Source organism: Salvia hispanica, chromosome 4, assembly GCF_023119035.1.
Source record: "Salvia hispanica cultivar TCC Black 2014 chromosome 4, UniMelb_Shisp_WGS_1.0, whole genome shotgun sequence".
Classification (NCBI taxonomy): Eukaryota; Viridiplantae; Streptophyta; class Magnoliopsida; order Lamiales; family Lamiaceae; genus Salvia; species Salvia hispanica.
Genome location: NC_062968.1, coordinates 17,402,651 through 17,468,025, shown reverse-complemented (window position 1 = coordinate 17,468,025; position 65,375 = coordinate 17,402,651). Strand labels below are relative to the sequence as shown.

General features: G+C 34.9%; 6 protein-coding genes and 2 pseudogenes across 9 annotated transcripts in view; 4 read left to right on the top strand and 4 right to left on the bottom strand.

The window, feature by feature from the left end:
- Window positions 1-5,628: 5,628 nt before the first annotated feature.
- Window positions 5,629-6,284, top strand: LOC125218635 (annotated as a pseudogene).
- A 798-nt stretch (window positions 6,285-7,082) lies between these two features.
- LOC125219052 (protein DA1-like) lies at window positions 7,083-13,162 on the bottom strand. 2 transcript variants are annotated; one of them, XM_048120910.1, is made up of 12 exons: window positions 12,903-13,162; window positions 12,169-12,318; window positions 11,486-11,570; window positions 11,103-11,298; window positions 10,483-10,603; window positions 10,139-10,222; window positions 9,144-9,263; window positions 8,481-8,693; window positions 8,324-8,386; window positions 8,152-8,252; window positions 8,003-8,061; window positions 7,083-7,590 (listed from the first exon to the last, which is right to left on the bottom strand). In XM_048120910.1, exons 2-12 carry the CDS (start codon window positions 12,277-12,279, stop codon window positions 7,292-7,294), a joined length of 1,452 nt encoding a protein of 483 aa, XP_047976867.1. In that variant the 5' UTR covers window positions 12,280-12,318; window positions 12,903-13,162; the 3' UTR covers window positions 7,083-7,291. The 2 variants fall into 2 exon arrangements, with proteins under 2 accessions (XP_047976867.1, XP_047976868.1); XM_048120911.1 differs by lacking the exon at window positions 12,903-13,162 and adding an exon at window positions 12,759-12,781.
- A 9,613-nt stretch (window positions 13,163-22,775) lies between these two features.
- On the top strand, window positions 22,776-28,315 carry LOC125222527 (BEL1-like homeodomain protein 4). Of its 3 annotated transcripts, none has more exons than XM_048125192.1 (6): window positions 22,776-22,967; window positions 23,046-23,328; window positions 23,405-24,028; window positions 24,600-24,979; window positions 25,945-26,005; window positions 27,787-28,315. In XM_048125192.1, exons 2-6 carry the CDS (start codon window positions 23,143-23,145, stop codon window positions 28,150-28,152), a joined length of 1,617 nt encoding a protein of 538 aa, XP_047981149.1. In that variant the 5' UTR covers window positions 22,776-22,967; window positions 23,046-23,142; the 3' UTR covers window positions 28,153-28,315. The 3 variants fall into 3 exon arrangements, with proteins under 3 accessions (XP_047981149.1, XP_047981150.1, XP_047981151.1); XM_048125193.1 differs by having other exon boundaries at window positions 22,777-22,967; window positions 23,044-23,328; window positions 23,408-24,028; XM_048125194.1 differs by lacking the exon at window positions 22,776-22,967 and having other exon boundaries at window positions 23,196-23,328; window positions 23,382-24,028.
- A 5,016-nt stretch (window positions 28,316-33,331) lies between these two features.
- Window positions 33,332-37,858, top strand: LOC125218966 (probable hexosyltransferase MUCI70). Its single transcript, XM_048120794.1, has 6 exons — window positions 33,332-33,940; window positions 34,663-34,880; window positions 35,103-35,279; window positions 35,379-35,534; window positions 36,635-36,911; window positions 37,295-37,858. Exons 1-6 carry the CDS (start codon window positions 33,601-33,603, stop codon window positions 37,525-37,527), a joined length of 1,401 nt encoding a protein of 466 aa, XP_047976751.1. The 5' UTR covers window positions 33,332-33,600; the 3' UTR covers window positions 37,528-37,858.
- A 2,222-nt stretch (window positions 37,859-40,080) lies between these two features.
- On the top strand, window positions 40,081-53,147 carry LOC125223115 (exocyst complex component SEC3A-like). Its single transcript, XM_048126104.1, has 25 exons — window positions 40,081-40,399; window positions 41,418-41,488; window positions 41,809-41,889; window positions 42,006-42,073; window positions 42,173-42,275; window positions 42,721-42,869; window positions 44,949-45,066; window positions 45,273-45,377; window positions 45,749-45,850; window positions 45,995-46,132; window positions 46,404-46,532; window positions 46,618-46,698; window positions 46,831-46,905; window positions 47,576-47,749; window positions 47,856-48,003; window positions 48,078-48,142; window positions 48,256-48,426; window positions 49,068-49,147; window positions 49,954-50,035; window positions 50,827-50,924; window positions 51,052-51,160; window positions 51,575-51,643; window positions 52,358-52,423; window positions 52,512-52,604; window positions 52,835-53,147. The coding sequence occupies exons 1-25, from the start codon at window positions 40,222-40,224 to the stop codon at window positions 52,943-52,945; spliced, it is 2,664 nt and encodes an 887-aa protein (XP_047982061.1). The 5' UTR covers window positions 40,081-40,221; the 3' UTR covers window positions 52,946-53,147.
- Window positions 53,148-54,323: 1,176 nt separating this feature from the next.
- On the bottom strand, window positions 54,324-56,987 carry LOC125218469 (annotated as a pseudogene).
- Window positions 56,988-58,008: 1,021 nt separating this feature from the next.
- Window positions 58,009-59,724, bottom strand: LOC125217865 (allene oxide synthase 1, chloroplastic). The gene has a single exon (XM_048119428.1). The coding sequence runs from the start codon at window positions 59,669-59,671 to the stop codon at window positions 58,112-58,114; it is 1,560 nt and encodes a 519-aa protein (XP_047975385.1). The 5' UTR covers window positions 59,672-59,724; the 3' UTR covers window positions 58,009-58,111.
- A 2,697-nt stretch (window positions 59,725-62,421) lies between these two features.
- LOC125219518 (wall-associated receptor kinase-like 14) overlaps window positions 62,422-65,375 on the bottom strand; it is a 3,504-nt gene continuing 550 nt past the window's right edge. The window contains exons 1-3 of the mRNA XM_048121516.1: window positions 65,145-65,375; window positions 63,920-63,994; window positions 62,422-63,702 (exon numbers count right to left, since the gene is read on the bottom strand). The exon at window positions 65,145-65,375 is cut by the window's right edge and continues 550 nt beyond it. Coding sequence (XP_047977473.1) covers window positions 62,513-63,702; window positions 63,920-63,994; window positions 65,145-65,375 — 1,496 coding nt within the window. The 3' untranslated portion in view covers window positions 62,422-62,512. The remainder of the gene's footprint in view (window positions 63,703-63,919; window positions 63,995-65,144) is intronic.

Genomic DNA, 65,375 nt, shown 5'->3' with positions numbered 1-65,375 from the left:
GTCTGTCCAGTACCCTCCAGGAACCTGTTTCGTTTTCTTTCACCCTCCCAAAAAGCTTAAGAAAGATCGCAAGATCGCACTGTAATCTGTTTCTTCCCCTTTAGCACGCAACTCTTCTGCCCTTGCCAAAACTTTCTTCTTCAAACAAACAAACATACAATAGCAACCAATTAACTCGAGATAATAAGCTAAAAGATTTATAATGTCAATAAAAATCATTGAAAAAGCCGTAGCTTAATAAAACAGTAAACTATAACTCCTACTTGAACTACCTAGAAGAGGTTGAGGTTCTTGAATATACAAACATATTGCTTAATAAAGTTTATATAAGTGCTTTCATGTTCAGTCCTCTACCATAAGTGTTGTCATTTCTATATGCAATGAAGGACTTCATAAACTAAAATTCACTGATAATTCTTGCTTACCCTCCCAAAAAGCTCGACAAAGATCACATTTCTTTCCCATTAGCACGTAATTCTTCGGCCCTTGCCAAAACTCTCTCTCTCAAACAAACAAATATAACATAAGCACAATAGCAAGCAGTTAACAAGAGATAATAAGCAGTGGCGGACGCAGGATTTTGACGTTGGGGGGTCCAATCTCCTATTAACACATAGAGTATTTTTTTATGTTGATGTAACTGAAAGTTGTGACATTATTAAGATGCGAGGGAGGTGAATAATGAGATAATTAAGTTGAATAATGATGTATATATAAGCTGATTTTTTATTTTATTTTTGCATAATATTAGTTGTAGAAAAATAAAAAATTATCATAGAAAATAGCTAAAAGAAAATTTGAAATTGTCAATTATTCCAATAAAAGAATTTTGTGTGTAATGGCAGTAAGAAATATAAAAAATATCATAAAAATACTACTAGTAAAAATACAATTTAAAATATTAAAATGCCAACCAAGCTTGAAGAGAATCGAACCCTGCTTTTAAAGATTCTAGACTTGGATGTTTACCACTTGTGCTAGCAAGTGAATGCTTAAATATTATGCATAGTAAAATATATATTATTGAAATTGTTGAGGGTTCCATGGATCCTCCAGACCCCTTCTTATGTCCACCACTGATAATAAGCTAACATATATCAACTGTTGAAATTCATTTAAATTGATTTGAACATAAACTCCACAGCTGAAATTTCATTTTAGTTCAACAAAGCTAAGAATTAATATATTCAAATCAATTTCATTGGAGTTTAACAGACTCGTTCGTCCACTCTCCATCCCTCAAAACTTGGATCATCCAAATCAACATGATGATCATCATCTTCTCCATCGTTCTCAAATTCATAATCATGATTCAAGTAGTCAGCAACACTCAGAAACTAATACTCATGATTAAGTGCTCAACAACACTGAGCAGCCCTTTTAGAACTAAATTGGTAAGTGTCATAAACGAACACTGTAATGTTAGAAGTGCCATCAACATTATTCACATTTACTATAAAGCAAAATTAGAACACACACCAGAAAAGTCAAATCTCCCCTTAGAGAATACAATCAGTGAGCTCATTCACAACTGATGATAAACAAAATCAAATTCAAAGACCTAAATCTATCAGAAAACAAATCATCAAACATTCTAAATTGCAAAAGTAAATTAATCAATCAAATATGAATTTCTATAGATTGGAACAAACATGTATTAACAGGAAATTTAAAAATTGTAAGCAAATGGAATTCAGAGATAAATCAATAAATTAAAAGAGGACAACGGAAGGCGAAATAAAAATATCGGTTTATATTTCCAAGGAGGATCAAAACCATAGCATATAAAACTTCTTCCATTTCCTCCATCGGGGTCCCAACGTCATCACAAAGATTGTAGCAGTTAAATGACTAAAAAACTAATATGTCGAAAATCATGCACGAGCTAATGCATCTTCATTACAAGGCATGACTGTCAATTTTTGAAGAGTTGTTGCATTATTAATCACATACAAAGCCAATTCTCGTTCCCATGAAGAACTCAAATATCCCGTGATTTCCAAATACTTTAGAGACAATTCACATTCAGGTAGATCGTGTGTTTCTATCTCCAACGCTTTATGATCCAAAATATGCTGAAACTGCAACACAAATCATAAAATTCATCAAACGATGTAATGACCGCATCCAAATTAAAAATCGCAACTACGTACCTTTATGACAAGTTTTTCTAATGAACCACATGATTCAACCAAACCACACAAATAGCGGGAAAAAGGCCACTGATCACCAATATAATTAATATCAATAACCAACTCTAGATGTTTTATATTATTCACAAGATCAATCCAGCACGACTGAATATCCAACTGCAAATCAAAATGTCATGCATTAGTATTAAAGAAGAAAAATATGTTAGTATTCAATATATATTTTATACATACGGAAAAAGAAATTAAAGATACGTTATTACTACCTGAGAAGTTCTAAAAAAATATGAAGTTGAGAGGCGCATTAGTCGGAGTTGGTCACGTATACCAGATGATATCCCAGAAAGTAGCTCGGCAAGCATGACTTTATTATCACTTTCTTGAAAATCAAGTTTGGTAAGCTTTCGGAATGTTACTAAGTTGGACGGTACATTCCCAATGCAACAAATGGATCATCAAAGAAACAAGGTTTATTGCATCGCATATCACAATGGATTCAAGTGGAGTAATGTTTGATAACTTCAAAGACTTTGATTTTGAGTGGCCAACAATTGAGACATTTCTCAACTCCCTAGGTGATTCTATTTGTAAACATTGAAGAGAAGGGCAATTGGAGACCAAATATTCAAAGTCTTGATCCATCATTCTAATGCCACATAAATACAAATCTTGAAGGCAGTCAAGACCATTCGTATTTGGAAGTCTAAGAAACGGATCCTTATGGAGATGTTGATGGAGACCGACTAAATGAATCGATTCAGCTTTCTTTGTTATGGCAAACTCAAAACATCTCTCAAAATAGCCGCCTTTGTCACCATACATGTCCTTCGACCAAAATACTTTCCATGATCTATAAAAATTTGACATCAAGACACGATCCAACATACTCTCTTCCAAACCACACATATCCACTCTAAACATTTTTATTCGAGTGGCTCTATTTGAATTCACGACACCATCGATCATACTTAGGTAATTTGAAAATTTTGACAAACTAGTAAACGTATTTCTAAGATTAAGTTTTGGAAAATTGAGACAATTGGCATAGTAATGGACATGTCATCATCTTTTTGAAAGTATGCTAGTCGAAGTAGCTTCTTGGACGTTCAACAAAGAGATTATAGATATCAGAATATCACACGGCAAGTTGCTAATTCTATCTTCATGCACAATCTACAATATTTCAGATATTATAATTATTCTACATAATAAAAAAATTTGAAAAAGAGACTAGGCAAATGTAAGAATCTTCATGGAAAAACATACCTTGTGCACACTTGGTCGACTACGTTTCGTCATAGGTGAAAACCCTGAAGAGAAAAAACGCCGATGGAAAGGCGAAAATCCCAAAGAGAGAGTATATTATTGGATCACATTCTAGATCCCTGTATGTATTTAGTCAAGATTAAGTACTATGTATGAATAAAATTATTGGAAAAAAACGGATGAATTATAATTTGAGAAATAATTTTTTGACATCTCTATACTATAGTAATAATTTTATGTAATTAATTTATTTTTAAATCTTTTGGATAGAGATAACTCATTGACAATAACAACCAATCTTTAAAACAAACAGTCAACAAATTTAAAATATTAATTACATTACATATCTTTTTTTAATTAATTCAAAACAATGATAACATAATAATATATCAATCTACTAAATTTTGGAAATAAAAGATCATATAAGAAATTGTAGGTTGGCAGCGTTTTGTTAAGCTAGATTTTAGGAATATTTTCCTCATATATTTATGTATTTATAATTTATATAGTAATTAATTAATTTTCTTGATAATAGATGAGTTGGGATGTTCATTATTTTTTGTGGAATGTGAGTATTATTGTGGATATTCGCGTGGGAACTTTTTGCCGAATATATACCAATACTCATAATCTGATAACAGTATTAAATATTACATCATCTTAAGACAAACAGTACATGGAATATATAGGGAAAAAGTAATTGCAAGATAACGTTAAAATGAAAAATTTTAGAAAAAATTTCCCAAGGAGGTTTGGCCTAAATTCTTGTACCTAATTAATGTATGGGTGACAAGAACTGTTCAGCTATGCAAGATGAACCACATCTATTCTTTACCTAATCAGAACAATTTTCGTTAAGAATTTTGTTTTCAATGTGTTTTTTATTTATATTTTTTTTCTGGAAAGAAATCGTTCATTATAATTTATAATGCCTGATGTAGGTATATAGTTGCTTCTATCATACATTCTTTCTCTCTAATTAAGTCTATTTTCCTCGTATATATTTATTTTCTTAATTTCATTATAGAGACACATTACTAATTTACTACTACTATTTATTCTAGTTAATTAGAAGTTTCCAGGAAATTTCTCAATAGGGCCCACTGGATATTCATACAAAATTTCCAGTATATTTCCTTGACATAAAATGATTCCTTGTAGTAAAAAGGGCCAGAAACTTTTGATTTGGTGCAAGACAATTCATTATTTCAGATAAAATAGAAAACCTTTTTGACCACTCCCAATCTACCATAATTTCTACAATTTGTTCTATTTATTTACACTATTGTAGTTTTCCACATTATTGACTCTACCAACCACCAAAACTGGCAGAGTACAGTTTCGCCCCCATTATCCTCCAGAGCAGTAGAAAAAAAAATTGAAATCTCCAGATGCACAAAAATAAAAAAACGGGTTGTCGATTAAACCTTATGAAACAAAAAAAAAAGTGAATGCTTGACACATAAGTTTACTATAGCAATATCAATGGCAGTAGGCTATGGTGGAAATAAGAAATTTGTTGTGGTTTACATCTTTGACAATTGCAATTTTAAGAATTCTGAAAATTAAGGAGAAGTAAGAGAGTATGAGAAATTGATGTGGATTTTACATCTCGCTTCAATTTTGAGATTTCTGAAATATTAGGAGAAGAAAGAAACCAAATGCGGATGTGTTGTGTAATTTCAAGCATGAGAAAAAAAATAATGAAGAGGAACTGCTGGTAAGCAAGAAATCCAAGATGAGATGAGATGTGCCGTGAAATTGTTGCAGCGGAAAAAACAGTGGAGATAATAAGGAGACGATAGTTGAGATAGAGGGAGAGAGGATTGTGATGGTTGAAAAGTGTTGTAGCAAAGAAAAACGGAGAGCGAGAAATTGAGAGGAGAGAGAAATTGAAGAGAGAGAAAATAACATCCCTCAGCATATCATTTCTCTAGAAAAGAATATGCATTGTGGATTAAAAGATTTCTTTGAATAGTTAAATGTTACTCCAAGCCTTCTTCACTAGTACTACTACATTATAACTAGTATATAGGAAAGCACCATGCAATTTCTTGTGAAATTTGGCCATTAATTCCGGCACACATTTTTGGGTAATAATTTCCATCTCATTCAAATAATCTATATAAGCCCTATAGTTTTGTCACAAACATTCTAAGTTTTAACTAATAAAATTAATTCACTTCATATACATATCTAAAAATATTGATCAATGGCAATTGCAACCATCACCAAGCCATTCCGCAGCCGGATTTTCAAGCTCCGCCTCCGCACCAAGCCTAACATCGCCGCCGCCAACCACCAAACAAGAAGAGTTCCGGCAGGTTTTCCGGTTCCTGGACGCCGACAACGACGGAACCATCTTGGCGGCCGAGCTGACGGCCTACTTCGCCAGCATTGGCGATTCGATGTCGCCCGAGGAGGCGGAGAGGATTATCGGAGAGTTCTCGGGAGGCGGTGATATTCGGGGTTCGTTGGTGCTGCAGTTTGAGGAATTCGTGAGGGTGATGGAGCTGCGGGAGGGCGTGGACGGCGCGGACGTTCTCCGGCGGGCTTTCGAGGAGAAGGGCTGCGGTTGTATCACGGCGGAGGGGCTGAGGCAGGTGCTCCGCCGCCTCGGCGATGTGAAATCGGTGGGGGAATGCAAGGCCATGATTGGGGTGTATGATCTTGATGGCAATGGGGTGCTTGATTTCGATGAATTTTCTAAGATGATGAGTTATTGATCGGTCGTATAGGCTCGAGTTGGACAACCAATTGCTTCGATTTGAATAACCGGAGAAAGCTTTATGTATATACGAAAAGATATCGACCAATCAAAACGATTCGATTTATGTCACGATAGAAAGATAGCGGTCTAGTCAGTGTGTCTATCTACGTCATGATTAAAAATTTAGAAAACATATTACGCTCTAAAACAAAGGATTGAAACAGTGTTTTTTCTTGATTTGATACACTTGTGGAGCTTATAATTATTGTGAGAACATAAACATATCTCCTTCCGCATCGCAATTTCTTAGCCAAAATACATAATAAATTATTTTTCGAATCTTGATACGCATATCAAAACTTTTGGAGCGATTGTATATTTTTCATATGAATTAACTCTCTCTCTCTCTATCTTTTGTCCACGAAAAATAATTTTATCTTTCCATAGTTGTTCGTTCATAAAAATTAGTCTTATACTCATAAGAGAAAGTTACTCTACTTATCCACTTTTTTTTTAGCATATTTTATCAATTATCCATTAAAACTTGTAATGCCCACCATTGAGACCATTTTTAGTGAACATAGCCCAACATTCACAAAAAATAGTCTAATTGATGGACGGCACAAGTGTGAATGCAAAAATTGATAAAATATGCAAACTAAATAAATAAAGTGGGAGAAAGAATGAGAAAATGTAAATGAATAATTGATTTAGAATAACTTTTATTTTTAGTATGAGACTATTCCGTTATGAATGAAAGGAGTATTATTGAATGTAAAAGATAAAAACATAAAAATATTAAATGCTCGAAAACACTCAACTCTTAAACTTAAATCCAGATTTTTTTCAATTGAATGACACGAAAATTACACATAAAAATGATGGTAAATAAATTATTTTATTAGCATATATTGAATGAATCTTCAACTAATTTAGTGCACATACAAAGCATAAAATTCTAAAATCCCGAAATCTGAAATTTATTATTATCTGTGATAAATCATGTACGTGTGAAATGAAACCTATACAAAAAAACTATACAATAGAATGATCACGAATGATTACTAAGACCTATTCTAAAAACTCCTGTGCAAATAAATGAAGAAAAAAAACTAAACTAAAATCTCACAAAATCAATCATAAAAATGATAATAAAATCCATTATTTAGTGAGGAAATTTTCCAGTCTTTCGAATATAATCGAGTGTGCGCTGCAGCCCAAACTTGGTGACCGCTTTGTGGCCAGCTCGAAAACCATTTCCATACACCTCAGAAGGATCTGATTCGATCTGATATTTGAAGCACTTGCTAAGCTTCTTGTCGAACCGAGAAGTCTTTGATCCTGACGAATGTGAGGTTGATGCATGGTTGTTATCAGACATCGATAGGATCTGAGACTCCAGCCACATGCTCGCAATGACCTGACATATACCCTCTTCCACGTCTTGTCTCACACCTCGAAAACCTGGACAAGATTACCATTATCAGCACATGAAGAACGAGTGAGGCAACGACATGGACAAAGAGACACACGTTGTGCAAAGAGCACCGGGAGAAGACTTCAACAAGCATCAGTGATTCTTTGCTAATAGTTATCTAAGCAAGCCTTCCTTTTTTCACAAGTGATACAAAAACCTCATCTCGCTTAATGGTTACTTTAGTGTTTAGATCACCGAACCAATTTATTTAAAGAAAGCTAAGGGAAGGCAAAAAAAATGTCAGAGTGATAATTTTTAGGCAGAATCTTTTCGTGGCATGCAAAACCGGGATCTGGACGCACATAGGTTAGACTTTATATGGCAGAATGTTCTATTGGAGATAAATATTGTGGATGAAATGGCGATTGTACAAATGAAGTTTGGCGAGAGAGAGAGCACCATTAAGTCGCAACCATAAATGCATCATCTCATGCGCCAATATCAATCCAGTCAGCAACCTGCAGGCATGAGGAAATCTGGGAAAATGAAATCGAAACCAAAATGGAACGTCTGATCAGTCGCTAATAGGAAAAAAAAGTTAAAAGTACCTTGGAAGACCATATAGAATGAGGATTGCTGTCACTTCACAATGGTTGTGCGGCTCTGTTATCATGTCCACGACTCGATTTCCAGCTCTCATCCTTGGCCGCTATAATCCAAATGGGGAATAAGGGTTCTGGGAAAAGGCAAGATCTGAAAAATGATCAAAGAATCCCTTACACTGGTGATTGTCGGTTCCTTGGTGACACAAGCACCCCGAGTTTCAGGCATGTGATAATGACCCTGGAAAAAAAGACAGAAAACTCATATAAACTTAGTAGATGAAACCTATAACAGAGAGTAGGTGACCCTGAATATATGATGTTTCGTATCTTACATGCTGCTCTGCTCCCATGGCTTGATTCAGTGCCTGCTTCTCAACCAAGTAAATGGGAACTTTCTGCGTCAATTTCATGTTTAATCCTTTGAAGAACTCATGTATATCGTAGAAAAGGGGCTGGCATTGGTGAATGTCCATAATTGCTGAGTCCAGGCACTCTAAGCAGAGTTTTCGGCCGTCGTTAAGGGCAGCATATATTTCCTCCGCTGACTGCAACAAGCAAAAGACCCAAAGTAATGATTAGCTACAAGTTTAAATGAATCACATTAGATCTTATGGTGGCAGCGAGTGGTTGGTTTGCATAGATTTAGAGGGTGTTTGGCTAAGGTCATTTTAGAGAGTTTATAAGCTCCAACAGCCTATAAGATGTTTCAAGAGTTTACAAAATCTAATGTCTTAAGAGCTTATATGTTGTCAGAGTATTTGGATGATTAAGCGAGGTAAAATCTTCATTAGAGAGAAAAAAAAATGAAGAAAGATGAAATTGAAAGGGTGTACAAGTTAGAAATAACAAACCATAGTATGGTAATCTTTGCATATTGATTGTTGTTTATAAAATTATGAAAAAACAAGTTGGGGTGAGGAGCAGAGCAGGGATCTTCATTAGCTGGTTTAAGGAGCTTATGATCGAAGAAACACTTTCTTAGTGTCGATACTTACCTCCTTTCGTTCACAACTACAGCATCTAGGAGTGCCATCATCCTCATGCCTAGGACAGTACTTCTGGGACCAGAAAGGATGCACCTTATATTCAATAAGACCAGCTGCGTTTGTCGGAATCTGTGTACATGAAAGTGATAAACGATATAAACAAAAATACGAAATCATATAACCTTACAAATTTGATTTTTTTAAATAGTCTACAGTTCTTTTGACATAGAGATGCATTGATAAAAACAGTCTAAACTTATATTTAAACAATCAGAATCAAAATGAACCGTTCAAAAATCCCTCTCACGGAATAGTTAACCGAACCATGCTGACCTCTACCATCTACGACCTAACCAAGTGCAAAATGTTGCCTGTCGCATTCGCGTAATAGTGCTCTATCACTCCTTTTTCGTGAAGATATAAACAACTTAACCAAGCCTAATTTAGCAAGTTGCTCACTAGCACTAATAATTCTATGATGTTAATACCTAAAAAAAGAAACTGTGATGTTAGAGATCATGACTGCATTAAAATTGTCAATCTTTCAGGTGAATTTAATTTCTCTCCCACCTAGATTGTTCTATTTATGCCTAAATACATTCTATAGAATTATAGCATCTTAGAGAACTCCGTCACAGCCGGTCTTCGTCGGCCAGTTATGAACATCCTCGTCCACCAGAAAGGTATTCTTCATAATTCTAAAAGCTAGAACATCTTTTCAATGGTGACATCAAAAAGGTATCCAAAAATTACAACTTAACAACCATAGACAGTATAACCATAATATATGCATTCGGTGATCTTTCTCGTTCCTACAGTCGCAACCATATCACCTATCACTTTCTAAGCAAACTGCAAAGCTCATTGGAAAGCAACTTTGTTTAGCAGCACCAAACACGTCATCAAAGTATATGTAGATTGTGTGATAATAATAAGGAAAAGAACTTTTGCTCAAGCATTTTCAGACGGAATGAATATGATATTGCTTGGGTTGAGATACTTACGAAGTGTCTGCAGACATCACATTTTGGATGATGAGACTCCTTGTAGCAAGTTTTATGATAATGATAGCTACCAGACACGAAAAACTGTCAATAAAGACACGAACCTGGATTATATAATTCATCATGTGAATTCTGGTCATATTAAATGTGGCGCAATTGCAAATGCAATATTTTGATATTACAATCATCAAGATTGCTCTAAATTAACAAGTTCTACAAAATTGACCAATATGCATGAATGTGAATGTTTAGTTTATAACGACTAGTAAGCCTACTACACATACGAAGCTCTCTATCAAATGATAATAGATGAAAATAAGATGGACATATCATATTCTTTATACCTCGTAATCAGATAACGGTTGGTTACATACACGGCATCTAAAACATTGTGGGTGCCATAGGGCATCCCTGCAACTCACATATCCTCCATGGCCAATCTCCATATTACAGCCAGCACAGATCCTATCACAGAAAAGACAAGATAGGAAGACTACATTAGAAGCTAGACAAAAAATTATGAAAATGAAGTCAGTGTTATACACATAAAATCTGCATCTAATGATTACATTGGAAGTAGAGGTAAATTTTGAAGCCATGCTAAAACGAAAAGGAATGTTTAGAAGATGATGTCTAGAGCTTATGGGGCTCTTGAGTGACAAATTTTCTCTCCGAGTGAGAAAGCATATCAGCTTCCTTCAATTTTATGGTAGTCTTAAAGTACCCACAAATCATAGTCTGGAAAACAACAAGAAGCTCAAAAGAATTTGCCACTCAGAAATCTCCTTGAGCTAAAAGCAAATCAAACATATTATGGTAATGCATATGCTTCTGGAAACTGCATATTAACATAAAGATCCAAATTGGTTCCTAGTTCCTCGGAGAAAGTTTTAGTTAAATTCTCACATGTTTATATAAATCTGATAATCATAATTGTCACATTATGTCAAGACTCCACATGTACCTTAAGCTTGTGTAATAAGGGATTGTTACAGGTTGGTAAAAGTTATCGTTTCCATATCCATATTCGACTCCAGTTCCATATCCATATCCATTTCCAGTATCATTTCTACTCCATGACTCCAGTTGAGAATCTATAACCAAACTCTCACGAAGGGCCCTCGCCAATTGTTCACTGTCATCCAGTTGTGGCTCTTTCTCTGTACCACATCAGGAACACCAAAAATTATGCATGCATTAATAAACTGTTACTGGAAACATGAAAATAGACCGTAAGCTATATCCAGCAAAGCAAGTCCCTTTAAAATATCAATCGATTGTCATTGAAATCTTACACAGGAGGATGATAATAGATAAATTTTAGAAAAGTCTTCAAGGAAACCTTACCAGCTGTAGATTTTCCTTTTAGGTCATCTTCTGAAAGCGATAATGCAACAGCATGGTCTATATCTTCGGTTTCTCTCCATGAATTCTGAACCAATGTACAGCCAGAGAAAACAGAACTGAGAAGTTAAGAACATGAACTTTATCCCCTCAATCTATGTTCAATCAAAATTGAACTTCAATAAGAGCTGATCTAATCTGGCAGACCATAAAATTCAAATCACATAAATCTAAGGTATGAAAAAGCAATCTTAGACTTGAAAAGGAGACTGAACATTAGTTGCATAGCTTTGACGCTGTTCTATCCATTGGGAGATTGACACTATGTTTACGACCCCACATTCTTTCCTGCCCTTGTTTATGGGTGATTAAGCCAAGATCAGTTGAAGTGAGGCCAGTTACAATACGAGAACAGGTAGTTTCATAATAATAGGAGATAAGGATCTGACATTGATAAATAGAAAAAAAGCATACGAATATTGATAGAGTTTCTTGCAAAACCAATACGCCCATGTTAAGTTCAGATTGATTACTGCCGCAACACAATTTTAATACCTCTACTCTTGAACAGTTGAACTCGATCTAACATTCCAAACATTTAATGATTGGAGTAATTTAATGCTATGAGACAGTCCTATGAGGAAGAAGAGAAAATAAAATAAAATGAAAGTAACAAATTTACTTACCAATGAAGCCGATTGAGGAGTCTCTGCAGTATCCGCTCCATATCTCCAATCAGAATGCCCTTCCAAAACTTTATGGTCCGAACACTTGAGGATTTTGCGAAGCCAGCCCATTAGATAAATTAACCAGAGGACAGCCAACGAAGTCTCTACCTGAGACACACTATTTAGTTAAGGAGCAGAAGGATTGAGTAAACAGAGGAAGAAAGAATCGGAAGTCTCGGTTCATGGGTGAAGCAAATACCTTAACTGGATAAACAAGAAACTAGAAAACATTTTGAGTTGTGCACCACATTATGTATTTCTATGGAATCAAAATTAGATTACCTCAACTGAAATTGACCAGAAAATTCTTCAAAGCAATGAATGCTTGCATAATGAAACCCAAAAAGATCTCAATCCATTCCAGAAACAGTTTACACAGGCACAACACATTCCATAGAGCAACAGCTTGATATTTAAGCCAAAATGAATCACACAAAACGTGGCAAAATCTATAACTCAACAAATTCAAATTGAATTGCAGTTTGAAACATTAAATGACAAAATGCAGACACCAATTGCAAACCAATAAACATAATTACGATACTCACTAAACACCAATTGCTTCAACAATCAAATGGCACGGATTGCATGAATATCCAGCTCAATTTCCACACATAAATTGAAAGAGATTTCAGAGTTATCGTTTGATCAGATCATCAACAAAAAAGGTAAATATTTGACTAGTAGCTGACCTGAAAATAGACCTCATTAACTCCACAGCAATGGCTGATGCAGAAATATCACAAATTCTCTTAAAAAATCTGAGCGTGCCCTTTTGGTGCATTTAGTCCTCAAAGAATCTTTGCGGAAGAAAGAATACTTTTTTTGCAAGATGTAAATCAATCAAGAATCTTTAGGTTCTCAGGGACAAAAATAAAAAAATAAAAATATAATCTTGATGATTAAGAAATAGAATAGCTCAATGATAAGATGAATGAATGCTCCAGGCGTTTCTTCTCTTCGTCTTCCTCTTTATAGTTGGTCAATCAAAAAATCAAACAAATTGCGTGGCAAAAACTTGTTTGCACTGTGTGAATATGGCTGCAATTTTCAAAGTCAAACTATGACAAAGAGTATTAGCTTTATAATTAATAGATTGAGTATCTTTTACATATCGCAAGATAATTAAGTTAAGAGTAATAAATAGGTAAAAAAAAAATTCCTAAATGTTTTTAGATTTATCATAATCTTGATGAGAGAGCAATTTTTTAATTTGATTCTTCAAATTATGATTAAATATGTCGTCAAATTTTATTTTCATTATACATTGATGACATGACCCTTCACATAAAAGAAACAAATTCACCGAAGATTTGATCTAATTAATTGCCGATTTGTCATGCTATCATTTTAAATTAAAAATTATCAATGTTATATATGCTTCTATTTTTTTGAGCTTGGAATTTCATCCCTTCAAATATTATCCATACATTTATTTTAGGTGTAATTACTAATTATGGACGTCAATAATGTACCAATCCAGCAGGTTTTGGACCAACTCTACTTAGATTGCGGATTAATTAATTGCAGGCTAATCAAATTGCTATTTTTATTGGGGAGTAAATATTCAAACCAAACTCTAAAAAAAATCAGGTTTTGAGATGGCCTAACGAGCTAATCGAACTGCTATAAATAAAATTAATATGTTCTAAATACATAAGGATGAAAATAGTCCAATTAATAAATGTAAAATATTTAAATATAATAATTTTTAGATACGTGCTTCATGAACTCAAAATTAATAAATACTCTGAAAATAAACACATGTATTTCAAGAAATTTTAAAGCAAGTTATTAAAATTATAATACTCAATTTATTATAGTGAGTTCGGATTTTTTTTTAATTAATTGATTGCTATTTTTAAAAATTATTTATATTATAAAAATCATCAATATAGTGTTGCATCTAGATCAACCCATCGAATTTCGAACTAATCGGGTGTGGGATAATAAGGTTGTAATTTTATTGTGCTATAAATTTCTAACTATAATCCTTTATTTAGTGAGCCTATTCGGGTGAGTCCATGAGTTTTGGATTAATCTGATTACTATAATTTTATTAGGCTAGATGTCTCCGGTTCTAACTCCCTAAATTCAGCGCGCAGAGCTAGTTCACAGATTGTGAACTGGACTAACACCCCTAAATATAATGTAGTGTTTGACTGTAAAGTCAGACAAGTGTATTTAATGTAAATAAATTAATGTAACAATAAAAAAAAATTATACTTCCTCCGTTCTATCATAAGCGAGTCATTTTCCTTTTCTAGGATATCCAACCATAAATGAGTCATTTTACCTTTAAGTAAAAAATCGTCTCTCTTGCTTTATTTTTCTACATATTTTATCCTTTTCACTCATCTATTTTTCACCTCCCATAATTTACTTTCTTCACTTTTAACTTTTAAAATATTAATTTATTAAATCACGTGTTCAAAAGAAATGAGTCGCTTATAACTGAACGGAGGGAGTATATAAGATAGTTCTACGTCATAAAAATGTGGATGAGCAATATTTTGATGGACCTACTAAAATAAAATAAAATAAAATAAAAAAGCAATGATAAAGGAATAGAAAATGTATTAAGTATAGTTGTATAAAAGATTTTTCTTAAACTATAGCACGAACATCATTGTCACGGTGATCTCTCAGCTCAAATTTAAAAATTCAAACTAAAGAGTTACTACTACGTAATCAAAATTCACCCTATAATTAAGAATAACCCTATATTTAAAATAACACACGGTGACATAGAGAAAATGAAAAACTAGAGAGGATAAGAAAAAAGAAAAAGAAAAAAAAAAGTAAAATATGCAACATTCTTTTGAACTTTTCAACTATCGTCTTGTTCTCTTCTTTAATCCAAACTGCAAAATCTTCATCATGGTTTGCTTTGAGATCTGAAACTGCAGTGCTATGAACTTTTGACAATAAGATAATTTAGTTCTTCAGTGTTGAAATGCCATTTATGATTTGGCATAGTGCAGGGACGGATCTAATGTTCTACCATAAGGGGCAAATGCCTCAATAATTGAGATAATGACTTTAATTATTTTGTGGACGTGCATTATAGTGAAGATGTCGTCATTTTAAAAGAGATGCAAGCTTAGTAGACTTGCACTTGTTTCACAAATATCATAAACTCATTTCTCAAACATCATAAACTTATATCGACAATCAAAGTAAAAATAATTGACAACCAAATAATTACCCGATTTTCAGCCCGTTAGAAATGACTACAATGAAACGGAAAAATTGGTAGTGGCAGACAAAAAGTGCAGCATGCTGCTGTATTCAAGTATATAATAAATATTGTTTCAAAAATATTAGGCGGCCAAATACAAAGAGATTAATTAAGTACTCCATACAGTCTACACTGTAATAATAAGGGCTCGTTTGCTAAGAAATATGAGATATAAGAAAATTTGGAAAGTAAGATAAGAAATGCGGGTTTCGTATCAAAATAAGTTCATATGAGAGTTTTTTTGTTATTGTTTGATAGACAAGAAATGAGGTAGAAATGCTACCCGGCCAAATTTATGAGATACATATTCTTATATTTTGAGGAAAAAATTGCGAGCTTAGATGAGTGATAATACATACTTACATGATAGGTTAACCATGATACTAATAAATACTTAGAAATAATCATATAAGTATCTATGTCTAAGCATTACCAACTTATCAAATGACTCATAATAAAATAAGATAATGGAGTGACATGAGAACATGTTAGACAATTCAAACTAAAAAATAGCCCACAACAATGTTTAAAGAAAATTAAAATCACTATATAAATTTTATAAACTACTCATTATTTATATCACCAATTAATTTTAGGATAAAACCTATAAATTGCTATCAGAATAAAAACCACCATCTATTTCTATCAGAATAAAAAGACCATCATATTTTTAATGTTCTAGAATTTAAATCGTCATTCCAATTACTATTGACATGTACTAGGTATAATTAGTTCCATCACTTACTTTATTTGTTAAACATAAATTTGATTTAGTAATGTAGTACTCCGTCTGTTCAACTCCAGATGTCTATATTCTTGAGTGACACGAGTTTTATGAGAAATTGTTAGGTGGAGTAGAAAGAAATTGTAGAGAAAAAAAAGTATTGAATATTTTAATAAAGAAAGAGTATAAATAAATTTATTTTTAAATATAAAAAGTGAACATTTTGAATGAGGCGAACTAAAAAGAAAATGTAAAACTCTTGAGGGTGACGAAAGGAGTACTAAAATTTCAATAATTTCAGTCTCTTGAGACTAAAAATGGCTTTCCTCTTGATGTCTTCAACAATTTGTGGAGTAAAATGGGCCTTCTAACACTTGTTGGCAAAGGACCCAAAACAACAAAATAATTTAAAGCCCAACTTTTGCTCTTCCATGTGATATACCCAACCCAAGCCCCAAGCCCCAAGCCCAAAAGTATTAAGAAAAAAAATAGAATTCATTCAATTCGAAATTGTTAGAGCACTATTTAATTTAATAAAACTCGAACCACATAACACACATATATATTAGGAGAGATTTGAGAAAGCAAAAATTATTTGAACACAAAAATCTACGGTACATATGCATCTACTTCCTTACTTATTAATGCATACACCTGTGTAATTCATGTAAAGTTGATTGTAATAAAAAATCCGTTTTTGTATCCTTGTATTTGCTTTGTTCGAAGTTAATAAACAAAAACATGATGACATTGCAATAAAAATGCTGTTATTTCCATAAATATAATGCCAAATACGTTGCCTTCCAATGTATCAGCTACAAATTAAATGCAATCTATGACCTTTATAAAAACTGGAGATATTTATTTGCGCCAAGAGACAATTTATATATGTACATCGACTAGAATTTAATAATTTACATTTGAAACTGGTTGAGTTCACACCGGAGACAAGAAATTTTTTTAGTTTACTCTTGTTATTGAGATTTACTTTAAAAATTGATTGATATCTTGGACAAAACTGTTATTCATAATACTAGTGATCCTGGAACGAGTCTTCAGAATTTGAACTAAATTAATAGATGATACAATCCGATAGTTAGTATAGCAACTTTATATTATATTGGTATGACTAAAGTTTATATTTACCTACTGTAAATTGTATTCAATCATATAAATGAGAAAAGTCCGTATGTACTCTACCATAATAACTTCTACAGTAAAACTGTAAAAGTATGTATAATTATTCGATAAAATAATAAATAAATTCTGTGAAAGAATAACTCTCCAGTCTCCGATCCCAGACCTGGTCCAAATCAAAATTAACACCATCAACTTCAATATGATGCATAAAAATAATATTTTTTTTACATACAAACCACATGATCAAATGCATCATCATTGGACCTACTATAGTAACAAAAAGAATGGGGACTCATGTTTCTATTAAATATGATCATCTGCGCCAATAAACTCTTGGTCTTTCTTTATTAATGTTTTAATAAATTATAGTACTGCTACATTACTACATTTATATTGTTTGCGAAAGCTACCCTCAACTTGTAACGAATTCTCGAAACTCTTTTACTATTTATTAATAATTTAATTTATTTTTTATTTATTCCATCTCTGCAAAATAGAACTGAATCCCTGATTTCCTACTTCCTCTCTTTGTTAAACAATATATACCTCCGGTGCTCCACCTTGCCTTTGTATTTGTCTCTCTCGCTTTGTTTTTCCGTTTCTACCTCTCATTATCTGCCACAACTTATTGCCGGTCGAATATATTAAAAATCTTTTAAATTTTGTCCTAGTACATTGATTTAGTAATGATCGCGTCTTATCTATATAAGTATAGAAAATCCCCCATCTTATGAGCCATATTAAGGGAGTAAGCGACCTATTTCTAATATGGTATCAAAAGTCTACCCAAATCATTATAGATCTATTTATCTCTTACTATCTTGTCTTGCCTACCCTACGTGTGGATGTCTGATGTTCATTCCGGCCCACACGTGCGGCGGCGTATTAAAAATCTGACCCATCCTCCTTATGACTCATCTTAAAGGGGTGGTTGACTCATTTCTAATAGATACATTGACGATAATGTTGCGTCACCCATCCTTTAATTATTCCTCTCTCATTACCCGTGTATGATACTTCTAGGAATTTTCTTGTTGGTCATCACCCATCTATGGCTTATCGCATACCGCTACTACTGCTAACGCTGCATCTACTACTCCCACAAATTCTCTTATTGGTCATTATCCATCTACTATAATCTGGCGCAGACCGCTACTGCTAACGCCACATCTACTCCTCCCATGAATTTTCTTCTTGGACCCAACGTCAAAATCTTGGCTCCGCCACTATACCGGGGTAGGCAGTATTTAAATTCAAATTTTTTGTATGTATGTATGTAACACTATGATGAGTATATTGGGCATATTTAATAAATTGATTTGATTCAAGTTGATGAAAGAAACGTATATAATGATAATGGTGGTTGTCAACATCAAAAACAGCTGCTCATAGTTTTGGTAGTCCCCCACTGGAAAACGGGACATTCATATTTATTTAAGAGCTACCAAAGACTATTCCCTCTTTTCTTGGTTCCAAATAAGTACCCATTAATCACATTTTTCCATTTCAACAACAAATTTTTTTGTGGTCCCATTCATTTCTATCTTCATCGTCTTATTACTATCTATCATGTTGCTTCACAACTTGTGCCACATATTTTTTTTTTGGGTACTCCTCTCATTTTTAGTGTGAACAAAAGCTCACCTAATTCGATCGTAATATTCGATTTTCTTTCTTGTTAATTAGTAATTAGAATATGATAATTATAGAAATAGGGAGTACTCCATCGGATAAAATATTTGATTCCATGGAAACACTTTTTTGCTAATAAGTAGTACTTCGAATAATTTGATGCATTTTTTTCAATTTATTCATATCTTGTGAAAGGTGAGTTTTTACTCTTACACAGTTACACAAATGAGATTATTGTGTAGGGTTATTCCATGGGTGTATTTTGAATGCATATTTATTATAAGCACCTTCATGTGTAATTCACATTGGTGTTTTTTTTTTCGTTTTTATTTTGTCTATTCCCCTTCCTTATACTTCGAAATATAATCATGAAAATGAACTCACAAATATTTGAGAGTTCATAAAAAAAATAAGTAAAATAGTTTCATATATTATATGAAACTATTTTACTTATTTTTTTGTCCGCCACTTAAAATTATAAAAGGGAAATAAATAAATGTATAATGACTTGATAAATTTGATGACTCCTGTCATAAATTTTTAGTGTGATACATATGCTCGATCCTTTTTTATCCATACATGCATGCAGCTGTGGGTATGGATTAATTCCATTGACAAAAAAAAAGTTATACTAGTACTCTTCTTCTAATTTTGATGATTGTAGCATTTCATACTTTTTGTAATGTATTTTTGTTTTCACAATAAATTGGTCCGAAACTTGAATGCGTTGGCTGAATTTGCAACTCTATACGAAGACATATATAGAAAAACATTTTGTTAGTATGGTCTATTTCTTTTTTTAACATCTTTCTCCTTTTTTATGTGCAATTGAGAAAAAACCATTATATAAATTACGGTTAATCATGAATTACCACTTTGATTTTATCTTGGAAAAAAAAATCAATTTTCATTTTCTTATTAACTTTTTCAAAAGTTTGATTCATGTCTCACTTTACACATTCCAACATTAGAATGATGACTCGGCGGTAGATTATCTTAATGACATTGTTTACATTATTTTGTGAAAAGGAAAAATACTACTACTACATCTCACATTTTTGAAATTGCACTTAAAGTAACTAACATTTGATTAATTTTTTACTTTTTAAATTTTACGAGCGATCTTTGTATAGTCAAACTCTCTATATATATATATATATTTTTAACTAACGTAGGCAGACCCTGAAAATAAAAATAAACTCACTAAAGTAAGCCGTCTTTCTTTCAAATCCCCTCTCTATTTCCTGTGCGTCTCATTTGTCACCTCTGATCCCAATGCCATGAGAAACTGCCATACGGTGACAGAGTCATCGTTGTCGCGGCTCTATTGCCACCACACCATGACACTGTTGAGGCACCAATAGCAGGTCCGGTCTAATTCCCCATCCCCTCCCTTCCTCTCTCTTGCTTTGGCCAACAACATTAATTAAATAAACATTGATACCGCTACCACTTGTTCGAAATTTTTTTGTTCTCCGTCTTGTAATATTTTCTCTTTTCTAGATATTGCCAACATAATATTCAAACATTGAGTAAATGTTTTGAGATTTGATTCCAATTAATGGAGTGACGGGAGTTGCAAGCCCTTGTCTATAAAAAGAAGTTCAAATGCGTTCGATTATAGAATACTTTAAAGAAAAAATATTAAGTTTTCAAAAATCATTTTATAAGATGTGACATTAATTAAGAATTTTGAAAATTTGGATTAACGAGAAAACCAAAGTTGGAGATATTTTCCAATAAAATACTCGAAATTGGCATACTAATCAGTAATCAGAATGAACGTCTATAACCAATCTACTTCTCATTGATGAGATCTACAGTATATTAGTAAGTACAACTATACAATAAGCTAGAGCTAGGGACAAAATGCCATATAAATTCACTATAGTTTGAAAGAACTTAGAAATTATGTTGTGTCTCCAACTGCAATATATCAACAAACTGTAGAAACAATATGTTTTTAAAGCAATCTCTTTCAGTCGGACCAATCAACATCTCTTAAAGTTTCAACCATGTTGGTTGTACCATATATAATCATCACTCATGTTTACTACATTGTACTGTCCTATATTGAACTTGTAATCATAAAAAAGACAATATTTTTCCTTTCTGTCTAAGAATTACATGTAGCACAGAACACACTCTAAAGGTAGTAAATTTTAGCACATGGTTTCACAAATTTGTGAAGGGAATAATTATTTCTTTTCACTTGAAGAATTAATTGGACTAATTCTTAGTGCTTCAATGCACATATCTTTGTCTCCACCCTTTTGTGGTAGTGGCAGAAGCTTCATTCATCCATTCGTTCATTGGGACAAATTTCATATTCCACATAATGTCTGTTTTTTATATGTGAAACAATTGTCAATCTGTTCATATTGCCATAAAGGACAATTTATACTCTTATGGGTTATTATGATTCACATTTGGATATAAGGCTGTGCTCTTAATGTTGTCAGTTTCTATGTAATGATATACTACAACAATTACAATTGACAAAAATACATATTTTGGTTTTTCTTTTATGCTTGCCTGACTGCCTCTGGTACTCATTGCGTGTTCATTGGTTGAAATTTCATCATGAAAAAAAAAAAGAATATTTTTTCACCCTTCAAGAATTTCACTCTTTCTTTTTACTCATTTTCACTCTATTGATGGATATTCATGCTATCATGAGATGTTGGTGTAAATATCATAGCAATTCTCATAGAAAAGGTGAATAATTTAATTAGGAAATGAGGAACTTAATTGAAGGGGAATTTTCTTGTTTCATATTTTTACTTTGATAATTTTACAAGTAAAGAGGGGACACGTTTATTGTGTTACGAAGGGTTACTTTTCAATTACCAAACAAACTTCATCTATTTTGTAAATATTTTAAAACCATTGCAATAATATCATTATAAATATAAAAGTTACAATACTAGGAGTATTAGAACATTCCAAACATCCTATAATAATTTAAAATTTAGTAAAACTTCATGCATTAATTAATAATTAATTTCTTATAAAATGGATTATTGAAATTTTTTGGTGTGCACATCCTCTTTGTCTTCCTCCTTCACCGTCGCCGGCCTCCACCCCGCCGTGGCACCGGCCCCTCCTCCACCGCCTTCTTTGAGCTCATAGTGTGTGGGGACCGACTCTTTTTCCAAAAACAAAATTAGGTTTAATAGTAAAACACAAATCACCATTGTGCCTCTTTCGCCATAATTTCGGTCCTTTTTTCGAGGTAATAATTTCGGTTTCCTTCCTCCCATAACTGATTCTAATGAACACCTTTTATCATTAATTCATTATGGTACTTCCATTATGCTCGTTGCAAATTGCTATTTGTACTAATATTCAATATTACAAATAATTTCATTTTCCCTATTGAATTCAATCAAAATATACTAACCAATTAGTGGCGGCATGCATCATCATCAACATCCAACTATATGAAACAACAATTCTGAAAAAAGAGAGACGAATAAAAGCCAAAACCTATATAGTAGTACAACATTGTTAGGTGTCAAATATTATGAAAATTAACACTAAACCTTTCGAAATCACTAAGGTCACCAATTTGTGTACTATAGTTGGTATACAAAAATACTACATTTAGTACAATCCAAACACATATAACTAATAATAATCAAGAAGCAAGATTATGAAAACACTTTTCTCTATGGAGTATAATATTATACATGTGCTATGCTTAACTTTCACTACCTCAACTTTCTGTTAATAAAAAGAAAAGAAAAGAAAAGAAAAAAAGAAAGAGGGGTAGAGTACAAATGATAAGTTTTGTAGGTATATTAAATATATAGAAAGTTTGGTGAAAGCGAAGGAGGTAGAAGAGTAGTGTGAGGATGAAGAGAGCGACCCTTTTCCTTTCTCCTTTCATTATCCTCTCTCCCTCTCTCTCTGCCTTGTCTCATCCCCAACACTGTCCCTTCCTCTAAGATTCCAATTTCCAGCACCAAGATCAAGATCAATTCACCGGAAAGTGATGTTTCCAACCCTCATCTTAAGGTACTACTTCAAATTTATTTTAATTTCTCTTAATTCACAACTTAAAATAAGTAGTCTTCTCTTGTTTTCTTGTTAGAGATCAAAGAGTATGAAAAAATAGGGGTTGTTGGAAACAAACCTAAAAAAAATAAATCAAATCATTCAATCAAAGAGGATTTCGTTTATCCACAAATTCATGTCACAAAGCTTCCAACAAAGCGTCTACACCTTCCCGAATGCAGCCGCGAGCGAGTGGGTGTTAAGAGAGCAAGGCGGCTTCGATGCCCCGCCGCCGCCGCCGTTCGACGCCGGAGGTATGCTCACGGAGATCATAAACCGGCGCCACGGCGATCAGATCCAGAAACAGCAGCTCGATAACGAGGTGAGTGTTGACAAATTTTTCACTATAATTTCATGCAACTAAATCAATCACAGCTCTTGAATTTCCTTTTTTGAAGCAGCTCTCTTTCATGAATCATCCACAAGCTGCTAAAGCCGCGGCGGCGGCTTCATCTACTCTGGAAGGGTTTCACTTAATTAGCCCTATTAATCCCCCTTCCGACATGCCGCCGCCGCCTCAGATGAGCTGGATCCCGAGCAGCAGCGGCGGCCGGGGACACGAGGCGGCGGCGAGGGTGCTGGAGGGGCAAGGCCTTTCTCTATCTCTCTCCTCTCTAGAAGGCAACAAATTTGAGAAAATGAATGTGGGAAACGGCGAATTATACTTCCATGGAAGCAATCCATATGTGATTGGAGATGTCGCGACAAATCCGATGCTGTTTGGGTCGCCGAGGTTGGCGTCGGAGCACGAAAACCAGAATCTTCACTTTGGCTATGTTGAATCTACAAGAAGCACGAATTGTGTGAGGAATTCGCGGTATTTGAAGGCGGCACAGGAATTGCTAATGGAATTTTGCTGTGTGGGAAGAGGGAATAATCAAATTGTGAAGAAACAAGATAGAAACCCTAATTCAGACAACGGTGGCGGTTTGTCTTCTTCAAAGGACCACTACACCTTATCCCCTTCTGAGAGAACTGAATACCAGAGAAGAAAATTCAGGCTTCTCTCCATGCTTGATGAGGTTAATTAAATTTTCTTCCTTACAGCTACCTAATCAATGATTGAAGTAGGAAAATTAATTTGAATATTTCATACTATACTGAATAATTGACACTATTATATGATAAAATTAAATAATTTTTGTAAAGTGGTGGAGTGCAGTTGGGGGTACATGTCTAATGAAGAACGACATGCCTCCATTACAGGTTATAAAAATTTTAATTGCAGAATTATTTTAATATATCTTGAGAAGGGGACCATGGCATCTTTTTAATCCTGAATTTGTAAAATAATACCTAGTGCTGTTGGTTTAATCTGACTTTTTCTTAAAAGGAGTAAAAAGACATTCATTCTCCAAGTGATTATGCTCCTGTACGTTTTTTTGAAATCACACACGCACACACACATATACATACATTTATTAAAATATATAAAATTAATAATTTACACTGAATCATTTGTGTTTTTCTCCTGATCACATGCAATCAATCAATGCCATAATAATAAAGCCATTGTCACAACTTTATTTAGACATTCCTTGTGCCGGAAAAGCTTCACACATACATAATAAAATTGTTAATTTTGGAGGGCAGGTGGAGGGGAGGTACATGAGGTACTGCGAGCAGATGCAGGCGGTGGTGAACTCGTTCGACGCGGTGATGGGGCAAGGGGCGGCGGCGCCGTACACGGGGCTGGCGAGGGTGGCGATGTCGCAGCATTTCCGGAGCATGAAGGACGCGGTGGCGCGGGAGATGAAGGCGTGCTGCGAGGCGCTGGGGGAGAAGGAGGTGCAAGGGGGGATCACCAAGGGGGAGACGCCGCGGCTCAAAGTGGTGGAGCAGAAATACCGGCAGCACAAGGCGCTGCAGCATATGGGGATCATGGATCCCGAGTCGTGGCGGCCCCAGCGAGGCCTGCCGGAGCGCTCTGTCACCATCTTGAGGGCCTGGCTCTTCGAGCATTTCCTCCATCCGTATGTCTTTCTCTCTCTCTCTCTCTTTCACTCTTACACGCATTAATGTGTGTAAACTGCAATCTTGATAACTTTGCTGTTTTGTTTGCGGTGGGGCTCGTGAGAGAACTGAGATGAATCTGTGAATTTTTTTCCCTCAAATTAAAGCATGTGAAATAATTAAATTCATAACTCAAGTGGGACTTAATTGTACTTATGTAGTAAGTATTATGAATACTATACTGAAATTCATAACTCAATTGCAGCTCGAAAAACTTACTCAACTAAAATTCAAGGACGTAAATGGAAGAATTCATAAAGAACAAAAGATTAAGATGTTGTCGATTCACAAATATGTCCTCAACTTAAGGGATGCATTTTTTCCCTTAAATTTTGGTTATGTTTTAAATTTTCTGAAGCAAATAGTCGTGTCTCCAATTTTGTGTCATTTGTATGAAGATTTTGTAGTAGTCACTATACTTATGTATATCTCTAAATTGGTATATACACTACAAAAATTTACAAAAGATACAAAAAAAGAGACACGATTACTTGAATTGAAACTTCTTGAAAAAATACCGCAATTTAGGATGTGCAACCAATCTTTTGTTTTTCTAGGAAGTTTCTATTTGCGTCCATTAATTTCAGTCGAGCCATGTTTTTTGAAGTATTGGTATTTTATTTAGAAACACAAAGTACTGTCCTTAATTAATTGCATTAAGAAATATCCTTAGCAGATAACTCATTCGATGTCTAATAATTACATCAAAAATTGTAATACCATTTTTAAAAAGAAAAATTATGATTTGAAATGGAAATAAACATAGGTCATTATAGTAACACACTTTTCCTTTAATTAATTAATTAATACAGTGGATGAGATGAGTGGTTTCATTGAGGAGAATGTGGAGTGGGACACGTGGTGATTTGTTTTTGTTTGATGATAAAATTATTTTGTTAGCTAAGATAGTTTAATATTGTCTCAGCTATCCAAGTGAAGCAGACAAACATTTGCTGTCGCGACAGACAGGTTTATCAAAAAATCAGGTACTAGCTCATTATATCTTCTGTATATCAAAATCGCTGTGTCATCTGTGGTGAAAGGGATATCTCATGTCTAACTTCGTTTTGCGTGCATATTTGTGATCTATCTTGGATCCCAACTTCAAACTGCACATTCATTTAAGATTTAATAATTGATATAGAGTGTCTGACACACTAATTTCAAGTGCAAAAGTTAATAGATTGTGTATGGAATTGAACAAAGATAGCATCTCATAATTAGATTGCAATTTTGCTCAACTAAAGTACTATCTTGTTATCTGAGTATATTGGTTAGATCTTCTTTGAAATACATGAGTAACATGAGGTATCATATTCTACAGTTTTAATCTGGAGTAATGAATTACTGCTATTTGCACTAATATTTATCTGTACAATGTTGAAATTTTTCTTGATTTATGACCTCATTTTTAATTTATTTTCGATTATAGTAATGATCTTTGCAAATTGCATGTCTGAGCCTGACTCTAGAATCACCCATAAATTTGAGGCATAAATAAAAGAAGACAAGAGTAGGTCATAAACTGCTATTAGCCCTTCTTCCTAGTATTACTAGTATAGAATAATGTTTTCAATATTATGATATATTGGTCTTATAAATGCTTTTGAGAAATTCAAATATCATTCCAATACTTTTACATTTTTTGGCTAGTTTTTTATAATATTATTAATTCTTTCAACCCTATTTATAGTTCATAGTACAATTTATACGCTTTATTAAAAAAAGGTGTGCAGTTTTTGGTTTTCATGTGGTAGACTTTTTCCCCAATTGTAAGAGTTTCTTTATTTGAAATTTGTACTATAAAATTTATTTTTTGTTTGAGTTTTATAGAAAGAATTGATCTTTCTCCTAATTAATAACTCGAATAAACTATATTCTTATGAAAGATTTTATTTACTAGGAGTAACATAATACTCCAATAAACTGATTCATTGGAGTAAATGGATATTGATATTTTTTCAAAAGTGAAAAATACTATGCGCATTCCTGAATGATTGATAAGAAATATCATGGGGAAGGGAATAAATGACTAATTTCAGGGTCATAGGAATCGGTGTATTTAATTGGGATTGGTGATATTTCTGATGGTCGAGGACCCAAGTCACCACAGGAATAATGATTGATTGTTTTTATATTGAAAGAACGATGAATTCTAATTAAAAAAAAAAATTAAGTTTATAGTATCTATTAGATTGAGTACATATTAGGTGATTTTGAGATTCTTTTGCTCTCTGAATTACAAGAAAAATATTAGAGCAATGTAAACGATATTCATGTCAACACTAATCCTTTGGAGTTGGTGGATAAATTATTGTTTATATTTTTTGTTTCATGATTTATATTTTGAGTAATTGTAGAAGATATTAATCCATGTAATATGAGATTTTTCAAAATTGTCGTAGTAGTAACATTTTATGCGTTTAGTCCTTGTATATATGTTGTGAATTTTGATCAATATATTACAATTATATTAGTTGCCTTAGTGAAAGGATCAACGCTGCCAAACATATATGAAATGTTTTTCACCATGCCTGTAAGTTTTTATTTCTGGATTTTCAGTCTGTCACATTTAGAAGTTGAAAATAAAAAGAAAAAAAGGACATTTGGCATTTGCAGACTTTTCTCTAGTGATCATTTGCATCATTGCATGAAGCCATTTGTTTTTGTGCATTAAATTTCGACCAAACATACTCAGTGTTGCAGAAAATTAATTACTATGTCTATGTCTTTTCTCTCTCTCTCCCTCTCTCTATCTCCTTCACAGGTATCAAATTGGTTTATAAATGCTAGGGTTCGACTTTGGAAGCCCATGGTTGAAGAAATGTACCAACAAGAATTCCAAGAAGCTTCAGCTGCAGATAAAGATAAGGATGACCAACCCACTTCCGAAACCGACGCCCCGAAAACGGACCCTTCAGAAACCCGGCAGCCGGCGGAAGATATGATGGTGCCGACCGAGTATCGGTGTTTCATGGAGAATCCTGAGATGGGGTTGGAGTCGGAGTTCAGCGGTGGGAGTGCGGGGACGCAGGCGGCCGGAGAAGTTTCGCTTACGTTGGGACTGCGGCGGTCGGAAAATGTGCCGATTAATATGAGCCATCTCTCAGTTAGGGACTTTGAAGCTTATTAATTATTGAGTTATTGAAAAGCATATATCGGCATTTTATTATTATTATTATTATTACTCTATGTGACATTATTGTTTCTATCAAAAGTACAAAGTGCGTGTAATAAGTAGTAATGTAATTGTATAGATCCAGTACGTTAGATGAAATGATTTTGCCTATTATATACTCCCTCCATTGTTTAAATGATGATGTAATTAATTGCCAGCTGCACATATTCTATAAATTCTAAGCTATAATCTGGATTATTAGATTTCTAAATTTGATGTTGATAAAAAAAATTGACAATACAACGTCGATATTGAAATTTTTTATTGACTTTATTTGTTATCTGTTGAAATCAAATCTAGAAATCTAATTATTCAGATTTTAGTTTGCAATTTATAGTAAAAGAAAATACAGTAAAAATACAGTATCTACTAAGTAACAATAATAAATATTAAATAAAATACTATATTATAATTTAGAGTAAACTTCATAGGTAGAATATGAAAAATAAGATTTGCACATTTTGAATTTCTGAAGTTAAAAAAATTAGGTTTGTAAGATGATTGAGAAAAATTGCACATAAGATGGCTTCACTGACCATTTTTGGCTTTTTGCTTCTAGACGCTCATTCTGAAGAAGCACACCATAATAATAATATAATAACATCTGAATCATCTATGATTCTATTTTAATCTCAGAAATCTTTAAAAAGTTATAAATAGTCTTTTTTATTTTCTTAAAAATGGTGTGTTTAGTGGGGAAATATCCCTTTTATTTAACTTAGTAGCATCTCAAGAGCATCTTAAAGTAAAAGGGAATAAGGGATAGACAAATAACCATAGAGAGAGCTGAGCATCTTTTAACAAAAGGGATAGACAAATAACCATAGAGATATAATAAAACATAAATTCTAAATATTGTACAAATTCCAAATTGAATCGTTAAAAAATGTTAACAGATGACAAAATAACAACAATACAATGTCAACACAGAGTCGACGGTTGATGTTGTGTTGACATTTTTTGTTGCTGTTATTTTGTCATCTATTGATATTTTCTAATGGTCCAAATCATAATTTAGAATTAATATAATATTTGGAGTTTGCATTTTATCACTACCCAATAATCATATTTATATTTATTAATAAAAACTCATCATGGCATTTGTCATTGTCAAGGTATTTCACCTTCTTCAATTTGAATATTTCTCTCTCTTCTCCATAAAAATATAAATATGTAATTATTTTTGTTTATCATATTCAATTTACTTTCTTCCCTTAATTTTCATTCTTTAAAAAAAAATATTTATCTTTTTAAAAAATAAATGAGAAGTATGCATTCTTAATTTACTCCCCTTAAAGCATCATTATTATAAGGGAATAAGATAAATTAAAACATATATACAAAAATAATTATATATATACAAAATAATTACCATATTTACCTTTTGTGTTGAGATAATGTAAAAATGGAAGAATTTGTAATATCTTCTCAAATATTTTCTGTTAGAGCAAAATATTTTATGAAAAAGAAGTATACATGGTAGTTATTTCTATTTACCTTTTTATTTACTTTTTTTACCTTTTCATTTACTTCCTTCCTTGAAGATCCTTTAAATTTCACAAATATTGCAATCAATATATTTTGTTTGTGTGCTTATTATCTACATTGGGGTATATTTATTACTACTATAAAAAAATAGGAGTATCACAAATAGGGATGTCAATGTAGTCCGCAATCCGTGGGCCGGTCCGAATAGTCCGCTAAATTTCTAGGGTTAGGATTGAAAATTTCTAGCCCGATAAAATTACAGCCCGATTAGCCCGCACCCGATTAACCCACAACCCGTTAGGGCCAGACCCGAAAACCCGATGGGCTGGCCTGGAGACCCGATAAAATTTCTCTCGTTCTATTTGTTTGCCTCTAATTCGACACTTCATTGATTATTTTATAATATAGATTACTAAAAAAATAACTTCAATTTTATATATTAAATATATAAATTATATATTAAATTTTTATTAATATAATAATAGATATATAAATTAGAAACTTCAGATTCACTAAAAAATATGTTTAAATTTCCAAAACATGCTTTATAATTTCTTGATATTTATGTTTTATTTTGCATAAATCTCAAATATTAGTTTTTTATCATGTTTATGTTTGAGTTTAAGCATATATCTCAAATTTATCATAGTTAAATATTTCACATTTTATAAATATAACTAATTTTCACCATTATTTATTGGATTAATCGCAGGTTAATTTTATCGGTAGCAACTCGATTAACCCGTTGGGCTAGCCCGAAACCCGAGCTTTTAGAGTTAGAGTTGAACTTTTATAACCCGAAGAAATACAACCCGATTAGCCCGCAACCCAAATAGAGTTGACCCGAAACCCGATAGACTGGCCCGATTGACATACTTAATTACAAACATACTCCAATGAATATTACAAAATATGGTAGTCCATCTGTTAACCCATTGGAGTAAACAAAATCTACGAAAAGCCCAGCAGCATTAAACTGAATCCGGCCCAATGTAAAAGTTAAATATTATACAATATATAAAAGGAGAGTTTTGGGAGGTTTTGAATAATTATTTTATGTTAGGAATGTAAATACAATTAATATAAAATTTAGAAATTAATTCTAATAAATATATAATCCTACTTAGTTGGTTATGCCATGTTTCTTTTTATTAGTGAAGATTAAGGAGGTTTTGAATAATTATTTTATGCTAGGGATGTAAATACAATTAATATAAAATCTAAAAATTAATTCTAATAAATATATAATCCTACTTAGTTGGTTATGCCATATTTCTTTTTATTAGTGGAGATTAAGTCTACGTGAATGAGTGGGAGGTTAGCAAACATATTAGTTTGGCCTGAGTTGGATAAATTGATGGGGAAATTATTGCACACGTTAATTTCTTTTATGTCAAGTTAGTAGTTGCTCAATTTAGATTAACCACTAAATAAAACGGATCTTTTTAGAAGTAATACGATGCTCAACATCCCTGCAGGTATATTAGAGCATCCGCAATGGTCGGCTAGTGACCGGTTAGCCGATTTGTCGCGCTGGCCGATCGGCTAGCCGAACCATTGCAGTCGGCGAGAGCGAAATCGGCGAGCCGATCGGCGTGGGCTGGCCGATCGCTCGGCGCTGGCCGATGCGCTAGCCGATGCGCTGGCCGCCATTGTAGCGGCCCGATCGGCCAGCTTATCGGCCGGCGAATTTTTGTTTTTTTTTTATTCTTTTTTTAAATTTTTTTTAATTCTTTTTTTAAAAAAAATTCAATTTTTTTTTAAATTTTGAAAAACTATATAAACGCGATTTTCTCTATCTCTAAATTTATGTACAAGAGCAACATCTAGCGATGGACAACAACAACTAGCCCAATACAAAATTAAGACCTAAAACAGAAACATGTCATACCGTCGGGACCCCCGTTCGGCTAGCGGCAAACTATAACTGATTCAAGGTGGCTCGTGTGTGGAAGCTCGGATTTTTTTTTATTATGTTATTTTTATGATTTTTAGTTAATTTACTTTTTTTTTTATTTAAATAAAATTAATAAATTTTCCCGTACATGTGTCGTAAATTTAATTCCGTATTTTAATCGTAATTTTAATTCCGTAAATGTAGTATATTTTGAATTATTTTTATTGCGGCTGGCCTAAATCTGATGTTGCAGGTGGATTTTTTAGTGTTGCTGACGTGGCAGGGGAGAGAATGGCTGGCCTATGGCTTGCTTATGTTTTCTTTTAAAAAAAATTATCGTAATTTGATTGATTTTTCTTCTAAATAATTTTGCATCGTGATTGGTAAAGGGTAAATGTTGATGTAAAGAGAGAACTACACACTCCTACATCAGATCGTTCTTGCACTCATTTGAAGTTTGACATATCAAGCAATCGTGGCTATTCTTCTTCCTCCACTCGGTGTTTTTCTCAAGTTTAACTATGAGGTACTTCTACTTCTCTTTCTAATTAATATTCTTTTCTTTAATTTGATAGTATATAATTACAATTATATTTATATTTGATTTTAGTGAAATTAACAGGTTGAGTTTTGGATTTGCTTCTTATTGACGCTTCTTTTGGTTACATTCACGGAATCATTTATGCTATATATATATATATATATATGTATATATATATTCTCACCCAGTAGACATATTCACCTCTCTCTCTCATTCCTATGTAAATAAATACTTTTATTCTCTGTTTGTCACCTTAATTGATGTTAATTTGTAATCACTATAAGCTTTGCCTTCTTGATTTGAATGGCTAGGGAAGCCTCCACAAAATTATGTGGTGTGAATTGTTTGATTGTGTATTTTCATGGGTCTCATACATCTTATGCTTTGCTCTACGGATGATCGTTTTAATACATATTGATTATTAATTTTGTGCATTGCAAATTGATTTTGTTTTTTATTTTATTGTAGTTTTAGGTGAGGCAATCGACTTTACCTACGAGTTATGTTGAAGAGTGACAAATTGTGAAGAATTGAAGGTTTTAGTTTATAAAGATTTTATTTAAATTTTAAAGTTAATGTAGTGTATAAAGAAGTTTAAAAATGATGAGTAATTATTCATTGTATTTAATTTTTTATTATGATAGATTTTTATCTTCCTACTACATGATTTATTGTTTAAACATTATATTATGTGATTTGTTTCAAATTTATTATGCTTCAATGTTGATTGTATAGATTTTTTATTCTCGTATAACTATAATTGTTACTCATATTATTCATTGTTAATATTGATTCTAATTTGTTTAATTAATTTAAAATTGAAAATTAATATTTAAAAAATATACTCCCTCCGTTCTATAGTAATGGAGGTATTTCTTTTCGGCACAGAGATTAAGAAAAATTGTGTTGGGAGTTAAGGAAATGAATAGTAAAGTGGAAAATGAAAAAGGTAGAGAGATGAAGAGAGAATAAAGTAAGAGAGTAAAGTAGGTGTGTAAAAATGTGTTTACTTTTATTAAAAAGAGAAATGACTCTATTACAAAGTAATAAAAACGTACCAAAATGATAAAATGACTCTATTATTATGGAATGGATGGAGTATTAATCTATGCACAGCACATGCTTGATGGAGTACTATTTTGGAGTAATAGTCGAGTACTAAAATTAACAGAAAAAAATAAATAAATTCAGTCGCAGTCGCAGCCATCTCTCTCGACTCCCACTCTCGCACTCTAACGAGATTCAACAATTTCTCAATTCCTCTCTCTGTAATTCTTCTTCTCAAATTTCCGGTGAAACTCTCCAATCTACACCCACCACCGCCGCCCGTTTCCTCCCTCATTCTCGGCCCAACGATCATCACTCGCGCAAGCACGACTGCTCCTCGCCGCTGCCTCCGTGGCTTCTTCTCTTCTCAGCCTCAACTCAAGAACAGCGAAACCCTAACTCATAAGTTTATAAAACTCGTCAATCGGCAATGTCGACCAACGGCGTCCCAATATACGTCTCCGACGACGACCCCGAAGACCCCTTGAGACGTATGCGGCCTAGGGTCCGCCGGAAGCGCAAGAAGCCCGGCGTTAGGAGCTGGTCTGATTTCACCCGAAGCGTCGTCAAGTGCTTGCCGCTGCTGTGTTTCCTCATCTTTGTCTGCGTCTGGATTTACGAGCTCATCAAAATCGGCGATGGAGCGATCCCAAGTCCGCCACCGGTCAGGAAATCGGATCACGCCGCTACTCAGGGTAGTAAAGAGAAGCCGTTGGGGAATTTGAACAAACTTGATCCTACCACTAGGGTTGTTGGGGGCGTAAGAGAGCGTAAGTCGTACTATATCCTAATTTCTGTTTTTGCTGCAACTTGTCTCCTCCTTCTGCGATCCATTGATGCAAATTGTGCTCCCGTGGTTTATGCTGTGTGTGTTTTGTCATAGTTATTGAGGCGTAGTGATTGCTTTCCATGCTTGCAATGGACACTTAAGTGATGTCTAGCTACATTGTCGAAGTTAGGAAACTTTTCTATAGCACTATCCAGTTTTGTGAGTTATTTGCACTTAGGTTTGGAATTTAGAGTTATGTACCTGAATTACATGGTGTGAGATTTGGATTGGAATTATACTGATATGAAGCACTGGGAACAGAAATGTTCTCTTTTATGTCTAACTGACATTTATTGTACTAGTGGAAGAAGCAATTTGGATGAAACTATTGATAGTGTGCAAGTGTCTTATTTGGGTTCCCAAGGGAACGTTTACTCTGAGTGACAGAATAGATTGATAAAACAGAGGATTGAGTATTTTGAAGGATAAGGGTCAAGGTCATTGGTCTATAACCGGACCCGATGAAAAAAATGGGATCAATTGTTGTGGACTTGTTGAGAATGATTCGGATCTAGTTCATGTACTATTAGAAGTAGAAGGCACTCAAACAAGCTCAAATTTAATTGACCGTCAAAGTAAACTGTGGATTAACTTGGATTAATTGTAACGACAATTACAAGCTTGTTTGTTAATCCTATGACTCTCTTTTCTGAATTATGTCAGGATGTTTGAAGCTTCTACCTCCTGGAGAACTTGAGCTTCTGAAATTTCCCAATTCTATGGACTCTAGAAGTCCACTAAAAGAGTTGGCATATGCCACGGAGACCAATGGAGCCAGTAAAGAAGGGACGTTTAACTTATCCATGGTATATTTGGAGGGTTCAAGATTTAATTTATTCTCAGGAAACCCAACACTTGAACAGAGAGACCAAGAGTTTAAGGTAATGCGTTCTATCTTGCCCCTCTGTTTTTAAACAAACTGAATGTCAACTTATGGCATTCTTTTGTACTCTAGAAGAGGACTGATGTGCATCTTAAGTTGGTGAGACATTCAGATTTATGGTCCATGGCTCCATGCTTTGGTACCTCTATGGAATATATATCTATCAGATCTAGTCTCATTTTGGTGCAATTAGTTTATCACAAATCTTACCATATGATAGGTGACTGAAAAGGCTAAGGCCCACTGTGGGTTCTACAGTGAAATTGGAGGATTTAGGATTTCTGATGAAGACAAAAGTTACATGAAGACTTGCGAAGTGGTGGTTTCTACCTGTGCATTTGGTGGTGGAGATGATCTTTATCAACCTATAGGAATGTCTGAAACTTCACTTCAGAAGGTTTTCATCTTATATACAGAAACGTAAATGGAGATTGTATGATATTGATTCACACGTATGAGTGTGGTCATGATTAATTTTTAACATAAATGGATTCAGGTTTGCTATGTGGCTTTCTGGGATGAAATTACTCTGGCAACACAAGAAGCACAGGGGAACAAAATTGATGAAAGACATTTCATTGGGAAGTGGCGTGTCATAATTGTTAGAGACTTACCCTTCAGAGACCAAAGATTAAATGGAAAAGTACCCAAGGTATGAAACTCTAAAATTCCTTTTGCTTTATGCAAGTCATTATTGTATCATACCAGGTATAACTAGTTTATCGACAACTTGTCCACAACTGAAACATAATTGTTTTTTTCTCCTGTCTGTATCCAAAGCTTCGCTTTGGTTTAGGCTTAACTATCAGTGACATTAGTGTCCTCCTGCTGACATCTTGAATGCTCGTAATGATAGAATGGAAAAAAGATTAGGAGTCTTGTGGTTAATTTCTAATGAAGGTTATGTTGGGGGAGAAATATGTCCTGTAATAAATATTTCATATAAATAGAGAAGCCAAGAATATCTTGGGCTTATTCTGCAATTTTTGAATGCATTTTTTTCTTTTCTGCGCTGTTTTCAAGAGCATTTTGTCCACAAGTGCGGAAGTAAAACTAAATTTCCCCCCTGTATAGGCCAGTCACATGCAGATAGGATATCCATCTCCACCTCCACCATGGTGGAGTGCAATGAACAAAGGAAAAAACCTGGAAAAAATATCTAAGATTGTCATGTTATTTCTTAAGTTTAAAAGAAAAATGCCTCCTTTTTTATTGTACATGGGTAATTGCATCAATAATTCTAGCACGAGTAATTCTTCTCTGTGGAATACAGTGTTATATTTGAGGGGGAATTGCGCCTAGTACAGACTTTCACATGATTCTGGTTTTTCACAAGAACAATAAATTCCACGTACAAATACATGAACTTTCTCTCTTTTTTTCTCATTTTTTACAAGTGGACATTTTCAGCGAGATATAAGCCAAAGTGAAGGCTGGAATGACACGATGAACGAAACGTTTTACTCATAGTCAAATTACGTCATTTGGCACCGCTGGCTGTTTAATTTAATCCATGCAGGCATTCCGGCCTCCACCTCAGCATAGATCTTGTTGAAATGTGAAAAATGATTAAAATTGAAATTACGAGTATTTATAGGTTGATTTATAGTTTATGTGCAAAACCATAATTGTGTGATAGTTCGTGTATTTTGGCGCAATTGCCCCTATATTTTATTTACATGTTGCTGTTTATATTTTAGATTGGTGGACATTTATACTAACTCTTTTGTGAATTATTATCTCTTTATCCAGATGCTTGCCCATCGTCTTTTCCCAAATGCTAGATATTCCATTTGGGTTGATTCCAAGTCCCAGTTCCGGAGAGACCCTTTGGGTGTGTTGGAAGCCTTACTTTGGCGTTCAAATCATGAACTTGCAATTTCAGAACATGGTGCCCGTAGTAGTGTGTATGATGAGGCAAAGGCTGTTGTCCATAAAAATAAGGCGACCCCAGCGGAGGTGGAGGTCCAGTTGGCACAGTATCGCCGTGATGGTCTTCCTGAAGATAAGAGGTTCAATGGGAAGAAAGGTATTGTGTTTCTGGCTCGCATCTATTCCATCACCATACTAGATAGGGTTAAGAGTTTTCAGAACATGATGAGTGGACTTTGCTACTAAGACTCTTACTAATATTATCTACTTACAATAGCTTCAAAAAAATGTTCTGTCTATTTATAAAATTAGCATTTTGTGGATGAAAATCATCATATATCTTTCAAAAGCATAATTGTTTCTGGAAGAGGTAGTGTAATCGTTTCATGTTATGGTGTTTTTCCTGTTGAAGGAGTAATCTTTGGGTTGTCTTGTTATATCATTTGTTGGCTTTAGCTCTTGGCAACATATTTTGTTAAGACAGTAAGTAGCATCTTATTTCTGAATACAGTATGGATAATTTTACGATTCTGTGTGCAGCACTAGCAGAGGCTTCAATAATCGTGAGGGAGCACACTCCAGTGACAAACTTGTTCATGTGTCTTTGGTTCAATGAAGTCGTTCGCTTCACTTCACGTGATCAACTAAGTTTCCCCTATGTCCTTTGGCGACTCAAGGGTTTAACGCGCATCAATATGTTCCCTGTCTGCACCAGAAAGGATCTTGTAAATAGTATGGGTCACATACGCAAGGCAAAGCCCCTCACAAGCTAATACTCTCTGTTCGTTGCCATAAGCAAGGGGGTCTAATTTAGCAGATTGGACATCCTCCAGCTTCGGCACATGTATCAGCAAAGAGATCAGTAAGCAGGATACATTTTTGTATTCTTTTCATTTTTTCTTTTTGGACTTCAATACCAACCTTGTATTGATTTTTCACAATTATGGGATTTGGGGGGTGGTGTTGGAGATATGTTTTTTGTAAATTTGATTCTTAGGTTATTCATTCCAAACCATTTGACCTTCCGTTAAATTTTATTTTTTCCCTTTGATTGTCCAGCTTGTATTATATTCATGAGTGAAGTACCTGATTTTTCAGTTTAGTTCTAGTAAATAGCCTGTGATCTCTTTTTATACTCCCTCCATTATAGAAGATGATTCACTGTTTTTTATTGTTTTGGATTCACTTTCTTTTTTATTGTTTTATAAGATGACTATTACTAAAAATGGAAACACTTTTATATTATTTTATTCTTTCTCTTACTTTATTCTATTCATTGAACAAACAAAAATGAATATTTTGATACCTGAAAATCACATTTTTTATATCTGATGCTGATTTTTGCTCCAAAATGTCCTCTAAAAAATATTTTCATACGTTTGCTATGGAGGATATTTTTGGACTTGCACAAAAAATTGACCTAAAATGATAGTACTATCTTCATTCTTTCTTCTTCTTTCCCCTAATTCTTTTCTCGGTCTCTTCCAATTATAACGTACTATGACATATACTCCCTCCGTCCTAGATAATTCGACCCAGTATTCCATTTCGGGTCGTCCCATATAATTTGTCCCATTTCACTTTTAATATTTTTGGTAGTGGACCTCATATTCCACTAACTCATTCCTACTAACATTTTATTATAAAACTAATATTTTAAAAGTAGGACCCATATCCCACCAACTTTTTCAACTCACTTTCCATTAGATTTCTTAAAACTCGTACCGGGTCAAAGTGTCCCAAATTATCTGGGACTGGAGGGAGTATATGTTTCAAAAACTATTGTTTGCGACAATTGGAGCGGTTGGATTTATTTTTTATTTTTTCATTTTTCATCCAATTAAATAGTTGGTCTACAAATCAACATATCTGAAATGTGATTTGTAAGAAGTACTCCTTCATCCCATTATAAGTGTGATGTATTTCCTTTTAGATTGCCCAACTAATACTCTATCTCTCTCTTACTTCATCCTCTAGCTTACTTGTTTTCACTCCAAAAACTTATGCCCAAAAGTTTTGACTCATATGAAGTGGGAAAGAGAGAATGTGATTCATAAGAATAATATTTTTTTAAAAAAATATAATTGTAAATAAATTCTCTAGTATGTATTGTTAGGATTGTAAATGTATAATGATTAAATATGATTTTATTAATTAATAATTATTAATTGAAAAAGTAGTATTATATGAAAAAATGACCTAAAATCGTGCCGTAAATATTGGTAAAAAATACCACAAATATACAAATAAAACACTAAAAAAAAGAAAAAAGAAAGAGGAGAAAAAACAGAAACAAAAGAAAGAAAAATGAAATCACGTGTTTGGTAGTCCACAATTTCATTGAAATTTCCGAAACTACCCTCCATGGCCCAGAAATCACATGTGTGATACATAGAGTTATTATCTAAAATACTACTCCTACTACTATAAAAAAGACCATGGACTATTTTTGTGCAAAATTAAAAAACCATGTTCCATTTTCGAAGTTCACTCTAAATTCATTAGTTTTACATTGAAGAAAGTTAAAAAGATGCACTTAATAATATGTTGTAAATATACAAACATCAGATGTTATCGGTTGCGTAAACAAGCTTTGTTCTTTTTTGAATTTGGATAGACTAGTAACTATCAATGAGTTTGATTTTTTCGCTTAAACTCTAATATCCTCCAAACTTATGATTTTTCTTCTGAAATTGCATTCCCACCAATATTGTTATGTCGACAATCCTCATGAAAGAAAGAAATCCTTGCAAAGGTACTCAATATTACTTATATAAATATTTACATATTTATGAATATTAAAGTCCACAAAATTTTAATAAGTATAAATTTACGGCATAAACTCAGTTCTACTAAAATTGCAGTTTGTTAATAAATTGTTTATTTGGTCATGCAACTCTGGAACTGACCATTCTTATCATTTTTATATCATTTTTTTTATGAATTTTTACTAATTTTTAAAAAATATTATGATAAATAATTTGTATCCACATAAATAATTCATTATATGAGAAAAATTTATATCCTTTGAAATAATTTTTTTTTGTTAAGACTCTACCGAGTTTGGATCTATTTATATTAGTTGAGGGAGATGAGAAGGATTATTGTAGTATAATTTGTTATCTAGATCTCTCTACTTTTAGTAATCGAATGTTTCTAAATGAACTTCTAGAAAGTTTATTACAGTTGAATAGCTTCTAAACTTTTAATTATTTGATAAATAATAAAAAATTGTTCAAGTAAAAAATGAATTAAGTTCGTACTCAGTAATAATCGTATGATTTTTTCTCAAATGTAAATAAGGAGACTATAGTGATGATGCTTTCTTACAGTAGCGCAGTTCTATTTTGACATTCATCTGACTTGAATTGTTGCTGGTTTCCTCCATCACCAGCTTTCCCCCTTCGCCTCTTTACTGTAAACCCCAGCTTCCAACTCATTTTCTCTCTCTTCAGAGCTGAGCAACAATGGCAAAGTCGAGCGCTGACGACGAGGAGCTCCGGAGAGCCTGCGCGGCGGCGATCGAGGGCACCGATCAGGAGATCCTCATGTCGATCAGAGTGGCCAAGAGCCGAGGGATCTGGGCCAAATCCGGAAAATTAGGACGCAATCACATGGCCAAGCCCCGAGTTCTCGCCATTTCGAGTATTGTTATTCGATTCGCTTCCACATATTCTTATTTCGCTTAATTTTACTCGTTTTTGCGAGGAGATGATTAGTGTAGTACTCGATTTATGCCGCCTGCTTGAATTAGTGATTCTGATTAACTTGAGAATTGGTCGACAACTAGCGAGGATTTACTGGAACTTTGATGGAGAGTAATTACGTGTTGGATGTGCTTGTGGGTTAGTAAACTAAGGCTTGGGTTAGCTTTGGCTGTCAACATTGGTAGCGAGGGTGGGAAGTAGTTGCTACTCAAAGCATTTTTACTCTTCTAAACCTCGAGATTGAGCGCAACTCATGTTACGATCTTATCATATTAGTTTTCCATATTTGGCATAAGTTGTGTTCTAAGTACTAATTTTAGAGGTCTATTGTCAAGTCAGTTTCAGTTAGCATCAGAAATTGTGTTGGATACATCAATGTCAACTTTGCTATATTTAGATTCTTGTATTTAACTAGGTTTGGGGAAATTTGTATGAATTCTTTTAACTATGTGCATGTGTTTTTTGTTATTTAAATGAAGATAGCCCGTACGATGGAATTACCGTACTCATGTTCTGGATATGTGTTGGAACTGGAAAGACAGATATTCATACTAATACATTAGCTTGACATGACGTAAGGGATTTGAATAAGAAACGGTCCGTCGAATGCTGGGAAACATGTGTTTGCTTCAATTTTGGGCATGATGGTATTGTTAGCACTGTTCGAAATAAATTTGTTTCCATCCCCTTCCTCATCTAAAAAACATTGCTTGAATACAGTTATAAAGGTCTTTAATGTGGTTTATTGATCATCTTCAAGGCTTTCCTCTGATCTTGATGAGCTACATAACAGATGACTGCACCTTTTCTTCATGTTGATTGTGTGCATAGTGTAGATATTATAATAGTAACTGGTGGAACAGTCTTAGCTGCTCTGTTCTAATTCTGGAATGAATAAAATATTGATCATGTGATGTTATTATTGTTTGTCTAATTGCTTGATATGTTGCTTGCAGCAAAGGCAAAAGGCCAAGGAGCATCAGTGTTTCTTCATGTGTTAAAATATTCCACCGGAGGTGTTCTTGAAGTAAGTATCATATCTTATTTTAAAGTTTTTATGATGTACACTATCTTTTTTCATATATTCGGTTTCTTCTTGTTCACCACAGTATAGATAGTTACATGGTTTCACGAATATTGAGTAACAATTTTAACAACTCAAGCTTATAATCCATGAGCACTAATTACTTGTGAGCAAAGTGTAGATTTAACAACTGGGATAGAAAACTGAATTTGAAATTTGCATATATAATCTTATCTGACACCTTTCTGATTATCAGGCATATCACTTTGTTTTGAGGGTTTGAAGTATGTTTTGGCTTACATTATATTTCCTTTGATGTATAGCCTGCAAAACTATACAAGCTGAAGCATCTATCAAAAGTTGACGTCGTTACAAATGATCCGAGTGGATGTACTTTTATGCTGGTACATAGATCCTGGCCTCTATATACATCCTTGCTAAAAATATTTATTTCTATAAGTTCATGATCTTTGCTAAACAAATGTTGTGAAAGTGATTAATGCTGATCATGTTTATCAAGGGATTTGATAACCTCAGAAATCAGAGTGTTGCCCCATCTCAGTGGACAATGCGCAATGTTGATGACAGGTATGCCCCTTCAGGCAGTTATTGGTTATGATTTTCCTTTCACCTTCTTCCTCTGCTGATGACCCCCCCCCCCTCTATGTTGGCGTCGATGTGCCTTAGGAACCGTCTACTGCTTTGCATCTTAAATATCTGCAAGGATGTGCTGGGACGTCTTCCTAAAGTTGTTGGTATAGACGTTGTGGAGATGGCTCTTTGGGCTAAGGTGCAGCATGATATAAATTTGGTTATTAATGTTTCCATCACTTTTTCAACCACAGTCAAACAAATATATTTGACATTGTTTTTTCAATCCTTGAACTCTGGGCACTACTATTAATATTATTTAAATTTTTATAAATACTTATCTTCCTTTCACAGACCATACGATGTACTGATAATGATTCGTTTAGGAATTGCTTATTTTTCTATTTCCTTCCCAAGTTTCTTTATGAATATCATGATATCTATGCATGCCCGGACAAACCTCTTTATGATACTTGGTTGATGTATATAATGGATAACTTTTCAGATTATAAGAGAGTATATACATCAATTATCAGTTTTCTGTGTAATTGATATGATCTGTAATTCTGTATGGTGTACAGGACCATGATTGTAATAGTTATACTCCGTTTTTGTGATCAGAGTTTATTTTGTATCTTTTACAGGAAAATACACCAGCCATTTCTAAGCAACAAGGTGTCGTTCAAGATGGGCCTATTGTGGCTGCAGTTGCAGAAACTGACACAAAAGTGACTGTTGAAAGGGAACTTGTATCTCAAGTGGAGGAAGAGGATATGGAGGCTCTTTTAGGAACGTATGTACTTTATTTGAATATAAGATTCCTTCCTTGCGCTGAGCTCTTAGAATATAGTCAAACTAGTTATAACTACTATTGTAATGCAATGTTTACAAGTGGAAACAAGAAAGCATCATGGTATCACAATCCTGATTATGAGGAAATCCAGTTTTTACCAGATATGGTTTGTGACGTATGCTTGTTCATGCATAAAATTGCAATTTCTTAGGAGAAGAGTCTTTAAACGTAATTGATTTCAGGGACTGCTAATGTGAGTTAATTTGCGGGAAGTATGGCTCAGTTACAATACATTTGGGACATGGTAGTATGCCATTGATGAGTCTTCATCTAGTTCCTTTAGATGTATAACCTTGAGTATTCTTATTGATTTCTAGATTCTGATCGATGATTCTATAGCTAATATTGATTCTTATTTGAAACCTAAAGTATTACTAAGAAGAAACAATTAACATGTCAATTTACATATGAGGGTATGCAAATTAAGGGAGGAAACAATTAACATGTCAATTTACATATGAGTGTATGCAAATTAAGGGAGGAAAATTTGTGCGGATTGAGCATGAAAATCCTTCAGTATAATTTATGAAGATTGTGCCATCATTTAGTAAACTAATGCTTCGTACAAATTCTCAATAGCTGAAACCTGTGCCCTGTTTGTTTAATTGCTAGAAATTTCATAATTCCTTGATTCCCAAAATGACATGGACCAATAAAACATACTCCCTCCACTCCAAAGAAAGAATCCACTTTAAATTGGCCTGGAGTTTTAAGTTAGATTTCACAGCTATTCTTTTTAACCACCAGTACTTTTATTGATTTATTGATTTAGTTACCAGTACTTTTATTGATTTATTATTCTTTTTCTGTGAAATTTAAGTAAAAAAATGCTAATCCTTTCTTCACTATCTTATTTTCCTTGTGCTTATTAAGCTATTTTCATTTGATCCTTCATTTTGTATTTCTATTAAATAAAGCTCAGAGGACTGAATAAACCATGTAAAATTAAAAATAGATTTTCATGTTAATTAGTTTTGTAAATTTTAATCTAACTGCATACCCTTAAATTAAAAGCTTTATCTTGATTCTGTGGCAAATAATTTTCTTCAGGCATTCTTGTTAAGAATTTTCGACATTGCACATGCTGTTGTCTTTAATGAAGTTTAAGAAAGTATTACTGACTCAGTTTTGTATGCTATAAGGAAAAGATTTGGAAAAAACAGTCTAATGTGAGAAAAGACTGCCTGAAGACTTGAGTTTTATGTATACAAAAATGGGTACTCAATCGTATGGTTGTTGTTGATGATCTTGATTGCAACCAAGATGTTAGTATTGAAGGATCAATTCTTTTCTAGTTGGGGACTAGCTCTACCTTTTATGTGGCTCCACTAACCTTCATTCTTTCCTGGTGAGGTTAGATTTCACATTTTACCTGAACTCCTCATTTAAGGGATATGTTTAACCTAATTTTAAAATAGCTTTAGATGCATGTGAAAATTGGTGGGACTAATTGGCAGCAGTTAAAATGAGATTGTTAAGGTGCAACCAAGCTGCTATCAGTATATTAGGATTCCTCTCATATTTTCACTGAGAGGACACCTTGGACTGTCCTGGCAAATAGTGGAAGACAGTAGAAGTATTTTCCTGCCACTTGCCATTGTGGACATATTTTACTGATAGACAAGGGTCCTTCGATTGACGATTGCCTCATATTTGAAGGAGTAGGTAGTTCTTTTATTCATGTTCATGGTTAAGTTTTTACCACATGGTCTACCATGTTCATTAGTCCAGGGCCATAAGAATGTCGTTATCATTGAATAAAGCTACCATGGTTTATATATTTATATGCGAGGACTATGAGCTACCATTATAATGTTTAACATTGCTTATTTCTGCGTTCTTTTAGAGACATTATATGGGTTGAGACAGTATACTGTCTTACTATTTCTGTTATTCTAGCTATCTCCGTAGTCCATATGCCCTTTCGTCACAGTTTGCCTCATACTCATTTGTATGCTTTCGCTCTATTTTGTGTTATTTGACCAAGAGCTATGGGTATTGGTAATCATTGATCTGCAGATATGTTATGGGGATTGGTGAAGCTGAAGCCTTTTCTGAGCGGTTGAAACGAGAGCTTCAAGCGTTAGAAGCAGCAAATGTGCATTCAATTTTAGAAAATGAACCTTTAATAAATGAGGTTAGTTATGAGATCCTAATGATTACGTGAGATATCTCTTCTTTTTGTGGAATTTCCATGCACTTAGACTTTTGGAACACTGAAAGGTTGGATGGATAGTGGTGCCCCTTTTGGCTCTTGTGTCTAATTAGATTCAGTTATGCTTTTGTTTTATGCTGGAAGTAGCAATATGTATAAAAATATAAATTCATATTTTTTTCCTGCAGGTATTGCAGGGGCTTGAGTCAGCTACTAGCTGTGTGGAGGACATGGATGAATGGCTAGGGATTTTCAATTTGAAACTTCGCCACATGAGAGAGGACATAGAATCGGTAAAGATCTCTACAAACTGTAATCTGATATGGAAAAGTTTGCCTAGCGACCTACTTTTGTATACCACAAACACCTTATTTTTCCACTGATGTTTCCTCCCACTTTTGAACAAGAGTGATGGGATTAGAACAAAATATATGTTGACTATGTATATTGTCATTGTTGGATTTCACCACTTATGCTGGGTTCGAGCACATACCATACATCCAAATTCCAAACTAATTTATTTAATCCATGTACTTTGACCCATATATTACCTGTTACATTTGAGTTATTTTTCTGATACATTTGAGCTATTTTTCTGATTCTGTTAGAAAAGAAGTGTATTATCACTAGTTTGCTAACATATTTTATGTTCCATGGCCTGCAGATTGAAACACGAAACAACAAGCTGGAAATGCAGTCAGTAAATAATAAATCTTTGATTGAAGAACTTGATAAGCTTCTTGAAAAACTGCGCATCCCATCTGAGGTCCTTCCTCATAGCTTTTTTAGTTTGTGAAATGTGCCTTTTGCAGAATTAGGTGTATTATCTATAGTCTAGCTTCCCCCTACTTAAGTCTGTACATGTGAGAGTTTTAGCATTTAATTTTGTATTTGTTCCTTTAAATTGCAGTATGCAGCATGCCTTACAGGGGGTTCATTCGATGAGGCTCGCATGCTTCAGAACATTGAAGCTTGTGAGTGGCTAGCAAACGCTTTGAGAAACCTTGAAGGTCCCCATTTGGATCATACCTATGCAAACATGAGATCTGTATGTAAGCTTTATGCCTTGAGTCTTTAACTTTTCTGGCCAAGGTTAATTGCACACTGTAGTTACTCATCCTCCAATATAACATTATATATTGCACTCTGGAGGAGTTTGAATTGTTCTGATATTTATGAAAATTCTCTTCTCAGTACTATAATAAAAAAAATAATACTACTAGTTTACTGCAAAAGGATAGTCACCTGAATACCTGATTAAGCTTTGTGATGTATGACAAAGTTGGGATATTTCTCTTACTTGATATGATGGTGAACAGGTTCGGGAGAAGCGGGCAGAACTTGACAAGTTGAGAAACAATTTTGTCAAAAGAGCATCCGAATTCCTGAGGAACTATTTTACTAGTTTGGTGGATTTCATGATAAGTGATAAGAGTTACTTCTCTCAGGTATTCCTTGCACACATACTGTTGATTAATAATTGTTGGTCTGCTATAATGAGTGTAATTTTGCCGTCGTCTTGGTCTTTAACAGCGTGGACAACTTAAGAGGCCTGATCATGCTGATTTGAGATACAAGTGCAGGACATATGCACGCCTCTTGCAACACTTGAAGGTACAGTAAATCACCCACAACATTTTATGTTTGATATTATTGCATACAATCATGAGCTATATCATTTCTTCATACCATGCCTTAATTTGGGGCTGGCTTCTCTTGCTCCACTTTGCCACTTTCCATTTTCAGACTTTAGATAAGAATTGCCTGGGCCCATTGAGGAAAGCCTATTGCAGCTCTCTTAATTTGCTTCTACGCCGAGAGGTCAGGACACATGATATTTCTTAAACAGCTCTTCATTTTCTTGTCTGATATATCATCGTATATGCATCTACAGCCGCATGCTTTCTAGAAAGATTTTGTATGTAATTTTGATTTTGACTTCACTGTTACACTGTCCACATTGGAGCTATGACTCTGTTATGTATGAATTGCTTTCAGTCCTGCTGGATATTTATATGCTTCTCAGAATATGTTTCTTTTATAAATACTCCCTTTGTCCCAAATTATGATTCTCCTATGATCCTATCTTGTTAAGATGTCCAAATAGAAAGGGAATTTCCTATTGGAAATCATTTTCCCAAAGTTACCTTCTCCAGTTAATGGATGATTTGTTGGATGAATTATAACATCAATGAAATTCAGCTTGATATTCTTCTGAATGCTTCTATATATATTTGTATGTTTCTGCAATAACTGTTGTGTTTATCTCATAGGGCTCAAGCAGATCTTTTATCTGCCATTGACAATGTGGGAACAATAAATGTTGTGCAAATTATTTCAAAGATGATACATAAAATTGATCTTTCCATTTTGTTATAATATGATGTTTACATAAAACATTTTGACCAGTGTCTCTGTTTATTTGCTTATATGCATAAAATTTTACCTTATACTTCTAAGATTTCATACATTATTATGATTTCCACCCCAGGCCCGTGAGTTTGCAAATGAACTTCGTGCTAGTACTAAGGCATCAAGGAATCCAACGGTGTGGCTTGATGGTTCTGCAGGATCTAACCAAAATGCTAGTAGTGCAGACACATCTACTGTTTCGGAGGCATATGCAAAAATGCTGACAATTTTTATTCCTCTTCTAGTTGATGAGGTTATAATGAGCTTCCTTCAAACTTCAGTCTCTTGCTGATTTTGCTGCTTTCGTTTTCTTGGAAAGATGCTTGATTCTTGCATATACTCTTGCTTTTGAACTCCAGAGTTCTTTCTTCGCACACTTCATGTGCTTTGAAGTGCCAGCTCTTGTTCCACCTGGAAGCCTTGTCAATGGCAACAAAAATGTACACACTGATGATGAAAATGATGATGATTTGGGCATCATGGACATTGATGATAATGAGAATGATGGTAATCTCCATCTTTCGTCATACTTTCTTCTTTCCATTGCGACATGATCACATCACCCCCTTACAATTCTGCAGGTAAAAAATCTGCAGATCTGCAGGCTTTGAATGAATCACTTCACGATTTACTTGATGGAATACAGGTACTTTAAATTTATAATCTGCAAGTTTTAGTTCTCTGATATAGTACAGTTAAGTTCCCATTTGTTATGGACACTCTTCATCCTCTATTCTTTCTTGCCGTGATAAATTTTAGGAAGATTTCTATGCTGTTGTGGACTGGGCATACAAGATCGACCCTCTTCGGTGTATATCTATGCATGGTACAACAGAACGATATATTTCTGGTCAAAAAGCTGACGCAGCGGGATTTGTGCGTATTTTACTGGATGACCTTGAAAACAGGATTTCTACACAGTTCAGTCGTGTAAGTTCTTATGTTCAAGTAGGAAAAGCACATTCCAGAAACAGACAAAGGGGTAAAGAGTGTGGTGTGTATGCTTCTGTTTGGTTTTCAAAATGTGTTGAAGGATCTTCCAATTTCTATCAATCACTTAATGAGCTTGAATTAGCCTGGCAACCTAAAATAGCATTCCATCCCTCCGGCAATATGTGTCCTGTTTTTCCATTTCGAACTTTCCGCCATTACATGTCCCATTTTCTTTTTACTAAATGTAGTAAGTGGTCCTACATTCCACTAACTCATTACACCCACATTTCATTATAAAAACTAATGCTCTGTAGTATAAAAAAAATGGGACCCACATTCCATTAACTTTTTACACCTACATTCATTCACATTTCATAAACCTGTGCCTGAATCAAAGCAGGACACCTAGGACACATATTGCTGGACAGAGGGAGTAATATGCTACTTATAAGTTCCAACTAATCCTATCTAGGGGGTGAGGGGAGTTGCTAGAAAATATCAAGTCTGACTAAAACAGCTGGCCTCAACTTGGTTATATATACCATTATAGAGTCAGCTATAGTTATATATAACTATATATACAAATGGTACAGTTTGACCAGTGATTTTCATGCACTTAAACATGTACTGTATTCCAGTTTGTGGACGAAGCTTGCCACCAGATTGAGAGAAATGAGCGAAATGTTCGACAAATGGGACTCTTGCCATATATACCAAGGTATACTAAACCTCAAGGTCTTTGAAGTTTTAGAAAACGAACAAATCCATTTCTTATCTTTGATAATTGTGTTTTAGATTGTGTTAGCTGTAGTTCCCATTTTACATCCTGTGTCATGTGTATGATTGTTTGACCAAGACCATAATATTTCCTGAGGACGAAAGCTCTAAACATTTACAATTCCTTTCTGTTAAACATTTTAATTGAAAGAATGTACTCATTCCTGTCCACATAATATTTCTTCTGATCGCTTCTTACATGCATAGTAATGGATCTATGGACTATTTAGCTAATTCAAGCCATAGTGATAGCTTAAACACACAACATTAGACTAGTTCTACAGGTAGCAAGCTGCATCTAACTAGATGCTATTTAAAATCTGGTGTCAGGTCAGCACCACACTGTTGTCATACTCAGATAAGCCTATTACACACCTACATGCTCTTATATTATGGATACCAATGTTGAGTGTGGTCCAGTTTAACATTCGGGGTTGACTCATAGTTTCCTTAGTTTATGGGGATGGTTAGAAGCAATGCTTCAGAAAGATTATGCACCGAATACTGATGTTCACAAATGAAAGCAACTGAGCCTGAAAGTTGGATGTATAATTTGTTCAGAAAATTGTAACTTGGATTTCTTAGCTGACTTTATTATTTTCATTTGCGTGGAATTAAGTATCTTTGTGATCTTAAATATCCTTTCGAGAACTTTTTCTGTTCACTCCATGTGTATTAATTTGGCTTTCTTAGGCATTCAACAATGTTTCTCTATCAGCCATGAATTTACTGTTAGTTTTGGCATAGATTTGCTACTCTTGCAACACGTATGGAGCAATACATACAAGGACAATCGAGGGATTTGGTTGATCGGGCGTACACAAAGTTTGTAAGTACTTCTCTTAAACTCTTTTTCTTTAAATTATATGATTTGATTTTATTGTTCCTATCTCTTCTAGATTCATATATATTATGGGTTTTGCATAGTAATGTTCAGTTGCCACTTTCAGTGTGTTCATCCTTGATCTAACTAAAGATGTATATGATACAAACATTCCATCCCACAAAATAGTGCACACTAGGTTGTGGCATGGGTTTTAATAAACATTATGAAGAATGTATTGTGAGTGGAAAAGGGTGCCACTTTTTTTAGGTAGAGTGTATTGTGAGTGGAGAAATGGTAGGCCATGCATGATGAAGTTGTAAATAAGTGGAGAAAGTATGGATGAAAGATAGAAATTTGTATCCAAAAATGACAAAGAAATAAATATGCATTCATTTGCGTGGATGGATAAAGTTTAATATTTTGTCTGTGATTTGAGAAGGGAATCACTGAAGAGTGTGACAAACTATCTAATTTCTGTTCTATCTGTCCTGCTGTGCCAGTTCTATTTGATTTATGGTGTAGAAACTGTCAATGATCTTGGAGCCAAATTCTTATAGAATCTGTTAAGAAAGGGAGAAATATGTAATTATATTATTCTTCTAAACTTCTATTTATGTTTCAGACTTCAAGACGTAGCTCATTATTATTTTTATTATAATAATAATTATAATAGTAGTAATTTTTAGAGGTAAATACATTTAATCATTAATACTATGTATTCATTGACTACAATTATTCTTCATTTTAATGCACAAATTGAAATTTCCTGAGATGTATAAATCATACTTTTGCAGGTAACTGTAATGTTTGCTACATTGGACAAAATTGCTCAATCAGACCCTAAGTATGCAGATATTTTGCTTTTAGAAAATTATGCAGCCTTTCAAAACAGGTATTGCTATCAGAGTTAGTCATTCTATGAATCACATTATGTTATTTGTTATTGCTTTATGCCTGATATTTGTTTTTTTGGATACCATCAAGAACTCTGATATTCACAAGCTAATCACACTGTGCAGTCTGTATGACCTGGCCAATGTTGTGCCCACTTTAGCAAAGTTTTATCACCAAGCAAGTGAAGCTTATGAACAAGCCTGCACACGCTTTATAAACTCAATTATCTTATATGTAAGTTGTTCTCTTTCATGTGAGTCATATCTCTGTTCCTTAATCAGTTAATCTTACAAATCATACATTAGCATCCCATGAGATGCCTTGCAATTTTCCTTCTTGTTTTCCATCTTATCCTCCGCCCCTTCTCTTTTCTTGCTTAGTTAGCCAATGAAACTTCAACTTTGTAATTGAAGTCCCTATCTCTGATGTCATGCGTGATGTCCAATACTGAATTGAAATATCTGCAAAAGAGAGAAAGACATACAAGGGATCTCTACAAGCTATTTTCTCCTCATCCCCTTGAGTCACTTCTCAATATCCATTGACATATCAAGCTCTTAATTTGATCGTATTCTGTCATAATATGTGCATTGGTTTGATTTTCTGGAATTTACATATTGAGAAATTTGTTTGATGTTCCCAATGCAGCAATTTGAACGCCTTTTCCAGTTTTCACGCAGAATAGAGGACCTAATGTATACAATTACACCAGAGGAGGTAAATCTTAAGCACGCGCCTTATGAATCATACTGATTCTAGAGTGTAGTTATTTTTCTTTCTTTCTTGTTCATCTTCTTCATATTCTCCATCCCCACGTTTTAAAGTCTTCTCCTAGTCATAGCATAAATTTCACGCCATTTCTCTCTCTCTAGATTCCAATATTTCTTGTAACTTCTTCTAGGGTCTGTCATTATAATTTGCCACTCAAACTGTGTTTTCCATTTTTCTGCCTAATCCTCATCCCATCTTTTGCATTTTTCTAGACCTTGCCAGATTTTACCGGAGACTGATTTTTATTGTTGATCTATGCATTTTGGGGTTTGAGATCATATATTTACACATTTTTTTATAGCAAAGGGAATAATTCATCACGTTTGTACTTGTAACCTAATGATGCATAGAATTTACCTTCCCTCCCAAAAAAGGAAGAAAAATCTAGTATGGCAAGGTGCAAAATGTTAAGGTTCATGGGTAATTGCAATAATCCAATTTCTGATAAGAATGCAGTCCATTAAACAGTGAAAGGAACCCCATGTTGCCTTTACTAGTGGTCATTCCTATAGATTTTTTCCTGTGATTGAGTAATGTAAGATGCATACAAGCTTCAGTTCTAATTGATGCCATGTCAACTTAAGCATTTTAATTCTTTACTCTCCAGAGCTTTTCTTACTAAATTCTCGAGACTAAGCATGAGATAATGCAAAATTTCAGATACCATTCCAGCTAGGATTGTCAAAAATGGATTTGCGCAAAGTTGTGAAATCAAGTCTATCTGGGGTATGACTGATTATTGACTTTGAGATTTGGCATCTGACTAGAACAATAATATCCTCTGGCACAAATTGTTATATCTTATGACATGTAGGTTGACAAGTCCATCGCGGCAATGTATAAAAGATTACAGAAGAATTTGACAACATCAGAGGAGCTGTTACCTTCACTATGGGACAAGTGCAAGGTATTTTTTTTAGTTATACAGTCATCTCCTTTAACTTGAAACTGTCCTTGCAATGACAGTCAATTGTGTATTCCATGGTTTTGCAACTCATCTAATATCAGAATGTTGACATTTCTGAATTGAATGAACAACAGAGAGTATGCTCATTTTGCTATCTAAATGTGCATCATTCCTAATAAAATGGAGTATATTATGAACTACCTTACTGATATATCTGAAACTAATGGCAGAAAGAGTTTCTAGACAAGTACGACAGCTTTGCCCAACTTGTCGTTAAAATTTATCCGACAGAGTCCATCCCTCCCGTTTCAGAAATGAGAGATCTACTGGCATCTATGTAAATGAGCAGCCGGTAAATTTCATGAGTGTGTAAAAAGTTGTTGATCAAATTACTTTACTTATCTCTTCCACTGCATTTTGGTGGAGGCTCACAATTTGATTTATTCAAAGAAAGTCGTTAGTATAGTATCTAGTGGCTATCCTTTGTATTACACGCTTAATCCATGATTGTTATGATTAGTGTAAATCTATTTTTTCCAGTTATTCTGCTTCATCTTCATTTTTTTCTGCAGTTATTTAAATGCGTAGTAATTTGGAGCTCGCTATTTAGTATATTGCAGTATATTTTTTTAAATAAATAAAGTCATCTGATATGTTCCAGTTATTTGCAAAGGAACATATTATTGGGCAGTAAGTTATTTATACGTCCATGGATGTTGGATTATTGCAAATTACATAGTGCCTTTTTTTAATCACTCGTATAAATATGACCACCCCTAATTCCTTGTAAATCTCTTCAAATCTGACCGCCATTGACGAAGCCTCCGCTGCCGCAGCCTCCGAGCATCAATTCGCCATTGACAGCATCGCAGAGGAACATCTGAGTTTTAGAAATAATTAGAGAGTAAAAAATCAGAATTAAAAGTCTAATTTGGTTAAAATTGGGTTAAACTCGTTGACTGTTATAAAATTAACAGGATTATTGATGAAGAACCAATTGTGATCCGATTTGAAATGTGCAGAACCAAAAAATTAAAAAGATTATATGTTCAGGACCAGTTTTGGTCTTTTCTCTTATTATAATTATAAAAAAGTACATAAAACTAGTTACAGACATAACCAACAGTATTCTATGTGAGTATATTTTTTGAATTTAGTATTCTAGATTGAAGGATGAGTAAAATGTAAATAATCAATCAACTTTGATGTACTAATAAAATAGTCATTTAATTGGGTGATTAAGATGTGACTTGAGTTATCTGTCATAGATTTGAATTTGATCCATCTAAAGTCTAAACCAAATAGTATTTGATTAATTTGAATTACTTTTATCATACATGCTTTACCACCACTCAAACCAAATCCTTTGTACTTGTGACGATGGTCTTGTAACAAGTCTAGTATATAAATGTGTGGAGCACATTTATATACTCCATGTTTTTTTGGCATGCTGACACAAACCAAAACACGGCAACGTCTTCTTCAAACTTCTACCACTACAGTAGTCTATATGACTCAATGATTGGTCTAATCCAGTTTGGTATAACTCATCTATCTTAAAAATTATATGATAAAAAATAATCTAAAATGTGTGTTTTTATCAAAAAGATCTAAGTGCAACCCCACGAATCTTCCACAAAATCCATTATACGTGCTTAACTTGACATCATTCCTCATTCAATTACTATCAATCAAACATGTAATTTTAAACCCTAAAAATTATCGAAATGCCCCTTTCTAGACTAATTCTCAATGGTTAAACAATCTCAAATGTATTCTTGTTTACAGGTTGAGAAATTTGATCAATTGAGAGAGAGAGAGAGAGAGCTACACACACATACACTAATACCTCTAGGTAACTCCTGGCCCACCAATCTATTGATGAGAGGGGAAACGTAGAGCGAGACTTAGATAACCATGCAAGCTAACTTCTCTTATTAACTGAGCTTAGATTTGTCCAAGCCCCATTTTTGTGTAGCTTTCGCAGAGATCTACCTGGAATATTTCACAAAAGTGTGTGAACAGTGATTTACATGAAATATCAATCAATTCACTATCATCATCATCTTCTTTGTTGCCTTGAGACCGGAGTATACCTTTTATGCTTCCAACTTGACGATCGTTAATCCCACATGGGACTATGCGTTGAAAGGGCATTAGGTCTGTCGTCACATTAAGTGCCAAACCGTGATATGTTATCCATCTCGATATCTTTACACCGATGGCTGCTAATTTCTCATTACCTGTTCCCATTTATGTCAGCATTTCGTCAATAACTGGACAAAGTGCAAAAAGAAAATTCTGAAACATAAATAACAAGTGTTGATGGCATGCAGTCAACAGAACAAGAGTTTCACAGGCCAAAATGCTTTTTTCAAAGTGGACAAAGACTTGTAAACCATTAAGAAAAACAGCTATACATTGAGAACACCTCCTACAAACCACAATTCATGGAGTGTGTGAGGGTTGACTTCTGAACCAACAGAGATTTTTCAGACGAAATGACACCATATATGTTTCTTATTTGGATTATGATGTTTGCAAAAACTTCTAGTAAATATGTCCCAAAACCCAAAATGATTCTGCAGTAATGACCAACATCTACAAAAACTAGAAAAATACACAAGACGAGAGAGATGGGTGCTAAATGAACATCTGCACTGCCACCATGTTACGAAGAATAACTGGCTAATCACCCAGATTTAAGTACTGGACTGTACATATTATAATCCAAACAAGATTGTGGGACAAACAACATCTTGCTGCCATCCCCAGTCAAGATAGAGCTATAAAATGTTTTCCATAAACTAAATATTTACAAATCTTTCATATTTTGTTCCATCTATTGTCTATTTGGAAGAGTGAATTATGTCTACTCTATAATATATGCAGCACACTCTGTGGTCTACTATTCCCTACATCTCTCTTTGTTCTTTTGGATTGAGCGCTTCTTCACTAGTACAACTTTAAGTAACATGTATTTCTATGTAAATTAACAGCTGAAATACCGAACCACACCGTTTCAAGATGAACAAAGAGAGAAAACTAAAATCAGGTTACAAGTCATACCAACCCAAACACCAGTTAAGCCTGCAATGCGTGATGCTTCAATATCAAATGCAGAGGAGATAGCACGGATAGCAACCTCTTCAAGTGCCCTCAGGTACCAATGAAGATCCATCTTGTGATGCCGTAGATTCATAATAGGGTACATGACTAGCTAAAGCACAACAGAACAGCAGGTTAATCTCACACTAAATTTTTCATTAGCTTAATCATATCTCAACAACATCCTTCCAGTCAACCACTTTTCTACGTTAAACCTTCCAACTCGAATGCAAATCGATGTTCTCAATTTCCATCCCCAATTTCAAAGAAATCGTACACATTTTCTTTTCATCCAAGCACATCTTAAATCAAATAAAGTGCCAATCACTTCAACCGTAGCTGGAAATCAAAATCCTTCCACCCAATTCCCAAATCAACATATATACTTCCAATCCCCCTATGCTCATAACATGAAAGTAAGGGTTTTTAAAAATATTTTATCCAAATTTTGCAAATTCATCAGAATGTTTCAGAGGCTACAATGAACACGATGAAGAAAGAAGAAATCAATAAAATGTGGAAGAGATATACCTGACCAGGGCCGTGATAAGTAACTTCACCGCCGCGTTCGGTTCGATGCAAATCAAAAGGCGCCCAACGTGTAAACAGGTTGGTGCTGCAAAATAATCAAAGATTCAGCAACATCTTCATCCTTTTCACTCAACGCTTTCTTCTCTTCGACGATGGATTTTTGCCATCGCCACGCCTCGGCGTAGAAATCGCACCTGAAATTGGAAGCGGAAAGGGGGGAAATGTAAACCTAACTTGCTCTGAGGTTCAAATTGAGAAGTAAAGAGGGAAAGCGACCTTCTGTTGCGGCTAGGGGTAGGGCTTAGTGAAAGAGAAGGAGTAGCGCAACAGCGATGACGAATTGGAGTTCATTTTGATGGGGATTGTGTTGAGAGGTGTGGATTGGAGCTGAAATTTGGATTGAGTGGGAGAATCATTTGGTAGGATGAAGGAGAGTGACACACAGACCATACAAGAGTGAAAACAGGTGGCGCCAAACATCGCCGATTAGAGTTACACTTTGACTTGGAACGAGTTTTAAAAATTATTTGAATATCATGGATGTGGGTCCTATTTTATACTATTCCACTATGTAGTATATTTTCCGTCTCAAGATAAGTGAGCAAAAACTTTTCGGATGAAATTTAAGGAAATGTGATTTTGTTAGTAAAGTGGAGGAGAATAAAGTAAGATACTCCCTCCGTCCGCTATTAGGAGTCTCATTTCATAGCGGCACGAGTTTTAAGAAATGATAAAAAAATGGGTGGAAAAAAATTAGTGAAATAGGAGTCCAACGGGTATATATATTAATTTTAAATGAGATGTGAGTGAAATGAGTTAGTGGAAGATGAGACCCTATTACCATTTATGGTAAAAGTGAATCGGGATTCCTATTCACGGACGGACTGAAATGGAAAAACGAGATTCTTATTCACAGACAGATGGAGTAGTTAATAAATTAGAGAGAAAAAGTAAGAGGGAGAATATCAATAAAGGAGTTTTCGCCTCCGACCCGAGAAAAGACACGGTCAAGCCAAGCCCTTACCCGCCTGAATGGAATTCATATCTCCTTCGTCTGGTCGAGAAGGGAGAAAGCCCGGAGAACCAGGCTTGCTTAGCTTACAAAGTCACCAAAATTTCTTCATGTAGTGGACAAGAGAGAATTTGATTAAGTGGTATTCTTGAAATACTCCTATTAGTTAATATTGTAAAATTAACTTTATTTTGGGTGAGTTGCAAAAATAAAATTCAAAATAGTTTAACTTTGATGCTGGAAAATATATTACTCGAAAATATGGCTTTGTTTTAATACCGATAAATTCAAAAAACATATACTACTACTCTCTTTGTCTCAACTTTAAGTATTTTAATGCATAATTAATAAAATAAGAGAGATATTAAAAGAAAAATTGATTAAGTTATTATTAACGAATAAAGAGTCACAAACAAGAAAAAAGTTTTCCAAAATATAAAAGTAATTTAAGGGACGGATCAAAATAAAAATAATAATTATTTTTAAAGGACGAAATTAAATTAGTACTCCATATGAATGTCAAAACAAAGTTATTTTGTTAGTACTTTTTAAAGTAGATATTTCATGCAATTACGAATTAAAATCCGAAACATTTTGATGCCCAAATGAAATATATTTTCATAGTACTATAAGTTAACAAATAAATCTAAATATAATCTGATTTATGCTTTCTATGACTTTTCTGCTCTATATTTGCAACTTGCACCTAAATTTTTTTTGTAACACTATCAAGTACTACTAACTAGAAAAATATCAGTACGATTAAGAAATTATATTTGATAAAACAAAAAGGTTACAATATACAACCCCACAAACCACTACTAAGTACCATCACCACCACTACTCCGCCGCAGATTCAAAAACTCGCCCTTTTCAACGACGTCAATTTAATCGAGTTCCCCAGCGGCGACGTCGAAACCTCGATGTCAAAGGAATCGTAGCGGCGGAATATCTCCACCAGCAGCAACCTCGCCGCCAGCACCACGAAGTCCTTCCCGGCGCACTGCTTGTTGTTCACCGTGGCGTGCTCATTCTCCGGCCCGTTCGACCACACCACGTGCTTCAGTAGCCTCTCCCCTTCCTCCCCCACGAACCGGCCCGGCACGAACTCCTCGGCCCGCTCGAATATCCGCGGGTCCTTGGTCGCGAACGGCTGGAACCCGAACAGCATCTCCCCCTCCTTGATCTCGAACGCCGCGTCGTGCGACTCCACCACGAAGTCGCGCTTCGCCTTGGCGTACTGAGACGCCACGGGCGGCTCCACCCGCAGCGCCTCGTACACCACTGATTTCATCAGCGGCATACTCTCCATGGCCGCCATGGTGACGCCGCCGTGGGACGCGACCGCTGCACGGACCTCGCGGGCGAGATCCGTGTGCAGGCGCGTCCCGCCGCGGCCGACCCATTTGAGGATGTTTGGGAAGAGCTTCTTCATCCCGCCAAAGGAGTTGAAGCACGTGGTGTATAAGAGGTTGTGGACGGCCTCATCCGGGGACAGGCCGAGCTTCTCGGCCTGGCACAGAAGCTCGGCCGAGTTGCTATAGAAGAACTCATAAAGTCTCTCATAGTCCTTCTTTATCAAAAAAGGCGGCAGCATGAAATTGTGCAGAAGCCCATCTTCGATGGGCCTTGGCAGGCCCAGAGTCAGCAGCGGATGGAGCTGAAACAGGACCCATTTTGTGATGAGGCTCGGGCCGTCCGGCCCCAGCTTCGTCTCGAGCGGGTCAACCCCGAAGAACGATCGGGCCAGGAAGTTGAAGGCGGCCTGATCGCTCGGGGGGCCGAAGTCGGCCTTCCCTTTGGAAGCCAACTCTTTCTCCAGATTCTCAAACATCTGTGAGTAAGTATGGTGGAACTCCGGCATGAGGCGGTCGCGGCGATAAGAGAGCATGATGAAGATGAGCTTCTTGAGCTTGGCGTGGTTGGGCTCGGAGGGGTCTAAGAAGGAGAGGGTGCGGTAGCCGCCGGTGAGGTCGACGGAGGGCATGTAGGTGCCGGTGAAGAGGTCCTTCTTCTCGACTTTATCGGTGTTGAAGAGGGCGGGGAAGCTCTTGGCGTCGAGCAAAACGACGACGTTGGGGTTGAGGGAGATGAAGGGGCCGGGCGGCATGTTGGCTCGGAACACGGTGGATTGGTATTTCTTGATCCTCGATTTGAAGAATTCGTCGCGCCCTTGGTTGTAGAAGAAGTCTTCTCGGTCCTTCCACGGCCCGATCAAGGGGAGCCCGTAGTCTCCCGGGATTTTGCGGATGGGGAGGGTGGAGGGTTTCGGCGGTGGCGGCGCCGCCGTGAAGGGCGGAGGAAGTGGCTGAGAAATGTATGGTTTCTCGGAAAGAGTGGCGGTGGTGATCGGGTGAGATCGCTTGGGCTTTGAGAAAGCCGGTAGGTTTGAGGGAGAGGAGAAGAGAGAAGCCATTGATGAGTAGATTTGAGTTTGGTAATTGATTGTTGACTATTGGTGGTGGGTATAAATAGGGAGTATAATGAGAATAATAAATAAATAAATTTTGATGAAAGCAAGATGGATTATAAACATGGGTCGGAAGTTATGTACTTTAATACCGGCGCCGTCCAAAAAAGGAATAGTGAAATCGAGAAAAAGTAGGCTCAATTCCGGTTTCCTAGAAATGTCACAATTTGTAGGTATGTAGAAACATAAACGCTTGACCTTAAATAATGTAATTTGTAGCTACTTTTACATATACTGACTAATTTTGTGATACTTACGAAAGTTAAATACTTGGAGTGAATTTAGGTGGTAATTATGTGCACATATATTAAAGAGGGAAAGTAATGTGAGTTGAACGCTTGAATGAGTGTGAATTATCGTTGGGAGAATTAAAGACATTATAAATTCAGTCCTGTTTTTCAGGTTTGAATACGAAAAATAAATTAATAGTAGTAATAAATACTGAATTCAAATCACATATGGTGGGCTGATTCTCCGTCTGCTTATTACACATGTTCTCGTCTAGAATAGTCAACACAACAAACACCAAAACAAGTCAAAGCTAACTACACGTCACTCCCAAACTCCAGTACATGGACGGTCCTTCGATTATAATGTGCAATAAGCCAATAATAAAAAGATGCCCATGCCAAAGTCAAAGCCAATAGTGCGGGCTGCGCAGAGTATTATATGGAACACCGAACCACCATATTTTCCTTGTTTTCTCCCTATTTCAGGCTATTTATAGAACACCGAACGAACCCTAAATAATAATAATGAAAATGAAAAGAACTAATATATAATCTGCGGCTAGCCCATGTCCATTTCATACCCTAAGTCGCACCTTTTCTAACCCATGATCATTTTTTACATAACTTATACGTTATTGTATTATTATTCCTCTTAGTTTTCGCATCAAACCAAAACTCCCACAACCATGTACCTTATTATCTTACCTATACTCTAATTCGTCTTCAATTATCAAGTTATGCAACATAGTACATACTACATACATGACGTCGAAGATGCAATATATTAATGCCATAGACATGGTGAGCGTTTAATTACTGCCCAATGTGCCTGAAGCAATCTGAAGGCGCATTCCAAGTTTTTTCTTTCCGCCTCATGTCTGCTCTTAAGAATACAACACCCTCTTTGGAGGGATTCATTCTCCACTAACAATACTTTAATTACTTTTTCTATCTACCTCTCTCTTATGTATCAATTTTACATTAAAATCCGTGTCGAACCCAAAATGCATATTCTTTAGGGACGGAATGAATATTTGATAGAGGATCTAATTTTCTTTCAATTTTGATTTTGAATATGAAGTTAAATTTATTTATAAATATACGAGTTTTCAATTATTATCGATTTTTATATGAGTGCCAATTTTCGACGAAGTAACGTTGGCTGGCTGAAGACGAAAATTAATGTTGTTTTATTACTTTAATCGCAATTGATATCAATTTGAAAAATTAAAATAATTGAAAATTTAAATATTTCAAAGTAAAACCTTTAATTCATATACAAATAAAAATTTGGTGAAAGTATGCTCATTTAGATACAATTGCGGAATTATCAAAGTCGCTAACAAATTAAAGCTTATCTTTAGCCATTACTAGTATACCACTTTTCCTACTGTCTATATTTCTGTCCAAGAGTATTTCCAATTATTTACGCTAAACTTAAGTGTATTTTGATGTAAAAGTTTCTCCAATCATTATACTAGATTCAAATTTAAAAATATATTTTTTATATTATGGCATTTTTCTCAATTGTCCAATAATATTATGATTTAAGAGAAATTATGAACGCTTTTGATTAATGAAAAATATGATGCAGATAAAACATCTGGTTATCTGGATGACGTCATTTAATAATTTTTTTAGCTAAATCTATAATTTGATGATTTAAGATTTTTTTATTGCCATGGCTATTTTTAAAAAGATTTGTGTGATCATCCGGCGGTCTTGGGCGCCACCTCTTCTCTCTGTTTTCACTCTTCGGTGGTGTCCATTTCCACCTCCTACCAAATGATTCTCCCACTCAATCCAAATTTCAGCTCCATCCCACACCTCCTTTAACATCTAATTATGATTATTCAAGTTAGACTAGAGCGATCACAAATACAATAGTAAACCTCCTTTCGATTCATTTAGATTGTAGTTTACACACTTGGTACAATTCTAAACCATGAGCATGTAACTCCCAAGAGTATTACTAGTATTTATTATTGAATACTCAAATCTTGGGAAACATATGAAGATTGGCTTGGATATGGAGTACTATATGCCATATAGTCACCCCTTTAATCTCAAATCAATTATCTAAAATGTATTCCCAACGACGACGAAGCATTGCCCAATAAAGAAGAGCAAGATTTCAAATATATGATGTAGATAATTTCATCAACTTCATAATTGAAGGATCAAATGGTATGTATGCAAAGAAACACAGAACATTCGCCTTCAAAATGGGTAAAATTTGTTGAATTTGAAAATTCTTTGGCAGTTATTGTGCGTGTTAGTATATCTGAAACCAATAAAAGAATTGTTGAAGAACATTATCGCCATCGTCAGGAACATAGATGATAAAATAAAGAAGAGTGTTGTGTTGCAGAGACTCATGTTGCAATTGGCGCAAAATAACTAGTTCGACGGTTGATGCTTGTATCAAAGTATTAATTATATTTGCAACTATTTTTTGTTTGAGTATAATCAAGGCGCTTCCATTTGTATCCTTATATTAGAGAAGATTTTTCAAGAAGTCTAAAACATTAGAAACATACCAATTAATCAAACAGATTTAGCTGTTTGACGAGGAAGAACTCTCATCACTTCTCAATGAATCAATAACTGAAGCAATTGGAGATAAATCCATCTGCATATTCTTCAACGTCTTCTTGCTACTACTAACCCTACACAAGCTTCCATCTTCTGCACCCACCACCAAATTAGAGGAAGCCTTACTCCCCGCCGCCGCAATCTGCTCCAACTCATCCAAAACATCAATCATCGACGGCCTCAAATCCCTATCAAAGGCAAGGCACCTAAACGCCAGCTCACCCACCTTATTCACCGACCAAAGCGTCCCCTCACCGCCGCCGGACTTCAATATAAAAGGGTCAACAATCTCCTCCAAACACCCCCGCCCGATCCGATCCACCGCCAGCGCCGCCAGGTTGATCTCCCCCGGCGGCCGGCTGAAATCCACCACCCTCATCGCTGTGATAATCTCCACCAGCACCACTCCAAAGCTGTACACATCGCTCTTGTCTGACAAATGAAAATGTTGGTGGTACTGCGGGTCCACGTACCCAGGCGTCCCCTGGGGGGCCGTGGACACGTGGGACGCCTCCTCAGACATCCCAAGCCTCGACAGACCAAAGTCCGCCACCTTGGCGGACAGGTTGTAGTCGAGGAGGATGTTACTGGTCTTGACGTCTCTGTGGTAGATGGGAGGCTGCAGTGTGTGGTGCAGATAAGACAGGGCGCGGGCCGTCTCAGCAGCAATGCTGAGACGGACCGCCCAGGGGAGCCCACCGGCCTTCTCTCCCTGCAGGTGCTGGGAGAGGGTGCCATTGGGCATGAACTCGTACACCAGGATGTCCTCGCGCTCGATGGAGCAGCCGAGGAGCTGGACGAGGTTCGGGTGCTTTACTGAGGAGAGGAGTTTGATCTCATTTATCACGTTCTGGATATCGCCCGGGCCGTGGTCTCTTTGTTTGAGCCGTTTGATAGCGACCCATTTGTCGTTGCTGAGCTTGCCGGAGTAGACTGTGCCGTAGGCGCCGGTGCCGAGCATTTTCTTGTCGGAGAAGAAGTTTGTGGCCTTCTCTATTTCTTTGTAGGGATAAATTGGAATGGTTATGGATGCTGTTTCTTTCAGTTTCAAGCTCCGGTGACGTCGGCTTCTGCTCCGAACTTTTGATAATTTTACGACGAATCGCAAAGTTATGGCTGCTGCCGCTGTCACCGTAATAGCTGCTGCAATAACTGAGTAACACATACATTCTCAGAATGCATAACACCCATTTGCATAATTAAAAAAAAATAAAAATCCAAACATGACTACTTCAAAAAATTTGCCTAGTTTTGTCATTTTGTATTGTAAGGTTCTATTTTTATGATAAAACTTTTAAAACATGAGTTTAAGAGTGGAAAAGGTGTGCAAATATTTTAAATCTCATTTGGAAATTGAGTGGTTTCTTACCTCCTATTAGAACAAGTATTCTAGTAGCTCCTCTGCATTCGCCAGATAGATATTTGGAAAGGTTGCATTCTTGATCTGTTTATTAAGCACATCAAAAAACTATGTTTCAAATTGAAATCACTGTAATAAAATTTAATATACAAACAGTTCAAGTATTTTTGCAAATAAGAATCATGAAGATGCTAATTAAATTTGAAGCATCTTTGCTGTAGGAATCTGTTGTCCAGGTCTAGCAAATAAATTAATCAATATTGTTAGGTATAATTATTAAGACTAGCAGTTCTTGGATTTGATGATTACGCTATTTAGACTTCTAGTGCTACTAATTATTTTACGTCAAAATAAAATTATTGAAAGTTGGCCCATTAGACTAGTGGATTGGTTTGACCCGCAATATCTCCCGTATTTATTATGCCAATTATTTTTTGGATCCCTAAGTCGCAAGAAATTTTATATGACAGGGCTGAGTATATAAGAAACGCCTTTGTTGTTATTTTTTTTTCTCAGTGGCTAAAATTATTTATTGGCTTGTGAGTGCATGCCTATGTATGAGGGCAGAGTGCATGACGTATGACAATATAGTAATTCCCTCGCGTTAAAGAACTTAAAATTGAAATTGCATTATACTAGATAAATACTCCACATTTAAAAAAATATGTGTTATAGAAATAAATAAATTAGAATGATGTTTAACTTAAAAACTTTTATGTAGAAGGGGATCTTCTAAGTTACACAAATAGATCTTTTTCATTTCTACCTAGCAACGACAGCGACTACATTTTACAAATATAAAATGCAGAATGTTGAGTGTTAGTTAAGTCACTTAAGGTTTCCATTGTGTCAATTAGAATTTCGTTAATGGAGCATCTGGTCAAAGGTAGATATATATATATATATATATATCCTGCTGATTTATTCTATTATCAAAAACCTTATTTAAACTAGAAAATGGGATACTTTTTTGTACATTACATACAAAGTAACTGCACTATAAATAATGATCATTAATCTATTAAAGTAGAAGAAAATGTGACTAATGAAAATCGTGTTTGAAAATTGAACATAATGACCAGTACCTACTCCCATAACTAACAACTTAATTAATCTAAACAATTTAAATCCAATTTCATTCTCCACGTCAGCTAATATCCATTATTTGACAAGTAATAAAAAAATTCTAAATAAAACAAAATAAAAATAAAAATAAAGAATGATGATAACTAACCTCTCCGGCAGCCCATACCATCCCTAAAACCATCGCCGACGAACCCATCAACGCACCGGCACCGATACGCCGCCGCGTCCCCAATCCCCGGCGGCAAAACAGCCTCGCATTTAGCATGATCGGAGCAGCCGCATCTCCCCAAGCGCCACCACCCCAGCCTCACAATCCTCACATCCAGGGAAACAGACAAATTACTCATATCCAAAGACTCAATCGAAATCGCCGAAAACA

Bases quoted from the DNA above. Each gene is read 5' to 3' on its own strand.
- LOC125219052 (XM_048120910.1), bottom strand. From the start codon at position 12,279: ATGGGCTGGCTTCGCAAAATCCTCAAGTGTTCGGACCATAAAGTTTTG. The intron at 10,604-11,102 runs GTACATGTGGAG...TTTCTGTGATAG, and splicing joins CCTTATTACACAAGCTTAAG to GATCTGTGCTGGCTGTAATA. The intron at 10,223-10,482 runs GTATAAAGAATA...CTTTATTGACAG, and splicing joins AACCGTTATCTGATTACGAG to TTTTTCGTGTCTGGTAGCTA.
- LOC125222527 (XM_048125192.1), top strand. From the start codon at position 23,143: ATGTCACAAAGCTTCCAACAAAGCGTCTACACCTTCCCGAATGCAGCC. The intron at 24,029-24,599 runs GTTAATTAAATT...TTTGGAGGGCAG, and splicing joins TTCTCTCCATGCTTGATGAG to GTGGAGGGGAGGTACATGAG. The intron at 24,980-25,944 runs GTATGTCTTTCT...ATATTGTCTCAG, and splicing joins TTCGAGCATTTCCTCCATCC to CTATCCAAGTGAAGCAGACA.
- LOC125218966 (XM_048120794.1), top strand. From the start codon at position 33,601: ATGTCGACCAACGGCGTCCCAATATACGTCTCCGACGACGACCCCGAA. The intron at 33,941-34,662 runs GTAAGTCGTACT...GAATTATGTCAG, and splicing joins TGTTGGGGGCGTAAGAGAGC to GATGTTTGAAGCTTCTACCT. The intron at 35,535-36,634 runs GTATGAAACTCT...CTCTTTATCCAG, and splicing joins TAAATGGAAAAGTACCCAAG to ATGCTTGCCCATCGTCTTTT.
- LOC125223115 (XM_048126104.1), top strand. From the start codon at position 40,222: ATGGCAAAGTCGAGCGCTGACGACGAGGAGCTCCGGAGAGCCTGCGCG. The intron at 41,489-41,808 runs GTAAGTATCATA...TTTGATGTATAG, and splicing joins CCACCGGAGGTGTTCTTGAA to CCTGCAAAACTATACAAGCT. The intron at 45,378-45,748 runs GTAAAGATCTCT...CATGGCCTGCAG, and splicing joins TGAGAGAGGACATAGAATCG to ATTGAAACACGAAACAACAA.
- LOC125217865 (XM_048119428.1), bottom strand. From the start codon at position 59,671: ATGGCTTCTCTCTTCTCCTCTCCCTCAAACCTACCGGCTTTCTCAAAG.